This window comes from Elaeis guineensis, chromosome 11 (assembly GCF_000442705.2).
Source record: "Elaeis guineensis isolate ETL-2024a chromosome 11, EG11, whole genome shotgun sequence".
NCBI lineage: Eukaryota > Viridiplantae > Streptophyta > Magnoliopsida > Arecales > Arecaceae > Elaeis > Elaeis guineensis.
The window spans coordinates 104,440,615-104,512,703 of NC_026003.2; the positions used below are offsets into that span (position 1 = coordinate 104,440,615).

The 72,089-nt window shown below is 37.1% G+C and overlaps 3 protein-coding genes across 5 annotated transcripts; 2 read left to right on the forward strand and 1 right to left on the reverse strand.

Moving 5' to 3' along the window:
- Positions 1-12,531: 12,531 nt before the first annotated feature.
- On the reverse strand, positions 12,532-15,392 carry LOC105053606 (xyloglucan galactosyltransferase MUR3). Its single transcript, XM_010934839.3, is given in 3 exon segments — positions 12,532-13,067; positions 13,070-14,717; positions 15,241-15,392. Coding segments are annotated over 2 exon segments (1,773 nt in total). The 5' UTR covers positions 14,712-14,717; positions 15,241-15,392; the 3' UTR covers positions 12,532-12,936.
- Positions 15,393-27,541: 12,149 nt separating this feature from the next.
- Positions 27,542-35,056, forward strand: LOC105053605 (uncharacterized). 2 transcript variants are annotated; one of them, XM_010934837.4, is made up of 7 exons: positions 27,542-27,691; positions 28,619-28,711; positions 29,379-29,513; positions 29,632-29,721; positions 30,757-30,906; positions 32,250-33,871; positions 33,974-35,056. In XM_010934837.4, exons 1-7 carry the CDS (start codon positions 27,581-27,583, stop codon positions 34,866-34,868), a joined length of 3,096 nt encoding a protein of 1,031 aa, XP_010933139.2. In that variant the 5' UTR covers positions 27,542-27,580; the 3' UTR covers positions 34,869-35,056. The 2 variants fall into 2 exon arrangements, with proteins under 2 accessions (XP_010933139.2, XP_010933140.1); XM_010934838.4 differs by lacking the exons at positions 27,542-27,691; positions 28,619-28,711 and having other exon boundaries at positions 28,741-29,513; positions 29,619-29,721.
- Positions 35,057-42,243: 7,187 nt separating this feature from the next.
- LOC105053603 (uncharacterized) lies at positions 42,244-52,640 on the forward strand. 2 transcript variants are annotated; one of them, XM_010934836.4, is made up of 2 exons: positions 42,244-44,418; positions 51,955-52,241. In XM_010934836.4, exons 1-2 carry the CDS (start codon positions 42,808-42,810, stop codon positions 52,024-52,026), a joined length of 1,683 nt encoding a protein of 560 aa, XP_010933138.1. In that variant the 5' UTR covers positions 42,244-42,807; the 3' UTR covers positions 52,027-52,241. The 2 variants fall into 2 exon arrangements, with proteins under 2 accessions (XP_010933138.1, XP_010933137.1); XM_010934835.4 differs by having other exon boundaries at positions 42,248-44,418; positions 51,971-52,640.
- The last annotated feature ends 19,449 nt before the right edge of the window (positions 52,641-72,089 follow it).

Consider the following 72,089-nt stretch of genomic DNA (forward strand, 5'->3'; position numbering starts at 1 on the left):
AAATAGATCGACTTATTTATGATCCAAATTTATTTAGTCTAAACTCAAATTTATTTATGACGGATCGAATATGGATCGGATTAACGAGTCGGATCATATTTTGTCAGTCCTATTTAAAATCAAAAGTTCGCTTGGAAGGTTTCAAGAGAATCCCCAACTTTCGCTTTGGCTCCCCATTCATCTCCCCAAACTTTTTGACCAAGTAGGTGATGTATCCTCTACAAAGAAAGATGTAAGCGCCTCTTACAGCTTAGGTACATGGTGAATTTTCATAGATTGGTGAAAAATCTAAGTAAGATTCTCTTTCCATCCCAAAATTATCAACTATATGGAAAAAATAATTTTCATATCAACAGAAAAGACATAAGCGGCGCAAGCCTACAGACTTCACATGATAAAAAAATCCACATAGTTGTACCTACAACTTCCTCGAAACCATTAAACAAACCATTGCTCTATCTAAATGCAATAAAGGAAAGTTCATTTCCCCCTTTTTAAGTTTCAATTTTTATGTTAGATCATATTGGTCATGATGAACATCAAATTGCATTTTAGCTATCTAGATTGCTCGTGATGGTAACCCCCAATTAAGACCTGTCACTTTTAGGTTCTTGAACATCATCCGTGCTTTTGATCCGACCATTCTCCCTCTTAAGGGTAGGAGTTTTACTTGAAGCAATAGAAGACAAAGACCTATTTTCACAAAAATTGATCACTTTCTCCTAATTGCAGAATTGCTTAACCTCTTCTCTAATGTTAATCAGCTTACTTTAGCCCATACCTTTTCTGATCATGTTCCTATTCAGCTGTCTTATGCTCTACATTCATACAAAAGGGGTTTCTTTAAGTTTGATCATAGCTAGTTGTGCCATGATTCCTTATCTGAGGTGGTCTCTACTATTTGGAGGGCCCCCCTCTCTTTTCATGATGCTGTAGCTAATTTTGTACTAAAGTTGAGAGTGACCAGGTGGCCCTTAGAACTTGGAACTGTCCATTGATGGTTTCTAAAAGAGAAAGAAAATCTGATCTACTCAAAAAAAAAAATTTCATTGATCAAAAAGAAGAGAATGGTCCCTTATCATATACAGATTTTGAGGATAAACTGGCCTTCAAAAGATAGCTCTATAAAATTTACCATCGAGAAAATATCTATTGGAAGCAAAGATCCAAAGTCTGTTGGCTCAAGGAGAGAGACAACAATACTTTATTTTTTCATAAACTAGCTTTTATAAGCAAGAGATACAATCTTATTACCAATATCTCCTACAATGATCAGAACTTTTCAGACCAAGAGAGCATTACCAAGGCTTTTACTTCTTATTTTAGAGAACTTTTCTCTAATAAGAATAGGAGACTCCTTGATCTAAACTGATTTTAGATCTATCCTTCTTCTCATTCTAACATAGAATCTCTTGTTATTCCTTTCACTGTTGATGAAATCAAGGCTTCTATTTTCAGTTTTAAGCTGGATAAAAGCCTCGATCCTAATGGTTTTATCATGTGCTTCTTTCAAACTTTTTGGGATCTTATCTCATTTGATCTTTTTGCTCTCTTCTAGCAGCTATTTGAAAGCAATATAAATTTTTCTAGACTTAACTATGCACTGCTGTCACTTATTCCTAAAAAGAAAGCTGCAACTCTTCTATCTGATTTTAGGCCGATTAGTCTTATTCATAGCTATATAAAAATCATATCCAGGGTGATAGCTAATCGGCTTCCAGCTCTTATGGACTCATTGATAGATCTGGCTCAGTCAGCTTATATCAAAGGTAGGTCTATCTTCGATAATATTTTTTGTGCTTATGAGATTCTTTATCGTACTAGACATTCTCCTCTCGAAGGTATTCTATATAAGCTTGATTTCAATAAAGCATTCGACAAGCTTGATCTTAACTATTTGATTAGGCTTCTTAAGCATCGTGGCTTCCCAACCAAGTGGCTTTTGTGGATGGAAAATATTTTCTTATCTTCGAAGGCAGTAGTGTGTATTAATGGTGAAGTAGGATCTTAAATCAAGTGTAAGTATGGTATTCATCAAGATGACCCTTTGTCTCCTTTTATCTTCATCTTGGTAGTTGATTCTCTTGCTAAGATTATTAATTTTGCTGCTTCCTCTAATCTTTTTCATGGCTTGGGTGCACCATGGATTCCTGAAGGATTAAACATGCTGTAATTTGTTGATGATACTTTAATATTCTCTACTACTGATAAAACTTCTATCCTCGTCCTTAAGCTCATTCTCTACTATTATGAACTTATCTCTGGGCTCTCTATCAATTTTCTTGAGAGTACTATTTCATTAGTTGGAAGAGATGTTGCTCATATTGCACATTGTGCATCTTGGCTGAATTACAACTTTTCTTGCTGCCTATCTCATATCTTGGTCTCCTCTTGAAAGATACAAAGCTTGACAAATCTGATTGGATGCCATTACTTCTCAAAATGGAAAAGAGGCTTGCTTCTTGGAAGGGCAAGCTCTTCTCTTTTGGTGACCGGCTTGTTCTTGTCAATTCGGTTCTTTCTTCCACTCCTCTCTACTATATGTCTCTCTTTAAGCTTCCTTCAGGGCTTAAAAGAAGATCGACTGCATCCGTCGATCAATCCTCTGGCATGGTTCTGATAAGGCAGGTGGCCTCTCATGTAAGGTGGGCTGGGCCAAAGTTTGTCTTAGCAAACAAGAGGGAGGATTGGGTGTTAAAGACTTGTCCAACCTCAATCAAGCCCTCTTAGCTAAATAGAATTGGAGACTTCTCAATTCTGGTTGTAGCCCTTGAAAGCATATCATTAGATGCTTCTATTTTAAAAAAGTAAAGATCTCTATCTTTTGGAAGCCCAAACGAATCTATTCTAGCATTTGGAAGGATGTCTTTGAAAGTTTTCCTTCATTTTGAAATCGACTTGAGTTTGTGGTTGGGAATGGACTAAATGTGTTATTCTGAAATGATGCTTGGACCCTTGAGGCACCTCTCTGTGATATCTTTCCCAATATTTATCAGGCCTCAAGGCTAAAATCTGGTGTAATTGCAAAATTCTTTTCCAACAGATCTAATATTTGGAATCTAAGAGTCCCGACCAATCTTTCTCAAGCTATTCTTGCTGAAAAGAATAGTCTTCTACAATTGCTTTTCAGATTTCAACTCAATGGGGGTGGTGATGGCATCCGATGAAAATTCTTGCTATCTAGTAATTTCTCTACAGGCTCCCTACATCACTTCTTAAACTCTAGAGGGGTCAAATGGGAGCTTGCCAAGGCCTTGTGGAACATGAGTGCTCCTCTAAGGTGAAATACTGTATTTGGTTGTGCGTTCTTAACAAGCTTAATATTAGAGAAATCTTGATAAAAAAAAAGGGTGTTGACCTTGGCAATTGTCCTTTGTGTGATCATTCAGTGAAAAATGATCATCTATTTGTCCATTGCTTTTTTGTGGCCTCAACATAGAGGGCTCTTTGTCACTGCCTCCAGGAACCTTTATCTGATTCTAGTCTTTGAAAGTTTCGTACCCAGTGGAGATGTAGCTAATTCCTGAAAGAACTTCAGCACCCTATATTCATGCTTATTGCACTAGTTATCTAGTGCTGCTGGCGAGAAAGAAATCATTGAGTCTTTTTTCATAAATCTTTTGACCCCTGATCTATTCTCTTCAAGATCACACACTTGCTCAATGACTAATCCTTACTATGTAAGCATAAATATTTGTAAACTTTGGAATTTGCTCGATTCTCTCACAACACCACTTGAGTCATCTTCCACTGCGGTTGCTTCGAACTATGCCTGTTATTGCTTCTTATGGCTTCTTGAGGCTTATGCCTTTTTTAGGCTGGCTGATAGTTTTTCTTCAATGCAAGTGCTAACGAGTCATTTTCTCACTCAGTCCTCTTAGGCTCTGTTCTCTCGTTCGAATTCCTTGAGGTGATGATGATGACTAAAGAAATTTGGTAATCACTAACAAGATCTTGCCATTTGCATTCCATTGATGGAACAGATACTTTCTCTAAGCCCCCCTCTCCTCTTCTTTGCTATCTGTTCTTTTGACTCTCCTTTTTCTCCTTCTGTTGTATATCTTGTCTGACTAGGATTAGCTTTGAATCCCTTTATTTTGGTATGTTTTTGTATAGTTTATTTTCTTTTAATAAAATTTGGTAAGTAATGTGGAGAACTCCCATTACTTTCTTTTAACTCAAAAAAAAATCTATAATTGATGCATTGATAATTGATGCATGCAGCTTGGAGCCATGTCAGTTGGCCCACACCAAGATGAAAGGGAGGGTAGATGGACTTCATCTGATATGTTTTGCATAATTAGTCCGCATCTCATATATTAATTGTGAGTTCTTAGACTCATTGGCATATGCCCCAACAATGTTGTTTGAAATGACTTAGATGAGTCATCCTAGAAGGAACCATTACCTCTTTTTCATATGGTGACCATCAACATTGCATTAGTAGGGGCGCTTTTGATTAGTGATTGAAATCGAAATAGATTGAATAGGAATCGTAATGATTATATCTTCTAACGTGTTTGGTTTATGATGGGAATCAAAATCAAAATGAAAATGAAAACTAAAGACTAAGAGATAATATGGATTAGATTTTGAGAGATGAGAGTCTTTCCTCCTCTCCCCCCCCCCCCACTCGAAATTGGAATGGGAATAGACCTCTTCCCGACCAAACTGTGGGAATGAGAGTCACTCATTTCTATTTTCATTTGGAAGTCCAACTCCTCCCAACCATAGATGCCATAGATATCGTACATAGATAAAGGCATTGCAATTCACAAGGGTCATAGGATCTCCTCAAACAAGAACCTGCATGTCAAAGTACTTCCTTAATATCAACTCCACAAACACCATGAGACATGAATATGAAACTCTAAAAATCTCCAAACAAATATTAAATAGAGTGATAAAGTTATTAAAACTAATAACTAATTAAAAATAGAATCTTAATTGTATTAGAACTTGCCAATGAATCTCAATACTTCCTCTGCTACAAAGTTCAGGTCGATAATGCTGAATTTATTAATATCATGAATCACCATAGTCGCAATTGCAATCATTGCCACAATAATAGCAATATGTAACAACTTATTAAATCAATAATTCAATAGTGAAATCTTTTATTGGTTCAAATAATAATTCTTCGATGACTCATCCTCTTTGATGTATATATCAAAATCGATGATGTCTATTGATATTTTTTCTCAGTATTTACTTCATGTTTACCATGCTGAGATTCCATCCAACCTATCTTAATGAAAATCAGATTGCCAGCTGTAATAACAATGAGTATTGGCTATTATGTACATACAAGTAAAATCCATCACAAAACTTTGTCATATTTATATATCTCTATTGAGTTGCTCCATGTATCTGTATATAATTATCTTTTTCTGAAAATAAATCAAATCCTCATGCATTGAGTCTTTAATAGCTCAAACTTTGGAGTAACTTCAAAATTAACTAATATACTAAAAATCTTATCAAACACCAATGTACAACAACAGTCATCTCCACCAAGCATATTTCATATTGCTTAATTTCCAAAGCTACTTCAAAATTGGTCCAGTCTTTTCTTTATATTGGCTAAATCTCCATAAAAACATCCATATATTGGATAGCTTTAAATTGATTTTTCTATATGATTGGATTTTTTAATATGGATCTTCATAATTGAATCAATTATAGCATCCTTTAAATCTTCTTAAGAATTCAAATCAACTGATCCTTCAAATATATCTTTTGTGAACTTGATACAGTATCTATATGATCAAGCTTTTTTTCCTCCAAATTTTCTACTTAACCAATTATTCCCCAAGCTGATCAGCCTTGTCACATTTTGGGTCTTTGAAAGTTGATTCAGTCTCTAACTAATTAAGCTTCTTTATTTTAAATCTTATTTTTAAACTAATATTATTCATTTTCTAGATCTTTGGAGAAGCATGGAACCAAAATCTATTCTTTAGATAATTTTTATTTGTGATGTCTCACCTTGTGAATAGCCATAATAATATTCCATATTTTCTTTATTTTTATATATCTTGGATATAGAAATAATTTTCTCTATCAACTGAAATTTGAAAACCCATATCACTTTCTATATTTCAAATTTCACTTTCCTCTCACAACTTCATCATTGAAAGTAGGCATCATCGCTAGCTTATCCATGATACTCCATAAAACCTATCTTTTAAATAAGATCTGACAAGATCCTTCCAATATGGATAATAAGTGTTGTTCAACTTATAGAGAGAAATATAGTAGTAAAAGCAACTTATTGATATTGATAAGGTCAAGCATCTCAAACCTATTAAGATAGAAGATAATAACATCAACCATAATAATTCACATCTTAAATCATCAAAAAAGAGTCTACATACTTGCATCACTGCATTGCAAATTATTGAAGCTTTTAACCACACCAAGCTACAAATACAAAATTACCAACAGTTAAGTTGTTGTTCTAAAAACTATACTCTAAATAAATATAATCGAAGTTGCAAATCACTCAACCATTCTCAAGTCTATAGCTCTAATACTATATAGAGCCATAAATATATGGACCACTAATCTCAACCCTTATCACTTAATACCATGTAGAATGGCATGCTACCAAGTAGGTCGATCATATCGACCCAAGATCTAAAATAAACACTAAATAAAAAATATTTATAGAGAATTGTGAGAAGAAAAAAATTATGAAAAAATTTGAGAGAAAAAAATAAATTTATTCAAAAAAAAGATCAAAATAATAAGTTTGGCTCTTCTTACAAAGAAACCTCACGAAAAAGGCTTCATGCACAAAAATAATCATTCTCTCTTTTTCTTCGTACACACTTTTCCACATACGAAGGAGATACCAAAGATTCCTTTAAATAGAGTATTACATAGGAGAATGTTTGACTCCTATTTGAACTCTAAAACCAAAAATCCACTAAAATGTAAACTCTAAAAATCTATAAAAGAAATAATTATTAGAGTCCTAAAGTCATTAAAACTAATGATCAACTATTGAATCTTAATTGAATTAGGATTTGATAATGAATCTTAATAGACACCAAAATTTAGGTAAATAGGGATGTTAGCTTGAGCTGGCAATGGACATGGTCCTGGTCTAGCTAGCTTCAGTAATCGCTTTAGTATCAATAGCCTTAAGTTTGGATTGGATCAAGCCGCTTTTTTAATTAACATACGCTTACGTCTTTCCCTGCATGTCAATTGCCTTTTCCCATGAAGCCATCTTCCTTTTTTGTTCAAGCATGGCAGCATGGACAAGAAAAAGTGATAAATGCAGTGAAAAGAAATATTTTTTTCTCTTGATTAAGAGTGATAGTATGTGATGTTTGATAAGATCATGAGATATTGGCAGAAATGACTTGGCCTGAATGCCTTAAAAAAGAACAGATAAGGATGAGTTTAGATCACCCCTACGAAGGCGCTGCATGACAGCTCTTCTCACAATTCTCCACCATTAGCATTTCCTTTTCAACCTCCAGCCCACCCATGTCCCCTTTGTCAGTCGATGCTAGTCTGAGATGGTGAATGTGGAAGATATATTTAGAAAGGAAGAAATCAAATTCCATGGCATGTTTAGTTGATTTGATCAAGAATCTTATGGGATTCATGAGTTGAAGCAGTACAACCAACAAAATTCTAGAATTATAGGCTGGATTTGACCCATATAACCATTCAGAAACAACTTTGGACCAAGTGCTTTATGCTGTTCTTCAATTATCTTATGCTTCCAACTTGGAGACGTTGCAGATGAGTGAAGAATATTTAGACCTAAAACTTTGAGAAAAAAAATTCATTTATTCGAAAATATGCTCATAATAATTAATACCTAAATAATATAAATGCTGGTCACATCGTCAATCATAGAATTACCTACATTTTGTCTTGCAGAGGAGTCCTGCTAGTTGGAAGTGGAGACAAATAACAGACCGAATGTAAAGAATCCATATGTTGAATTTTGGAGCGACGTTTGATACGGAGCTGGTTATTTAAAGAATTACATAACTTTGCATTAAGGATTTGATAAGAGAATATATGTTATATAAGTCCATAGAAGTTTATTACATATCCTGCATATATATTTAATCCTTTGCAAAGTGGAATTTGACGGCTAACAAAAACCATCATCGGCATACTCGCTGTCCACCCGCCCTTCATGGTGTTATACTATCTTATCCCAGCATAAAGTTTTTAGGATTCGTTTGGTAGGCTGAGTTCAGCTTAAAATGAAAATAAGAATGAACAGTGCTCATTCCAACTGTTTGGTAGGAAGGGATCTCATTCTGTTCTAATTGCGGAAGAGAATGTGAATGTTTTAATCTTTCAAATCTAATCGCTATCTTTTCTTGTATTCATAACTGACTCTGATTCCAATTCTGATTCTTATGGTGAATATGGCCATTCCGATTGTGATTCCAGTTCTAATTGTAGACGTAAACGAAAGCACATACGGTGTTTTCTTTCTTTTCTTTTTTATAACGGCGGATGTAATTTAATATTTTTATCCTCCTATTATTGTTGCAGGTCCCACCAAGCCAGCTGATAGAATGATGCTGCTTGTCTCCAGGGTCCAAACACAGTCAATAGGCCATTAAAGTGCCGAACCCATGGGAACCGTGGCGTCGGCCATCCGAAACGTGTAAAGATTTAGCTTGCATCCAGGTCGGCGCTTTGTTACTGTTCCATCCAGAACCTTTTTACAGTTTCAAATGCAACCATCGGCTTAGAAACATGAGTTACAGACCTATAACCTGTTCATAATAAGCGCATCAACTAAGAAGGCTACTGAACTGACGTGATATTTTTAGCACAATCTCGCTTTTAACAGTTTTGCAAAGGTTATTTAACAGTTTTGCCAACATTTCATTTCATGTACCCCGAATGCATAATTAAATCGGAACAGCATGGCAAACAATGGACATGTCAACCAAAGCTAATACTTAAAACCAGATTCCACTTCAACCAAGTAGTGCAATCAAGAGAGGACAACAGTACCAAATGATCAATAGATATAAACAATGTTGCTTAAAGAGTGGACAAAGACAAATTATTCACAAGGTCTGCATATTCTGTTGTCCTTAATTCTTAAGAGAGTAAAATATGTCTGCAACCAAAGCATATTAGTACTGATTCCATTCTACCATGGGCAAGAGACAGCTGTATGAATGATTAAAGAAGAATCTTCATGAAATCAAGCCGAGGGATCGAAAGTTTGAGACTTGGTTGTCCCTTGTGCAGTGTTGTTCAAACAAAACCCTGATAACTTGGTTCCTACTGACATCAGAACACTGGTCGGAAAGTACTTCTATCCCTTTCTATGTTCAGAATTTTTCACTCTCCATAGAGGATGTTTAATTAGTGCATCACCTGTTACGGATTTCAAATCTAGTAACTACAACCCAAATGCTTCCCACTTCTTTAAATGAATAAGGATATTTTATTTCTGCCATATTAAAATAACACCAATCAGTAAATATGGTCTTAGCATTTCCTGAATTTAAGCACATTAATACAAACAATCAATCAACAATCCATGCTCACTGTTTTTACGTGTCAGTACCAAATTCCCAATTCAAGAATACATTCACAAAACTTGATTTTTCATTGATGATGTCTTTGTATAAAGCCATACATAAAGTTCTGGAAGGCTCTGACATACCAAAATTTCTGAAATCATTAAAAGCTCACCATCCAAGCCATCAACAACTACAAATAAAATCAAACATGAGCACTCTTTTTACCTGCAATGCTGCACGAATATAAGATTTTCCAATAAATTCCTATCATATTCCTGATGTAATCTCAAAGAGATTGATGATGGATCCGATACCTCAATGTGATCAGGTCATTCCATGAGGACTTTAATATCACCTGGCATGCGGTTCCTTGTTGCAAGTTTATGACAAGCTTTCACTTCAAAGTAAACATAATAACTGTTCATATAGAAAGGAAACAAGCATTCAAATCAAAGAAAACATAATAACTAATCATATAGAAAGGAAACAGGCACTCAAACCAAAAGCAGTTATTATTCTACGTGATAGTCAAAATATCCCATTTTGAAACTTTAATTATCTCATTATATATTATTCTTCCAAGAGAGAATTTCATCCACCAGTCATTTTCAATTATTTGCTTCAAAATTGAAAATCTTCAAATAGCAATGAAGATCATCCTCATTATGGTATGGATCTGTCTGACTTGCAAGTACTTCCTGCTTCATAATAGTATGCGGCAGTGGTGTTTATTCCCCCAGTTAAAATCACAGACCAAGATTCTTGGAGATTCATGGATTGTTGATATCTTCTTTCCTTGTTCTTTAATTTTTGAAGAGCTAATCTTATTTAAATAGGGCTACAGTTACAAAGAACATTCATTTTTAGACTATAAGACCCTACTTAGCAACAATACCGACGCCCACTGCTCTTAAAAAATATGCCAAACAGCTTTGCATCCTCTCTCCTGGTTCTTAGAGGAAGTTTCCATAAAGCATCTGCAAAGCAAAGTGAAATACAAATGCAAGCACTTGCCTGGCTATCATATGAATGGACACGCCACAAGTATGTTTAACAACAGTTTTCCATCCAAAATAATGATCATGTTTGAGATTCCATACCAGTCATCATGCACGATAATGATCAGTGAAGAGCTGCGCTTACCCAAAACATAAAAGGAAGATGATAGATATGAAAAGAATAAATCAGCATCATTTAGAAGATGATGATCACGCAAAAGAAACTGAGGCAAGGAATAACACAGAGGGAAAATAGAAGCAGCTCAACTCTTTTCGACTACTATCAGGATGCAAAGATTGTTATCAATCAGAAAGTTGGTTTTTGCAATCATTGAACTGTTTCATGGTTTGGGCTAGACAAAATCAGGCAGGTTTGAAAAATATAAGCAAAAGCTGTAAACAATATCCGCAGAAGAACAGCTAAACCATGTAACTTCCACAGTAGGAGCAGGCTGAACAAGCTGTTCGTCAGATAGGTGAATGGGCTTCTTACATGACAAGTGTTTTCCCTCTATTTTAATTCACACCATCCAGAAAAGAGGAAAAATGGTGTACCAGACTTTTCCTTCTAGATGCAAGAGCCAGTTTCTTTGTTTGTTTCCAAATACCTTCTGGTCACCTACAAGGCAGCCTTATCTACATATATTTCACACAAATTAGTACTTCATTCTCATCAAAAGAACCAAAGTAATATGTCCACCAGCATGAATTCAGAACTCTCAGACAAGCCTAAGTCATCTGTGTTACCTTTGATACAAATGGCGAATGATGTAACACAAGGTACCAAAGCAGATGGAGGCGACTAGATGAAGGGCGAAAAGAATCAAATAATTCACATACAAAACAAAGACAATGCAATATCTCCTGTGTCTCCCATTGTCTCCTGTTAGAAGGAAAAAAGGTCCCGTCTCAAAGAGTGAAGGCACACTTACAGAAAATTATAAATTATGCTATTATATACCCATGGTATTAGTACTGGTACCTAAAGCAAGCAATGAAATAATTGCAACCAAAGCCCCAGAAAAAAGAATATCTCAAAGCTTAAAAAATAGACAGAAATAATTGACTCCCTCCTTAGCCATTTTCATGTTTACTGAATGAAAGAGCTAGAACAAGAATCAACTGCTCTCTCCAGTTACAAGGAATGGAACTAAAAATTGACAAATGCAAAGGTGCAAACTTAGTCTTCATAAAAAATTCTAGCACATATTGCAGTTTCCTGCTGTCAGATTGTGAAATCAAGAACCAAAACCAGTTTCTAAGTAGAAAACCCTTTGGGGCCAAAGAAGGACAAGGACTGATAATGTTATGCAATTAGATATTTTTTTTTATTGTGCTCAGTCAACTTCATGTCTACTTAAGCAACACTTGGTTACACTCGTGCAATTCTACATGCAGGAAACATTTACAAAAATAATATTTGAGCTGATATGAAAAAGCATATGAGCTTCTCTGTTAATGTTGTTTGTGTGAATAAAATTCTTGTCCATCTCCAAGATTGAAACTGAGATCACTCTATAACAAGAAAATTCCAATTTGCATATTGAAATGCTTGGCTATGCTAGAAACATCCTTGAGGTATAGAGTAGATTAAACCAACACTTCATTGTCACTAACTCTAATAAAACCTGGTGAAGTCTCTTTAGGTTTTTCATAAAAGTGAAAACTCATGTTTAGATATTGAAGTCAAGTTCCGGCAATTGCCTTGATATTAAGGTCACATTAACCTTTTGGCAACAGCAACAAGTATAGATTGCAAGTAATTGCAATTATTGGATTAGAATCATGCTTTTATCCCTTTTTTTCTTATAAAATAAGACAATCATGTTTCTGCCTCAACAACACAATAACCGTATAAAGTATCAAAATTCTGAAACTCACTACATTTTGCATTTAATTTCTATATTCAGTATTATTTAAATAAAAAGTCTGCAATGTAGAGAAGCAGCTTGGAAAGGAACTTTATTAACTCACTATAATTCTCATCTGATCTGACAGGATTAAAATGGAGAAGAAAAGATACAATAACAGTATCTCTATCTTTGTAAAACATGCGATATAAGAGTTACACAGAACTAGTGAGCGAACGTCATTGTGGATAGAACTCCTAAACTATAAAAAAATGATATATATATATATATATATATATATATATATATATATATATATATATAAAAGAATATTGATTGCCTACGACTAAATTCCAAATATTGTTGTAGGCATGGTTTCTTTCAAAATTTAGAAAAATTCATCAAATATGCTCAACATGGTCATGATCAGAATTTGTAGTTTATGAACTTCAGCTTTGATCTCAATGGTGCGCCAGTGCTGAAGTAGCTTCAAAACAATGATGATCTGATGATGGATCGAAATGATCTCTTAGCCCTTTTGCCAAGTAAACCTAATATAGGTCAAGACTGACTCCTTTGCTCATTCTTCCATGAATTTTTAGCAGCTTCAGCTGATGAACCACCAGAATCTCCATCACCATCCTTAGGTTTAGAAAAGAATGGATCCCATTCATGTGCACCAACTGTCTGACCTTCTCTAACAAAGCATACTTCCAACTATTCTCCTCAATGAAATCCTTATCTTCACGATCCTCAATTATGTCTGTCCTCAATTTTGTAACTTTGTCGATAATTGCCTGTACAGCCACATCAAAGGCATCCTCAAGAGTCTCCAATTTTGACCTAGGATCTGCATATATCAGCCTTGGTATGAGATTTATGACCTCCTCTCTCATATCCTTCACAACATCTGAAGGAATTTGCTTCAATGTTTCTTCGATGCTAACGTTCCTCTTACGAATATCATCTTCTGGGATAAAGACTGAATACTTCGAATAATTTCTTGGAAGATGCCAAGTGTATTGGGTATAAGCTGACCCCGGATGGAAGAAAACAGGGATACAACCAGCCAGCATTGAGTCAAAAGCTGATCTCCTTGTGTATGAATCCCCTTGAGGCTGCAAGCAGAACAAAGAGCTCTGGAACATCTGCATTATGCTGCTAGGAGAGTGACACTTGCTCTCGCCAAAATCGCATTCCAACAATTTACAAGCCTTAGACTTCTTGCACTGGTTGATAATCTGTCCTCTGATAGATTTTGGGTTATCAGGGCGTGGTGCCCCTGCAAAGGAGAAAAGAAACTTTCGCTCCAACTTTCTCATTCGATCCTGCCAAACAAAAACATCAGCATCCTTTGCCGGGTGGAAATAAGTAGGATATGGTATCCCAAAATCATTTGCATTCCATGGGCTTGACTCCACGACCAGCATAGACATGTTCTTGGCAGCCGGTAAGAAGAGAAGCTTGTTCCCCCAATCTGATTCAGAATCTGTCAGTCTCCTAAAATCCCATGTAATCCTCCCCGCCACCAAGAAGTGGTCCCTCCCACCCATCACGCTCCACTCTGGCCTCTTCATGAGCCAATCCACCAGATCAAGAGAGGCAGCATCCCTGACCGAGATGTTATATCCCCAAAGATACCGTGCTATGTCAAAACCAGCATAGAAAGGCACAAAGATGGCAGCTGCAATGGACGAGTCCTTGGTTAAGCATTCATACTGCTTCATTCGGTTGCTGAAGATCACATCCACTGCAAATTGGTTGGTGGCATACCAACCAGTATTTGAGAAGACCCCATTGATGTTCTCGAGGGGCGGACCCATGCCGGCATTGGTCATGAACTTGCACATGTTGGTCCAAAGACTCAGCTTTCTGCAATCTTTAAGCATGTCATCATTGAACCGGGAAGGGAGGTCATGGACATAGATGTACCTTCCACCACAAGGGTCGCTCTTGTTGTCAAGAGTCCTGAGAGCCCGACTGAAGGGGTAATTCTTGGGTGCTGGATGGGTATCAGGCAGCTTGGGATGTGGCATGACAAGTGGTTCAGATGGATGGTTGTCCTTGGACAAATGCTGGCCACTGGATGAAGTGAATTCAGATGGATTCTGGTCCTTGGACAAATGTGGGGTATTGGATGAAATATGGTGGAAGCGGGCAGGTCGTTCCGGCAGATTGATGGGGTTATCACTGAGCATGGCGAAATGGAAGTAGAAGATCAAGACCCAGAACATGGCAGCTAATGTAGCTAAGAAGCAGAGACGGGATGGCGGGTGCTTGTCGTTGGTCTTTTCCATCTCCTCGTGATAACTGGATGCAGGCGGACGCCGTCTCATGGGATTCTAACGTTCAGGCAAAAGAAAAAAAATGGGTCAGCCTCCTTCAATGACTACCCAATTCTCATCGATTTGAGCATCAAATTCCTATTGGTTAACGATCCAATTGAATCTCCACTGAAACCCTCACCATAAATCTCATGTAAAATAAAGACATGATGAATCACTCCAAAAATAGCATCGACCAAATCCCTAAATCATCATTCAGAATCCGAAAACTGGGCAAGGTAACAACAGAGCCCAGACCCGATTTCGCTACCCTAAATGAGTAAACAACTATATAAAATCATGAGATACAAGTCCTCAAATCACAGACACCATAAATAAATAAACAAATAAATAAAAACTCCTAACTGCAACGGCGGAAGCCTAGAGACATCAAAAACAGCAGAATTCGAAGGAAGAAATCGACCAGAAAACAACAAAAAAACCTACTTCTTGGATCTAATCAAGCCGATAAATGAACTAAAAACCAGATCTTGGAAACGAAAAGAAGGGGAAGCGAGAGAGTGGGAGAGCGTATACTTACAGAGCGCGAGCGAGGAATCGACACCGGAGCTCTCCGTCTCGAAGGCGAAAGCTCGGAGGGAAAATAAAAGGGCGGGTGGCGTGCCGGCCTGCCGTTTCTGAAACGCTGCGCCAGTCTCTTCCCGTCGGTAGCCGGTCGCCTTCTGTGCCACGTCAGATTATTTAGCGACGTGTCGGTTTCCGCTCTGCTGACGTCATCTGCATTTTATAAAAAAGCCCCTAGCTGCTGAAGTAATGAGTCCCTCATGTTATTATTCATGTCGTAACGGCCGTGCGGGAACCCGAGACGGGGCGGTGCTGCCGCGTATGGGTGCGTCCGCACGTGCTGATGCTCGACTTAACGGAGCGGCCCCGGTGCGAGCACGCGCCACGTATCAATCTGATTCGTCGTTTACGAATTAAAAAAATTTGAGAGGCGAACAGCACACGTTATACGTTTGATTCAGGCGCCGTCCGCCCCGGCACCCACGTCGGTGAATTTTTTTAATTAATAAGAAATGTCTTTAGGCAAAGTCAAGGTCAAAGTTGGGTGCCAGGAAGGCAGCTTGAACGCTACACTTCGGGTACGAGTGTAATTATAAGTTCATAAGATGGCAATATAAAAAAGAAAATTCGTAAATGATGATTGGGTTGCTGAGTAGCTTCGTTTAATGCTTGGAGTGGACTTTGTGCCATCGGGCAGCTGATTGCGGCATGATGAGCGGTGCATGGTCTCCACGACTGGGAGCACATGGCAAATTTAGGGAAGGGTAAAGTAGAAATTATATCCCACGCCACCCCTCGTGCACGGCCATGCATCAATCCAATCGGCCGTTCGTTCTTGTGAACGATTCTTTTTTTTTTTTTTTTTTGGTACAGACATCGAGATAAATACTTGATGAATAAAGCCTACGGGTACAAACATTTTGCGATCGATGTGGTGCACTGGTACGAGATGTACGTGGGATATAATTTCTCACGAATGAGAGACAATTGGGAAGAACAAAGGTTATGTCTTTGAGTTCGGATGCTCTGCAGTGTAATTTTTGCACATTAAAATGCTACATATTAGGAATGACCACCATATTACCCATCTCAGAGATAAAAAGCTCTTATTCATTCTTAAAATAGGGCAAGGCACTGTTAGTAAGAAACAGTGCATCTTTTATCACAAAAAAAATAAAACACAAGCATTGTAGTGATGAAATAGAATTATTCATCTCTAAAAAAGATAATATGGTAGCTATCCACCATGGTATTATACTATGTCATGTAAAAATTGCACTGTAGAGGATCTCACTTCTATACCTTACCAAAAGATAGATTCTCCTTTGTTTGAGTGAATCCACTAAATTGCAAAACTATCACCTTAAGATCTATGCAAACAAATAATTAGAGTTAAGAGTGCTTTAAGATATGTGTGGCATGCGATCCAATGGTTGATATTACAAAAGAAAATCGATTATTCTTTTGCATCAAAGATAATGTCCGAACCCAAGCGGAAAAGGACATGAACAACTTTTTTTTTTTTTTTTTTGTTCAATAATACAGCTTTTGAAAATAATGATTTTCTGGTTTGAATAGAATCTTGGAACTAATAGTAAATACAACACACCCTAAATCTAAAGGTAACATATTTTGATCCAAAGCCCCACTTAGTTGAGGGGCTATTTTTAAACAAATTGTTTTTTTTTAAGTAATTTGAACTCGCGGCCTCATTCAAGGGGAAGTGGAACTCCTGGCCTCATTTAAGGAGAAGTGTCATATCTTGGCCCAAAGAAAAGGGCTCAGTCCCAATTTAGGCCCAAACACCGAAAACATCACACAAATCTTAAATCATCAAAAAAAATGAAAAAATGAAAAAAAGACTCCCATCCATCGATCGTGGTCGTTGACCACCTACTGCTAAACCTCTAGTTGTGCTGCTACCGTGCCTTTCTATTGCCAGCCTTCCGAAATTGACCACCAATGCCAACAGCCTTCCGAAATTGACCACCAAAACAGGGGAAACCTGTTTTGTCGAGAGAAATCAAAGAGGAAGGAAAAAAAAAAAAAAGAGTTTCTCTCCTTCCTCTCTTCTCTTTCTCTTTTTCTCTCTCTAATTTCTATCTCCATTTTCTCTTTCTACTTTCTCTCTCTATGCATGATTTCTCAGTCTAAATTATTTTCTCTCTACTAAGATTTTCTAAATCTTTGAGAAGATCGTCTTAATGAGTTTGGATAACTCCAGTGAAAAGGTCCTGATCCGTGGTTATATAGCAACATGCTGGCACCAATCTTGATCCAAATTGGATTTACTAGATTTTATCATCCATATTTATTAAACCATCTGTACACTAATTCAATCATGATCTGATTAAAGCATCTTAATTAGACTGTTCAAGATGTCGGATAGTATTATCTAATCTGTCCTGTTCCATCTTATTAATTTCTTTCTTTGCTGATATCTCTCTTTACTTTATTTATGAACCTAATGAAGGGTCCCCAACTCTGTTTGTTTGAATCTAAGTGGACCTAACAGAAACTTCGAATCACCATACTGATAGGACAGCATGTTTGCACCATCTAAGCTTTTGTTATATATTATAAGATTTAGTTTTTATTGATCTTTATTGAATTTTTGCATCTTAAATGATCTTGATTAAATGAAGTTATTTGATTGGACTGATCTCTAATCATCAAATAGTGTATCAGTCTCTATTTTGACTTTTATCGAATACTATTAGTTTGATCATGCTCGATCTCTGTTTAACCATCTGTATCTTAGTTTGATCTTAACCGAATAAAATTATAATGATTGAACCGACTTGGATCATTAAATGTGACTACCATCAATCTTATCTTGATTGAGATGAACATAATATTTTAAAAGTCATTATCTTATCTTATGTTGGATCATTAAATGTGACTGTTGAGATGAACATAATATTTTAAATGTGACTGTTGAGATGAACATAATCTTATCTTGATTGGATCATTAAATGTGACTTGGATCAATCTTATCTTATGTAGTAGCATATTGATTTGGTTCATGACTGTTGAGATGAACATAATATTTTAAAAGAAATTAATTTATGAATGAAATTTGAATTGTGAAAGGATTATATCCGTATGCTTATTACTTAGAAAGTATTGTATATGTGACTTCAATTCTAAATTAATATACTTTATATGTTTATTTTCAGTATATTATTATTATCAGATTTATCTAATTAAGGTGTTCATTGCTTACTAGACTGTTAAGCTTATTATCCTCTTTTTTTTTTTTTTCAGATTCAGATATCTAGTTTCAGACATAGGGATTGGATTTATCAAACTAAAATATTCATTGCTTGCTGGGCTATCAAGCTTATTATCCTCCCTTTCTTTTTTCATATTCAATTTAGATTTAGTTAGATTTATTAACTAAATATTAACTTTTAGTTATTTAAATTATTTCTATTATGTTGTATTTGATATCATAATGAGACGTCTTATATGCTTGTGGGAAATGTGCTTTATGAGTATATGGTGTTTGCCACAATCTCTAGCTTACGATCTTAAATCGAGGGCATGATAGGAAGTCCTAAAGAGAGATATGTCAAATATAACTTTAGTCGTTCTTAATACCTTTTGCTTTTGTTAGAAAAAGAGAAGGAGTATTTCCTATCTAGCCACCCAAATATGGATGAGAGATGTGAAGCGAAATTTGAGTACAGGGGTAAAATGATAATTTTAAAATTTTTTTCAAAATCACTATTTTACAGCAAAAATAATTAATTAATCTAATTAATTAACATATGTTTATCCTACACTAGGATCTAAATATGATATATGGCATGCATGCATTTAAATTTGAAATTCAAATTTGAACAGTAAACAATTTACTGTTCTGTGTTCAGAACACAATACCTTTGTGCGGATAGTCGATCACTGCAATCTGATCACCGTCGGGAGGCTCTGATCGCTGCAACACAACCACACAGATGTCTGGCCTCTGGAGATCATCCACACGAGGCTCCCGATCTAATCGGCTCCTCACGAGTGCTAGCTCGTTGTAGAGTCTTTCGACGGTCGATGTGATCGAACTCCTTCGATCGATGTCTGTCGATTCTTCGGATGCTCTGGATCATCAGCAAACGTGCTTGAGAGGATGTTGAAGATCTTTCAAAAATTTGGTGGGCTCACGACACTCGTAGCTCACCTTCTCACTTTCGAACCCCAGACTGAAACCCTAGGGTACACTAAGAAAAACTCTGCACCCTTTTTCTTTCTTTTTCTCTCGGAAGGTTTTGGACCTTCACCTCATGCAGAAAGGTTCCTCACACCCCACTTTTTTTCTCAGAATTTTTCTTTTATGCACGCCCCATCCTTCTCCTCTTTTTAAAACAACGTCGAACGTGTCTTATCCGTGTGAGAGGATAAAGACAAGTGGTTACACATTTGAATTCAAATCAAATTTGAATTCAAACTAAAACCAACTCATCCCTATCCACTTATGGCGTGAGAAGAGAAGGGCGTGGAGTCTTTGTGTGTGGAAAGGTTTCACGAGAAACTCTTTCTCGTGTGAAATGTGGGGCGCTAAAGTGGATAATGTCATGTAAGCGCAAGAGATAAGTTATCCATTCAAATTCAAACACGCTTTGAATTTGAATGGCTAACTAATCATCTTTATCCAAATATTGGCGCACAAGAGTGGGCGTGAGAAGGGCTTTGCGTGAGAGAAAATTCATGAGAAGTTTCTTCTTGTGAATTCAAATGGGCGTGGAGATTGTGAGGTGGTGCAGGAGTTTGGGTCAAGGTGGTTTCATTATTTAAACCAACCTAATTGAACCAAATAAGTTAGGCCCAATTAGACTAATTTAAACCCAACTTAATTAGGCTTAATTAGGCTCAATAAAATCCTAATCAAATCAGAAATTGACTAAGCCCAACTCCTGATCAAATCAGGGATCAAACCATCTCGACGATTAGGTCAACTCTTAACCTAATCAGGTCAAACCCAACTGAATCCAATTCAATTAGACTTGATCCAAAAATAATTACTCAATTAAATTGAGTTAATTAGCAATCAAATCATAATAAAATCTCTCATAAATATTGAGTCCAAATCCGATGGACAATCGGATATCAAAGTCCATCAACGTGAAACCTTGATCGAAGAGTCCTAAACTAGTGGACTCTTGACCCGGTACCCAAAATGTGTGGGACTTGTGATCAGAGAATCCTGATTCTCGATCACAGAGTCTCAGACATGTAGGACTCATAGTCCATGAATATTAGGACTCTTCATCAGCCATCAGATCAGATAGGAACCTCTAATATGTGTGACCTCGCAGGTTCGAACCTAAGCCGGTAGATAGGAACCAATTCCTGTACTAATCGAAGTGACCATCTAGCAATGGTATCCGACGTCCGGATAGGTCGAATAGTCGCAATCGCAACACTCAGAACCTACGTGAATATGGTTACTGTATAATTCATCCCTTTTGACCCCTGTGTTTAGAATGACTCAGGGTTAAACTGTCAACCCTGATTAGATCATCCGAGTCGTGTTCAACTCAATCAATCCTGTGACTCCTCACTAGGACTACCCTGATCAAGGTTTTGCTAAATTGAAACACGACTGTACACAGCTCCTGAACTAGAGTGGTCAATCCCATCTTGACACACGCACCGACAAGTCAAGTACTTGACTACACCCAGCAGCCTTCCGTCACTGAATTAGAAATTCAGGTAGTCCAGTGCCTAAGTGCAGTGAGTTGCTTGCAAGTCACCGTGGCGGTCTCAGGTCGGAGAGACATTTATACCCATATCCCATCGGAGCAAATCTTGACAGCAGAGATAGCTCCAGAGTCGGTCACGTTCAGTGCAGATGTACCCTTACATCTCACCTGTATGCCATATCAGTATCTCCATACTCTTGGTTGAGAAGACAACCAACTTATATGGCACACAACGACCTATGCTCGATAAACATTGTTGTCCTTGGTAACAACGTATCATTTGGTCGCGAACAGGTTTAAGGACTAAATGACAAATCCTCCTTTGTCGAGTCTAAATAGTCCTAAGGACTTCACCACAACACAGGAGTTCATTAGAAGATGATAATTTGTGATGAAAAATATCAAAATAATTTTTATTTATTTATGATTTATGTACTAATACAATAAAGAGCACAACCGTCAACAGGTTGACGATTGGCTTTGGGACACTATTCCCAACAAGATGAGCCCAAGTTGTTGGTATCATAAACGAATGATTTTACCAAATGTAGTATTTGTAGGGTTGTTAATAATTTGATTTCAGATCAAAAATTGGATCGAACTGAACCAAAAAATCAAATCAAAATCAAACTAAATATAGTTCAGTTTGGTTTTTAATTTTTATTTTCAAAAATTTTGATTTTCAGTTCGATTCAGTTAAAAAATCAAAAATCTAAAAATTGAAGTTATAATTTAAATTTATGTTGTTTATTATTTTAAGAACTTGTTGGTTACATGGATGGATGATTGGATATTTGATTTGGTCTATTGTTATAATTTACTGTGGTGTTTGATTGCTTGTTTGTATTGTACATAATATGATTTTTGATATGTTATATTTTATTTATTATCGATTTATCATTTATCAATTATCAATATATCATTATTTATTAATTATTAATTTTTAATGTAAGAAATTAAATAACAATAAATTCAACAGATTCTAAATTTAATTAAATGTAATATAACAAACTAACAATGAATCGATAATAATTATTTGAATATATTATGTCAAAAATAGATAATTAAAAATAAAAAAATTATAAAAAATCAAATAATCGAATCAAATTGAATCAAAATTTTCGGTTCGGTTCCTCTCTTATTCGGATCGATTTTTGATTTTTATTTTTTTGTTATTTGATTTTTAGGTCGGATTGATTTGGGTCGGTTAAAACCGAATGAATAGCCCTATTATTTGGCACCCACACAATTAAGCTGTAAGAAAAAGACCTAGCATGACTTCAAATAAAGTAAGGTGGATCCTTCAATTTGATGATAGTTCAAATTTTAGAGCACGTTCTACTTGGTGTAACCCTTAGCATACCAAGAACAAATTTTAAATGGAATTTTTGTATGTTGTGTATTAAGGGTGAAAGTAGTATGAAAAATATCCGTTCAGATCTATTTTCGTATCTAAATTAATTCGAATATGAATAGAAATTTATAAATATGACTAATATTCATATATGTAATTATATCCATTAAAAAAAAATAGATATAGATATGGATAGACAACTATCCAATCCGTATCCGAATATCCGATTCTATCTATAACTCTATATAATTTTATATAATACTTATTAATTTTTTAAAAAAATATACAATCATATAAATATACTTTTACTTGATTTATCATCTATTTAGTAATATCTTCTATTATATAGTCATAAAATTTAATTATTCAATTTATATCTATAATTGTATTCATACTTTTAGTATTCGATTTGTATCCGTATCCGTTTAAAAAAATATAAATATAAATTTTTATATCTGAATAATATTTATATCTATATTTATATTTGTTAGATAAAATAAATAAGAATATGAATATATTGGTATCCGATCAATATCCATGGGATAGTTTGCTTATAAAAGGTTTATTATCTATTTTACCCCCCATGTTCACAAAAAACCAGATAGGCACACGCTAAGGGTATGCTAAGTTTACACAAAGCATTTATTTTCTGTTGGATTTGTCTGGAGCAATTGACCAAAGATGCACGCAACCTCAACATTTTATTGCTTTGAGAGTGTAGATCCAAGGCTGGTGACAGTTTGGTGCCACAGGAGCTTGGTTTCCCTTTATTCATATCATCCAAACAAATCAGCATAGGAGCCAATTGTCTAGATATCATTCAAGATCGAGCAGACTTCTTAGAAAGTCAGTGGGATGAACCAAGTCATGTACCTATATAAACCAATTATTGGAGTCTTTTTCTTAGTATCACACCCCAAATCTAGGATATAACATGATCATACTATTGAGAAAATACTGATGAAGTTGACAATCATAATCTTAAACAGAACAAAAGATCCACCACAAATAAAACTTAATAAATGAAGAGGCATGAGTTACATATCTTAATAAGTAAAATTTGTATATTCTTATCAGATTAAATATAAATTTTTCATATAAATAATCAATTAATTAGAAAAAATGATAAGTATTATAAAAATAGAGCATTTCATAGTATTGTATGAATAAAATAAGGTTTATAGGATACCATGTATGCTCCGATCAATAATAATTCATAAACATAATTCATTGTGTAAAAAAAATCACAAATCATTCTTTGCCATAATTATATAAAAGCAGTGCTCTCAGATATTTATGCTACAATTATATCTGTAATAGAGCCCATACTCTTAATAGACAAAGTTTTTGTTTTATATGCCTATTTTATATCCTCTAGCAAGTTCTGTGTTTGTATGGATGTTAGCTGTGGATATTGATTTTCTCCAATTCTAATGATTCATTTGTAACTATTTGGGAGCTTTTAAAAATTTTAATATCTTTTTTTTAAAATAAATATATACATAGGTAGAAAAGCTACTAAATGGTATGATCAGATTCATATTTTATGAACATACTATTTTTATTAAAAATAGTTATGAAACTACTTTACATAGCAAAGTACGAATTTTTATATCACATATGCTAATCCTTATTTTAAAAATAATATGATTTTATCAATAATAGTACATATGTATAGAAAATATGATAATTTAAAAATTAATAAGGAGTGTAAGATCTACTCACATTGTCCTCCTTAGGTTGCAGGCTTCAGTAGATAAATCTGCTCCTATTCAAAATATTAAATATACAATTAATTTCTATCCGATGAATTCAATGGAATTAAATAATAAGAAGAGGAGATTATTGATTGGGTGATCGATCTGATAGGTTGCTTGCATGGTAGTCCTAGGCTTCTTTAGGTCAACTTGGGTCCATAGCTAAGGGAACATGATTTTGAATTGGTCTGAGAGAGAAAATGGAGAAAAGAGAGAAACACTAGACAGAGGAAAAATATGAGAGAGCTGTCTCTCTCTCTCTTTTTTTCTTTCTTCTTTTTCTTCTTCTTTCTTGGCAAAATGGGGGTGATGGTTCGTGGTCCTTGGTCGACCAGGTCAATAGGCTCAATTGGAGGTTTGGCAGTAGGCTGTGATGTATGGCTGATAGTGGGTAGTGGTGGACGCTTGATCATTGATCACAACAAATCAAATAAAAAGCACCCAAAAATAGGGGAACTAAGTGGCCTTTTCATTGTTTTGGCTATTGGCCACTTACCGGCCTCTATGGCCTCATCGTGGAAGGTTATAGAGAGGTCTTGTTACTAACCACGAGTTTAGCTTCAAGAGGAGGCAATGCTAATGATCCGAACAAGAGAAAGAAGTGCTGTAAAAATAGAGAAAATTTTTCTCATGATTTTCAGGCAAAACCTATGGTGGGTGATGGTGCCAAAAAGGTCACTAGATGAGAAGAGAGAGAGAGAGAGGAAGATCAAGGCTTACCTCTGCAGCATTCTCCAATCTTAATTTGCGACAGCCATAATAATAGGGAATGATGGATTCGAAGAGAGAAAGTGATGTGATGCTCGACAATGGACAATCACATCAAGGAGATGTTCCAATTTATAGAGAGCCCAGGGCTCTTTTCCTTTGGATGGTCATTATTTTTCTCTCTCTTAAATCTTTGGGGAAGAGACTCTTATTAGGAGTCCCCTTCAAAGTTTCCTCTCTTTTTTTTTGTGTGTGTGGGCTTGGGGCTGTTTCAAAGATGGCTCGGTCCAGTGGACCGGACCATCACACTTGGTATTTGACATAGAGAGATGCTCATGTCTACAATAAACTAATCTTTCATTTTTTTTAACAATTCATAATAAACCTATGTTTCTGCCTGGACCGGCCCATCACACCTAGTATCTGACATAGAGAGATGCTCATGTCTACAATAAACTATTCTTTCATCTTTTTTAATACTTCATAAAAATCTATGTTTCTGCAGCAAATGATAAGCTCATTTAACAAGTATTGTTTCGGATTTCTAATTGCCCCAGTGCAACTGAAACTCCCTCATTGATATTTGGCATATCCCTTCAAGTAAGAGTTTTAAGACTAAACATATCTACAAAATAAAACTATACTTTCCCTTATCTTACTCTAATGAAGTTTAGATTTCTATAACTCCTGACTCCCCTCTTTTCTTTGCATTGCTACTATCCCTCCTCCCTCTTCTTTCTTTAACACTCAAAACAAAAAACAAAAAGAAAAAAGAAAGGAGTGATATACTACTAAACTAAACATGACTTCCAGATAGTTTCAAAGTCAAAATATCTACAAAATAAACTGTAGTCTCCCTACAGATCATTCTTGTGAAATTTAGATTCCCCTTCCCAAACCTCTGCATCTTTCTCTCTTTTTCCTCTACATCCAAGTCTCCTCCTTGCCATGCCTTCCTCTAGCCCCATCACAACAAATTCCCAAAGATATTAGATCAAAATTTCCTTTTTTGGGTGTTCTAGATGAATTTACAACTCAATTATATCGGGTGTAAATACGTTGGGTAGAATCCGAGTATAACTTATCCTTAAGGCTGCAAATGGGTCGGGTTGGCCCATGACCCAACACAACCCGCCCCCCTTAGATATGATCTGGTCCATTTTTCAAGAGGCCGAGTCGAGTTTTAAAATTGAATTTATTCTATTTTCTGGATCGGATTTAGATTTACTAAGTTCGAATATGATCCGATCCAAACTCGGTATACCGCTGGGATTTGAATTTATTTGAGCTTCTAAGTTGTAATTTAAGGCTTGTATCATCAATATTTTCAATATAAAGGTAGATTTAAAATTATTTTTATTTTTAAATTATTTTGAAATAATATTATTTATTAAGCATTATGTGTAGTAAATAGTAATTGATCATGTGGTTATTAAAAATGTAGTTATGTTTGACCCAGCTTCGATCCAGATCCAAAATTTTTGGGTTGGATCTAGATTATATATAGAACTGATTCAACCCGATGATCCTTTGGATCGAAAATTATGGTTCTAAACTCGGTCTAATCCGACCATTTCTTCTATTAGATTGAATTTGGATCGAACATGAGGATCCATTATAGGAACCAGATCAGATGAAATCACTCAAAACTTGGTCTGACCTGACCCATTTGCACCTCTACTTATCCTTTAGCTCTATAGGACAGTCATCCAAATAGAGCTGTCCAGACGGACCGATCCGTCTCGATCCATCCCGACCCACCTCTAAATGAGACTAGGTGGGCTGATCCGTTTAATTGGTGGGTTGGAAAAACTCCAACCCGATCCGATCCATCATGGGCTACGGGTTAAATGGGCCAACCCGCCAAAATCTCTCCCTAAAAAAAAAAAACTGTTAACCTTTCTCTCTACTCTCTGCATCCTCTTCATGATCTTTGGAGGGTTGATAATTTTTTTTACTAAACAAAATAGGCGGATAATTGAACAAGAGTCAAGATCTCAAGGGAATTTGATAATATTTTTTTTTACGAAACAAAATAGACAGACCAACCCGCCTCAACCCATCCCGATCTGCCAATCCAAACGGGGTGGGTCATTTGATCCGCTCTTAAATGGGTTGCTAAAATATGAATCCAATCTGCTCCATTTATATGGCGGGACGGGCCAATCCGATGAGCCCAATCTAAATTGGACATCTATAAATAATTAGTCACCAATGTGGCCAACTTTGCAAAGCGACGCCATTAACTGGCCTATTGCCCTCCCTAGGTATGTAAGTAGTCTTAAAACGGGGCAAGCACCGAATCGAATACCAAATATTAAGTAGTAACGAATGAACATCTAAACAAAATTGAAACATTTTACCAATTCAACGAACCGCTACCATGGAGTCCCCCTCCATCCAAATTCTACTGGCCTAAAGGATTATATAAAACAATCCATCCCACGCCCTGATATGCTCTGCCAAAGGAATATTGGTGTAGAAAAGCTTCCTCCTCCTGACTCCTCCCCTCCTGCCAAGATCCTCCCGTCGTGGCTTCTCATGACAAAAGCCATGCCACCACAAGTCCCATCTTCTAAAACACTTCACAAGAAGTTTAGCTTGAGGGTACCCTCCCCACCGCAAGTCACAATTCCTTCTACAGCGCAACTAAGCCGCCGGCCCTTCCCCTTTCTCCTTTTTCCCACTTTATTATTATTAAAAAAAAAAAAAAAAAAACCCAGCAAGTAGAGCTTTGGTGATACAGAATGCTAAGGGGACACAAATGGGCCGGCCCGGAACTACATTTCCGGGTCCCGACTATCAAAAATTTGGGCCTAAGCACCATAGCGCTAAATCATGGCGTTAGGGCGGGAAACCAAACCAAGCTTCAGAGAGAGCGAGATGGACGGCGAAGCGAAGAGGAACAATGAGTTGCAGAGCCTACTGGAAGCCATCAACTCAACAGAGGTGAGCGATCTCTCTCTCTCTCTCTCTCTCTCGCTCTTCCTCCAAAAGCTTGAAAGATTTTCTAATTTATGCATCTCATTTGCTCCATTTCCTCCTTTCTTCCGGTCCCTTTTGTTCTTCCCAAGATTTTGATATCCATACGTTTTGCAGCTCTAGATCCCTATTAATGCGCTGAAATCTTGTTTGTATGGGGATTTAAGTACGGTTTGAGTTTCTTTTTGATGTGATTGAAGTATTCCGATTCCCTGAAAAATTTAGGGTTTCATTTTGTCAAGGTTTAAGTATGATTAGGAACCTCTGAACTAGAGTACATCGTTTGTGAATGAATTTTGATATGTATCAAAAGTTCTGTTTGCACAATTGGTGTCGGTGGTAATGAGTCAGAATGGTATTATATCTCGACCAAAGTTTTATTAAGGAGTAATAATCAGTTTTGGTTGGTCCTTCGATGGGAGAATCTGGGTTAGCAACTTGGCTAGATGAAGAAGCAATCTCTATAAGCAGGTTTTGATACACTTCATTTGTAAATTGAGGCAAATGCATCTCAAGATTTCGTACGCTGTAACAGCAGGGGAAAGTCTGGGGGGATAAATAAGAGTTCGACTTGGCTAGGTTGAACAAATGGGAAAATTTCAAAGTTGTTTTCTTTACTGCAATAACGCTTTCTATTGTCATGCGATTTTGATTGAATGTATGCTGCCTGAATGGTACTTCGGATCTTGATGATCCACCATCTTGCTGGGCCAAGCGTTAGTGCGTGACACTATACTTCATATCTTCATAATGATGTTAGAAATATTATTTCCTCAGTCTTTCTGTTAATTGTATTATTTTCATATTTGGATTTATCTTCCTTATTTTGAGTACATAATTCATGGATCCTACGTTATTTTGATGGTCATCAACCTGGTTATTTCCTTATTACAGATTTTAGAGAGCCGAACAGCACTTATCAGCCAACTTGGAGATTCATGCCCGTCTGAGACATCTGATCAGACCCTTTTGTTTGAATACCTTGTCGTATCTTATGCATTTTTCTAATTTCATGGGTTGTCCTATGCAGTGAATCTAACGGATTTATGGACATGTTCACACTTCTCATCACCAGATTTTGAAAATGAAACTGGTGGCTAATTGCTATATTAATTTCTTTTGTTCTCTAATCAAATATAGAAAGTACAGCAAAGTGTGCTGGTGGTTCCATGTTAGGAATAAGGATTTGTAGGGAATGGTGTGGTGCTTTTCTTAAAAAGGAATATTTTATGCTTCGTGCCTTTTATGCTCTAAGAATGGTGCCTCTGCATCCTATGTCATATACTTATTTTAGTTTGAATATTCCTCTGAAAACTAGTATTATGTGGTGTTTTAAATGTGAAAAAGCTGTTTTCTACTGTCATACTTTCCTTTATCATAAATTTCTTTGAACTATATATTTTTAGCTACTTCTACTAGCTTCTTTTAAGATGTTACACAAGGAACCATACAAGTTAGATCCAATATTCTGCAATGTGGAACATATATAATTTTTTAAGCATCATATCTTACAAAATTACTACCAAATGAAATTCCTGTCCTTGTACTTTCTGGTTTCTGAAACATCTTGACTGATGTAAGTATCAGAATGATCTTGCACGCAATTTGAGAATAATCGTGCTTCATAGTTTTGATCACCTTAACAAAAGTTTGGACATTTTGGAATGACTCCCCATGCTTGGATGCATCACAATGCATGCTAAACAAAGTAATTTTGCATGTAGCTTCGAAATACTTGGAATCAGATATGTCTGACTGCCCATGCCAGTTTCTTATCCTTGGAATGAAGGTAATTTTTGTATATATCTCAAAGCATTTTCCTACATACAAGGTCTCTCGAATTAAATTATGACATTATGCAAACTTGATTGCTGAAATGATGGAACATGCCTAGAATCATGTGTCAGGCAAGTGTATGGTGTCAAAAACATCTTCCAGCCACAGTTGGGTCATCTGATGAGCTTCAAGATGAAAACCATTCCGGCCTATTTTTTCAGGTATGCAAATCATTTCTTCCCAAATTTATGTGCAAAGACCAAATTGTTTCAATGGATGAAAACAAGGAGCACTCATATTTTCTTTTTATCATAAAATTTAGTGTGCATAACCTACAAAAAATCAGAAACAACTTGAGTGTTGATGCAAACAAGGGGCCTTATCTCATTGATTTAGAGCAAGCGTATGTGTTGTGTCTACTGTTGGTTTTTCTCCAATGCTGAGTCTGTAAAACAAAAAAAAATCTCTTGTATTCATTTCTGACCATGTCCGTTGAGGTCTTTTCAGGTCTTCTCTTTTTGTAAATCTCTGGCTTAACACAAATTGTAGATAAGGTATGCAATTCAGGTGGATGCTTGAATCTTTTAATGTCTTAATTATCTTCCTGGCACCATCAGGCTTTTTTGGCATATTTCAGTGTTCGGACTGGGATGTGATGGAGTCATAGAATCTAGATCATTAATCCATCTAACTATCCTCTGCTCTTAGAAGACTGTTAAACTATTATATCATTCCTAGAGAAATATCTTGCTTCTCAATTGGACCAACATTTTGTGTAGAGAAACATTTCTGTCTGCACTTGTGGCTATCATCTGCTTCACTGGCTTATGCCATGACTTGTGCGCTTAAGTCTAATTAAGTACTAGGACAAGACTTTATTGGTTCTGGTTGAAGCTTAAGTCATCATAATTCATAAGACATGAACCCATGTACTTTATAAACGAAAGATAAGAATTACAAAAACTTCACAGTTTTCCTCACAGCTTTCTTATATCACATAGTTTTATGTCTACATCTCTCTCTTTTCTTCCCCAACCTTTCATGTGGCCTAGTTGTCTTCTTTAACAATGTCACTCTTTCTTAAAACTGTCAATGTTGTTTGTTTTCATGCATGTCCTTTGAAGTATTGTCGTATATGATTGATTCCTTATTCTTGTTAAATATGCTTTATGCTTGCAAATTTATTTCTGCATGGTAAATGCTATGTTGCAGACTTATAATAAATTCTATTACTAATCAATATCCTTCTGTTGCAGCTAATTTTGGATTCTTTAAGTTTCTCCTCGACCAGTATTTCTGCTTTGGCAAGATCTCCTATTAGAAGGGAAAAGGAGGTGATGCTTATCACTGAGAATTTTGTGGTGGAATTATTAAGCTTTACAAAGACTGTAATATTGGAGATTGAGGTAGTATTTGTTATTGAATATTATTTATGTAATTGTGAAGCTTGAATAGAAGCTGGAACTTGAAAGGATGCAAAGAATTTATTATGTTGAGCTGGGTTTGGAATAGTCCAATATAAAGACCACCCTCTAGGTTGTAGTAATTGAATATAATTAATGAGCCATATGGTGCTTTTAGAGATGGTAAGACTATTCCCAATGATTACTTGTATGTTATCTACATGCATTGTGTGTGCGCGTATGCATGAGAGAGAGACTAAAGCTCACTAGGTAAATTCAATACCAAATCCTACAGGTTTATCAAGATGGTGGGCCATTTTAAGTGGAATAGCAACACTATTAATATTTATTGGAACATCTTAAAAAATGTGCATGCTAAAATCCAGTGGAGATTTCTAAGAATGAATTAAATATAATCATGGACTGTGTCAAAACAACCATCCATTTCCTGTTCTTAGTATTTGGATATGAAAGCTTGTGCACATTTTAAGCTTGTAAGTGTTTTTCATAAGTAATGATCAATAATATGGATTGCACAAGTAATATGTAGGCTACAGTAGTTGGCTCAGGTAGGTGGATACACATAGCAAGCATGCACATATGAACACACATATGTACATATATACATATACACACACACACACACATTGTGTATATATTTTACACATTTACATATGTACATGCATATGTGCTTTACACGTTATAATATGTATACATGCAGATATATCCATGCAGTGATGCACTAATGTGCACATGCGTACAAAGTTCAGAATCCACAACATTCAAGATTGCAGAAACCTTAGACCAAATGTCCTGATGGTTTCTTACCATGTATCAAATGGCCATGAAATGGATAACTTTAGAGGGATGAAATAATTGGATGTGGTTGGAAGTGCCCATATTTCCTAAATTTGGTCCAAACTTTTTTTTTTTGAAACTAGCCCGTCCATTTTCATACTAGACAAACATAAACGAGGCACAAAAGAATGTTGATTATGTATTTGAGAACTGTCAAATGGTTTATTTCACATTCTCTACTATGCTCTGTATTCTAATGTTCCCTTTGCTGCCTGCACCCCTGATATTTCTGAACACCCACCTGTTTGACTTGAATTCTAACAGTAAATGATGACAATAAATGTCATTTTTCTTCTAAATTTTTTCTCAGTGTAGTGATCTTTAGTTTACTTCCTATAGTATAGAAATTTTAAAAACTGAAATATTCCTTAGAACATCTTGTAAAACTATCGAGCTATATCTGTCGAGCAGTATCAATGTTGCTCCGTGTCTCTTTTATACGTATAGGGTTTTATATGTATCCTAATTCTTAATATGTTCTTATACAGAAAATTCGTTCAATTGCTTCAGAAGTACTCAAGGTGGCACAAGTGGTTCTGGATGCTGCAATAAAGCTATGCAGAGCATATTCTCAAGCCACTAAATGGGATTCCCATGGGATAAATATTAACAGAAACGAAGGATCAAAGGATGATAAAATGGTGGATTATTGTAATCACGTCATCAGCATAACAGTTTGCACCATAGAGAATTTGTACGAACTGGGAACCTTTGCAGCTTCTGGAGGGAGTCTTGCTAGTGTGCTAAATGTGTCGTGGAAAGGTGTTGTTTCTTTACTGCAACTTGGTAAAGGGGTTTTAGCTGAAAAGATAGTTGTAAGTGATATCATTCTGACCCTGGTTTCACTGGCCATTGAATCTCTGAAATCTGCTTCCCAAGCATTGTCGACAACATTTCAAGAAACCCTGGCCATAAGTGAAGCAAAAAGGACATTTCTACCAATAAAATTTTACTTGATTAATGCTGTACGGATCTCCTCTGAGTTTCCATGTGAAGCCATAAATATACATAAGGAGATCACTAGGTGTGCGCTGTTGATATCATCTTTAGGCATTTATTTTAGCAAAGACACGCATCTCAGAGCTGCAAGTGAGGCACTGGCAGAGTTCCTGGAACCAACATCCTTTCTCCTATTACATACATTACTGAATTCAGCTGAGATAAAACCCGAATCCAAATTCCTTATTATGGATTGGTTATTTGAAGATGAGATTGAGTCTGATTCCATAATGCTGCAGAATAATGTTACTACTGCTGCAAAGTTGACTGCCTTCGAGAGCTTATTCACTGTGGATTCTGATGCTATCCCCAGAACCAAAGCATTATTACTTGGCCGGGTTATTGTATTCTTGTATCTTCTCAAGACTTCTACAGTTCTGAGAGAAGAAATGGTACTTGGAATCTCTAGGAAGTTGGAGTGTCTTCTGAATATTTTGATTCATGAAGATATCTACTCTTCCATTCTTGGTTTGCAGATACCTGTTCTGTGTGGTTTTGGCACAAATCCTGGAGTTGTTTGGCAACCCATGTTATCTTCTGTTTTACATGCTCTAAAGACTTTCATTATTGTTGCATCTTCTTCAGATCCAGCTTGGATGGAGGTGGAAACCTTTTTATATGAGAACCTTTTCCACCCACATTTTCTGTGTGTGGAGATTGTTACAGAACTCTGGGGCTTTATTATTCGCCATGCTGAAACCGATATGGTCAATTGCATTCTTAACATACTGTTTTTATTTCTAAAGACGATAGCATCATCAGAACCAGCTCTTACACCCAATAGTGCTCTAAGAAAGATGTCAAGACCAATATGTGTGCTTCTCACTTATGCACCTCCAGCCATTGTAGATCATGTTTACAATTCTGCACTAAGTGATGATGCATCCTTTTTGTCATATGTCATCTATTTAGCATTACTCATGGAGGGTTTCCCTCTGGATTCATTATCTGATAACATAAAATCACTTGCCACCCAAAAAATTGTCACTGCATTTTATGGTTTTATGGAGACTAACTCCTGTGAACTTGGGTTGAATATTTCTCCAGGATCTTGTAGTTCTAGTTTACCTGGGCTACCTGTGTATGCTTTATCATCTGCCTTACGTTGTAGGTAAGCAACAGCCTGTTGTGAATGAAATTCCAGGTCATGTAGAGTTAACCAGTTTAAACTGCATGGCTAACCCTCTTTTTTTTTTTTTTTTTTTTTTTTCAGCCATATCGAGAATTCTGATTTAATTGATGACAAGAAAACTTTGAAGGTCCTGAAATTTATGCTTTCTGTCATTCATGGGTATACAAGTGCCACTGAAACTGTGAAAGATCATTATGCCAGACTTCTTGGCATGACTTTAGATATCATCTCAAATATGAAGGATCTTTTTGGTTTGGATGAATTTGAAAAAGTAATCTTGGAGCTTCATAACCTTTTTGCGTCAGGTTCTACTGATGCCGATGCATTTTTGTATCAGTGCAAGCCTTCTCTGGCTTCTTTCATGGCTAGTCTTAGTCACATGGAAATAGCAGAAGGGGAAGGTAGTGCACTGTTTTCTGCAGTATGGGAATTGTATCATGTGATACTGAGGGAACGACATTGGGCATTTATTCATTTGGCTATTGCTTCTTTTGGTTATTTTGCTGCCCGTACATCATGCACCCAACTCTGGAGATTTGTTCCCCATGATGCAGCTCTCTCATACAATACGAACACGGGGAAGGAGACAAATGAAGACAGATTCATGTCTGAATTGAAAGGATTTCTTGAAAAAGAGGTGGCTTTGAATGAGTTTACTCTGTCCAAAGAGCAGCTAAGTCTTCTTGATAAGGAAGGGACGGCACTGAAAAAATTAAGCAAGTTATTAAATACCATTCCACAAGTATCTGGCTCTGAAACCATGGAGATCAGTGCTGAAAGTTGTGTCAACAAAAAGAAGAGGAAGCTTCCAGTTGGAATTTGTGAAGGAATGGAATTGCTTCAGAGCGGTCTGAAGGTTATGCGCAATGCTCTTTGTCAAGCTGACTCTGTTGAACTCAGTGATGAAATCTCAACTCAAATATCTTGCCTTGAAGATGTTATTTCTCGTCTAATGGGTCTATCTGATGATGTGTGAAAGATTGTGTATAGAGCCTAAGCTGGAATTTATATCCTCAAGTGAGTATGGTTACCTTGTGTAATGCAATATTATCACAATTCTCAACCAGTCTGAACATCAATTAGCATAGCAGTGGCATGACCTGTATTGATATTTGTACATGGACTAGGCATGATTGAAAAGTAAAATTACCTTTTCCCGTTTCATTAGAGATGAATTAGCTGTGCTATGGTAAAAATTGTTATTCAATGAGCTTTTGGCTGCTATTGATAATTCTTCTACTTCGGGTGAAACTTTAACATGTGCTTGGTACTCTGCAGCAGGCTCCTCCCAAGATTCTCTGTAGATAATGTGCTTTCCTTCAGAAAAGGTAGCCACATTCGGGGCCTGAAAGGTCCTCACTGTACTATTGTTGTGATGAAGTGATATATTAGTTATGTGACTTCTGGATTTTCCGGGTGTTCTCTCTTATGATCAATAATAGTTGGTGGGCTTCAACTTTCCCCTTCAAGAAAAGTAAAAATAAAGGAAAAAAGATTTCTGGATTTTCCTGAGTTGTCCATAGCAGAGGAAGTACAATAACTAGGTGGCTGATCTCTTAGAGTTGTTGATGCAGTAAAGATTGTCATATTATGCAGCGGGCTCTAATTGGTTGATGGTCACATTTAAGAAACTAAATGACCAAGCTTTTTTATTATGGTCAAAGATTAATTCAAAAGAATTTGGTACACTGGATTGTTTTTCAAAATATATTTTAAACTTCCTCCAATGTACTAGACCTTTTCATGGTTCTCCTACAGTAGTCGAAGCTTTCAGAGGAATCTGAAGATCAGATATAGAGTTTTGAAAGCCTCTTAAAAGTTATTGCAATGAAAAAGCAAGCAAATTTCATGCTAAGCACGAGCATCCGTCGCAAGAGTGGGTATCAGGCTGGATTTTTTGAGCCTGAACTAAACTTGTAGAGTTGAATGATATCCAATTCTTTGGTGTTGACACCGAATCCATGTTCCAACTAGTCCATAGTTTATTGCAATTCCTTGGTAGGATCTGTCAATATTTTAGATATCCAAGTAGGAATTCTGATTATTCTATGTAGAATATTAAACTAAATTAAATTTATAAGTTGTTATTTGACTGTATCCAGATTCCAGACTCCAAGGCTCGAGTATCCACGCACATGCACGCACACAAAAGAAAGAAAGAAACCTAGATGTTCCAGGCCTCTCTTTGCTGGTCAGGTCCGTATAATTAGTTCTTATGAAATTGGAAAATATGGTCACATGCCAACTTCACTGCAAAATTATTTTTAATCTAAAAGCTCTAGGGAACCACACCACTCCCACAAATATCAAAAGTATCAAAAGACTTCATGGCCTTATGGAGCTCTTGCACTGTTGGAAACTTCAAGGAAAACTGTGGTTTTGTTTCCTAATGCACCCACAACACTAGGTGAATCTACCTGGTATGGAACATGGTTTCTTAAATGATTTTGGTGAGGGACAATTTTTTGTCATCCTAGGAGCTGGACAGGATTTGCTCACACAATGTGGATTAGATTAATAAAAAACAATTGCTATAATCATATTTTAGCTGCCAACCTGCATGAAGTGGAGATCTCCAGAAGGTTTTATCACGAAGTTTCTCATGGATTAGATGCTAAGTTTCATCTAAGTCTCGATTTCCACTACAAATGTTTGTATTCATCCTTTTGTGCTTTGATCTAAAATGGTTCGAGGAGAACTTTTGACACAGCATTACATTCCTTGCAACAATTCAGGGTGCTTTAGTCAAGTAGCCAACCTCAAGTAAAATATCATAATTTAATGGAAGTCATTCCTTATCAATCTGTAGGCACAAATCAAATTTCTATAAGACATGCATAAATTTTATAAGATAGATCCTGCGTGTGTGATCACAAACAATAAAACACGTACACATGATTGAAAGATGAATAGATAGATAGACAGATAGATAGATACACGTAAACTTGCATGGCATGAATAAATTGAAGCACATGATGTGTCCAGCAAGAGAAACTCATCAAAGCATAAATTGTGCTTAAGCCCTTCTTCAATGGGTTGCCTTCATTGGCCACTCCTATCCAATTCAATTTTCCACCTCCTTCAGAATCCACTGGAGACCCACCATCCAAATCCAAGATCCCACACCTTTTCCTTTAAACTCTCAACACCCACAGCAATATACAACATGTAGTTAAAGAAATGAAGGTGGCTTTGTTAACTTATATATGAATCCATGACCTTTAGATGCCAAGTTCAAAGATGGCGCTTGCATCATAACCTCGGAGAAAGAGGAAGGAACGAAGGCATCTTTGACTCCCCAACAAGGGAGACTCCTTTGCACCTGCTTTCCCCCGGTCTTACCATTCCCAATAACGTTGACAGCTTTTCATCCTTTTCCTTCTCAGGATCGGCATCCGCCCCCACTTGAGGACAAAAATATCCTACAAAAACAATCTACCAACCATTAGATTGAGGCTGGTCCCCGGCCCATCAGTCCTTCAGGCAACTGGCGGTCCCGGGGGCCAGTCCGGGATTTGATGCTCTGAGACATTGAAAGGGATTTTTCTTTTTCCTTTTTGTTTTCTGGATTAGATTTGTGTTACTAAATCCAACGCAAACGGATCCAAATGTACTATATAATTTTAAATCTTTCTTGAATATGAAAATTAGTTTGGTAAAATTCGTGAAAGAAGTTTATCACTAATTTGTTTTGCTAATTATAATTACATCTACTTAGCAATCAAATCTTATGTGATTTGATAATTTTCACATGTGGCTTATTATAATTTATTCTATAATATGCATATGATATAATTAAGAAATCAACTGATATATTTATTATGTTTGTTGTTGGAGTATCTTGACGTAATTTGACTTGAAAAATTCAACGGATTGATAAAATTAATGTTAAATATGATCCAATCTAACTGAAATGGATTGGGGCCGGGTTTAGTTATAATTTTTCATTCCAATTCAAATATTAACTGGATTTGGGTTATGCCCATCCTCATCCAACCCAATCGATTTGTCGCCCTACTCATTATCTCTTTCAAGCATCGTGGCATGTTATGATTAGTCAATCTTGTTCCCCCTTTATGCCCATCACATGTTTAATGGTTCTTTTAAAATAATTTTTTTTTTTTACTTGAACTTCTTTTCTTTTTTTATAAAAAAAAATAAATTATAGAGGTGTTTGGTTGGGATAATTAAGATCTATAATGAAAATCAGAATGGATGATTTTCATTCCAACTATTTGGTTAGGAAAAGTTCAATTCCGATTTTCATTCCAGAGAACAATGGGAATGATCCATCTTCCGAACTCATCCCAATGAAGTCAAAATCTCATTCCAGTAGAATGAGATAAAAAAAAAAAATCGTCGTCAGTGGTATCAAAAGGTCTGCCCTTCTTCAGCTGAAAAGCTTTGTTATCGACCCGCCGGCCTCCTCCACCGGTTTCGCTACCCCAGCCTCCTTCGCCAGTGGTCCACTCCTTTTCGGGGAGCGATGGCAACGGGCTTACCACTTGACGAGCTTGGCCTTAAGAGCCATCCGCTCCTCGTCGGAAATCAGTGGTAGCTCGGACCGCCACTGGTCGAGCTTGGACTGGACTGCGGCTCTATCCGATCGACGGAGGGTCGTGTTTTCTTATTCTTGGGTGTGTTGTTGCAGACGACGGCGGAGGGGGGCCGTCGGAGGCGAGCTCAACGAAGATGGGAAAGAGCGGACGCATGCGTCGAGGAGGGAGATGCTGAGGTTGAGGATGCCCTAGAGGTGGAGGGACTGAGGGTGGCAGATCTGGACAGTGACGAATCGGGTGGTGGTGGAGGGGCAGAGGCCAGAGAGGAGGGCGCGGGCGGTGCTGATGAGGGTGTCGGAGCTCGAGAGGAAGCGGGTCGGGTGGTGAAGATGTTGACAGTGACGGCAGAGTGTCAAGCGAAGGACAGCATCGTCGAGGCAGAAGACGAACTTGTCGTTCTAGGTGGGTTCAGTGTGGCCTACGACGTCGAGGTGGGTGCGGAGCTTATGGGCAGGGTCTATTTAAGCCACCGCATAGGTGGGATTGGGGGTTGATTTGGGTCCATTGAATGCAGACAGAGGGCGCAGCTTGGAGCTAATTTGAGAGGGTGGTCCATCTTTCATAGCTAGAAACCAGCTCAACTGTTTAATTCATCGATTTAATTTTAAAAAATTAAAGATATTATTATTATATTTAATTTTTATTTATTATTATTTTTTAAAATAATTAATTTTTAGATATTTTAGTTAAGAATAAAAATAAAAATTTGAGTTGACTCCGATTCCTATCTTTATATGAACAACCAACATCAATGGGAATTATCCATTCCGATTCCTATTTCGATCACAAACTAAATATTTGGATGATTTGGCCATTCCGATTCCATTCCAATCCATTTTTATTTCGATCTCGATTTCGATTTCAATTACGAACCAAATACCCCGATATTTTTTCTTGATGAGGAATTTTTAGATTCCCACTCTATTCTTGCTTCCAATATGATGGTCAATAAGCATTCACATAGCAGCTTAGGAATGATCCAACGTGCACATGATATTATCCTATCACTTGTGATCCCTAGCTGCCACATATGACAACAGGCTAAACAGGAAATGGAATAATGAGCAGTAACAAAATGATTATTGAATTCCAAATAACTTTTGGTGGGTGTAGGATGCAGTTTTTTTTTTTTTTTTAGCGACATATACACTCAAAAGTAAGAATAAATTGTCACTATTTATGTATTTTTTTGATAGAACGGATCATTCAAATAATTTTTTTTATAAATACATCTAAAAATATTAAAAATAAAATATCTTTGAGAGGTTTAGGAATCTCGTCCATATCAATTCAAAATAATGATTCAAAGTACTTCACAACAAAAGTAACCATCCAATCAACTGTTGACTTTGCTTTCGAAAAATGTGCCTGATGGTGAGATCCGTACAACTGATTAGTGAGATCGCTATATCTCATAAATAGAGATGGACAGTGTTATCCCGCACACATCCTTGGATTCAAGTCATAATCATGATCGAGTCACTCTCAATAATTAGATAGTCGGCATAAAGAATCCGACAAGTATAAGTGATCTCAGCCCACGTAATCCGAAGCTTTGCAATAGGAATTAATGGCTCATAAGGAGATATGCCCTCAACCGCTATAAGTCTAAATGTAGGATTGCAGATCATGAAACTAATGCCTCCACTTCTGCCCCTAACACTGTCGTTAAAGTTGATCTTAAGATGTATCGGAGGAAGAGACTCTCAACTGATGAATACACAATGAGTTGTTGCATGAGTAGGATGGGAGTCCCATATCCTTGTCGATCTCAAAGTCACATCCATCATCTCAGCTGCCAGGGACATAATTCCCTCTAGAATAAATTTTGCCGGACTCATAAACTTATGTTTTACATAACTAATAGTACATGAATTTTTTTATTATTATAATAGTACATGAATTTAACAAAGAAGGATATGCCAAGCCAATGTCATGAATTTCTTTTATGAGCTTGTTTGGACACCAATGCAAGTCATGTGTGCGTAACCCTTTGACCTAGGAAGAAATTAGCAAACAATCAGAGAAAATAAACATGTAGGCTGAAAGTACTTTATCCCAATAAGTCAGGATAACCACTTCGGATGAAAAGGTAATTTACCTTATCCCTAAAAATTAGAGAGTATGGGATCCAAAAATTTTGTTCAAACCATCAATGTTTACCTTTGTCCATCTTTTGCTACTGCCTCTCTCACACGCGTATTCAATAACCACGGAAAAGTGCTCCCTTGCCCAAGATAACCCAATCGATTACAATGGTTAATTACGTTGTCAAGCCTGGGAAATTCCCTTAAGGACTGGAAATTATATATGCCAAATGATGTATATAATAAAGAACGACCTGCCCGCCCCCCTCCCAAAAAAAAAAAAAAAAAAACAGGAAGAACGACCATGCAGGGAGATGTACCTGTAGGTCTAGTGACAGCAACATTTGTTTTGCATTGAAAACATGGCTGATATTTATACATTTAAATTTTGGACGATACCATGTGCATCTAAATCACTCTGCATCAAGATAGCTCATGATGTTCCACTGTCTAGCGGTACATTGTAGCTTGGATGTCACATCTCACACAATAAGCATCCTTTTGTTTTGACGTTCCGAGCATAAGTTGGTGCACAAGCTAATGGATGCTAGTATTCCACACCATAATGTTGTTTCGTACCAAATTTTTGCTTAACAACGGAGTGTAGGGTTGGATCCCTCTTGCCGGAAACTGTAATTACATTCTTGTTTATTGGTATATGTGTGACTGCAGTCAGATAGTTTTTGTTCAGGAGAACGTTAAGAACCCTTGTAGTATTTATACACTGTTGGATCCATCCATCTGAATGCTTGCATATTTAGATAGAACCTTAACATGATATCGGAGTTCTTTTTGATCCTTCTTGCCTACCGAATTCTCCACCCTCTTACTTACTAATCTGCGAATCACCCCTTTTTCCGAGTTTCTCCTTTGGACATGCAGATTTGAGAGGTGTTGAGGAATGATAGTCCTATGTTAAATAGATTAAGAACTTTTATAGAGCTTGTATATTTTTGGATCCATCTATATAAATGCCAAGGTGTTTAGATAGGATCTTAACAACTTTATTTTCTTTTTTAGCAGGAATATTAAGCTTAATTTCATAGCATAGCTAGCATATGATCTTTTAGAGTGGATGATGTATACTTGAAGTTGATATTACCGAGCTCGTTATAAAGTCATAATCAACATTTCATTTCCCTTTTCCTTGCTGATAAAAAAAAAGAAGAAAACTTGGAAATATCAAATAAAAAAGAGTATACACCCTTTAAATACATAGAAAACCAGCTAGATGTTGAGAAACGCTGTGACTAATAGTTAATAGGATAACTGTCATTGGAGTCTTCAGCCAACCAAAATGTATTCCAACCAAGGAATTAATTTTGCACAATATATCACAATCTCAACGGTGTAAACCAATCAAACCAACGAACAACAAAAAGTCTCCCCGGCCGCCGTTATTTTTCCCCACCACCACCAACATTCCCATCAATCAACGCACGTAAAGCCTCCACATGACATTACGAAACAACCAATGAGCCAACGACGGATGAGAAAACCCATCTCCACCGTCCAACCACAACTCCTGCGGACCGATGCCAGCTTCGTTCACCGCCGATTCGGTGTGCCTCAAGGTCACGGACGCTTAATTTGCTGTGGGCCCCGCTGCCCCAACAAAATGGCAGAAATATCTCCGAAAGGTCCCTTCCCTCTAGTCTTCTCTACCAAGGTTATTTTTTTTTAAAATCTATATATATTTGGAATAATTTCATCTCCTCCTCTGTGGAGGAATGTAGAGAGAAAGAGTACCACTTTTCTCTCGTTGGTGAAATTTTTCTTCCTCTTTCCCCTTCTAAAATCCTTTGCTTTCGTGCTGTTCTGTCCTCCATTCCTTTCTTGATTCCTTTTTTTTTTCTCTCTCTCTCTCTATCTCTTTCTCGCTCTTCTTCTCTTTCTCTTTCTCTTTCTATAATATATTGTTTTGTGAGCCACATGCATCACCTGTAGGGCCTGTCGCTTCTGAATCACAGATCAGAGGCTCCCGCTGTTCCATCCCTTCCTCAAGTAGGGAGGTGGGTTTTCTCTGAGAAACTCCCCCTTCGGAGCAAGATTTGCTTGAATTCGGCTGCTGGGTGGGCTCAAAATCGGATCTTTGTTCTTGGATTTTCGCCGGTTTTCCGCCTCTGGGCACCGGCGATTCCAAACCCGGTTCTTGGCGTCGAGTTTGATGTGTCTTTCCGTGGGAAGTTCGGTTCCTGGGGAAATGAGTATTGGGTTCTTGCTGTAATTGTGGTAAAGTTTCGATTTTGATGCTTTTGGTGTTCGTCCGATGGCCGGAATTGATGCTTCGAAGTATACCCACAGCCCCATCCACCAGGCGGTGCTTGCCAGGGACTACGCCGGCCTGAAGAGAATACTTGCTTCGGTGCCACGGCTCGCCGACCCTTCGGAGATTTGGACGGAGGCGTCGTCGCTCGCCGAGGAGGAGAAGGCCGACCAAATCTCGGCGGTGATCGACCGGCGCGACGTCCCAAATCGAGAGACGCCGCTCCACCTGGCCGTCAAGCTTGGGGATGCCACTGCCACCGAGATGCTCATGGTGGCCGGCGCTGATTGGAGCCTCCAGAATGAGCAGGGGTGGAGTGCTCTCCAGGAGGCAATTTGCACCCGGGAGGTGAATCTTGCCAAGATAATAGTCCGGCACTACCAGCCTCTAGCTTGGGCCAAGTGGTGCCGGAGGCTGCCCCGAGTCGTGGCGACGATGAAGAGGATGAGGGACTTCTACATGGAGATCACCTTCCACTTCGAGAGCTCGGTTATCCCTTTTATATCCCGAATTGCGCCCTCTGATACCTACAAGATTTGGAAGAGGGGTTCCAGTCTTCGGGCCGACATGACGCTGGCCGGTTTCGATGGTTTTCGGATTCAGCGGTCTGACCAGAGCGTTCTGTTCCTCGGGGAAGGGTCTGAGGATGGGAAGGTGCCACCAGGATCACTGTGCATGATTTCTCACAAGGATAAGGAGGTGATGAATGCTTTGGATGGCGCTGGGACTCCGGCCAGCGAGTCGGAGATCCAGCAAGAAGTGTCGGCGATGTCCCAAACAAACATTTTTCGGCCAGGAATTGATGTGACTCAGGCTGTGCTGCTCCCACAGTTGACATGGAGGAGGCAGGAGAGGACAGAGATGGTAGGCCCCTGGAAGGCCAAGGTGTATGACATGCATCATGTGGTGGTTAGTGTGAAGTCTCGGCGGGTCCCCGGTGCTATGACGGATGAGGAGTTCTTTTCTTCTTGCAATGAGAATGATGCTGAGAGTGAAGAATTTGAGGACATCCTCACAGAGGAGGAGAGGAAGCAATTGGAAAATGCACTTAAGATGGAATCCCCAGATATGATTGAAGAAAGTCGGTCTGATGGGTTCATTGCGCACCGGCATAGTTGCTATGAGCAAAGGGAGATTCCGATTGAAGACATGAGTAGCTGCAGTAACAGTGAGAGTAAGCAAGAGAAAAAGGGTTGGTTTGGTGGTTGGGGAAAGAGGGGTCAGACTCACAAGCAAGAAGGGCAGAAGTTTGTGCCGCCAAGGAGCTCACTTTGTGTGGATGAGAAGGTAAGTGATCTCCTTGGTGATTCTCCTTCTAGGTGTCAAGGCAGGCCGGGAAGACATTCGGTGGAGGTTGATCTTAGGAGAGGAAGGGATAGAGATTCAAAAAAATATGTTGCTAGTTTAGAAAATGGACATCGGCATAAAGAGATTAGCAAGGAGAGTGAGTATAAGAAGGGTTTAAGGCCTGTTCTCTGGCTTTCTCCTAACTTTCCTCTTCGGACTGAAGAGCTGCTACCATTGCTTGATATTCTTGCAAACAAGGTCAAGGCAATCCGTCGTCTAAGGGACCTACTTACAACCAAGCTTCCTCCTGGAACTTTCCCAGTCAGGGTATGAGACTTCAACTTCATGATTTAGGCTTTGTGTCCCCTAAGTCTTAGTACGATGATTAACTCCAACCAATCACTATGTCCTTTTATTACACCTGTTCTTTACTATGATTTTGACAGCTATCATGGGATATATTTGCATCATTGTGTTGTTTTCATTTTGTACTTGCTTGCTCAATTCTTCTGTAATATTTAATATCACTCAATTATCGTTTGGTTTTGGTTGTATGGCGTTTAGAAGTAGATAGTTGCTATATATCCACTTCAATATCTTAAATCGTTTTAATCATTACCCACAGAAAGTAGTTTATGGAATGCAACACTAAAAGACCATGCTTTGTTGGAACTGAATTTAGTTGTCTTACATGATTAATGTTCTCAACAGAAACTTCATTGCAGAAAATGTTCATTTCTTTGTAACATGCTTCTTCTTTGATGAAACTGATGATTATTATGCCTTGTGGTTTTTGTCTCCTTTATAGTTTTTATTCCAACTTTTCCTTGCAGCAATTGGGATTGCGCTTGTCACAACATCGTCAATGCACCTTTTAGTTTATCTATGACAATAACATCTGTGTTGCTAATAAATGTTGAAAGTTGTTATATAATTTGTTGGCATGTTTGTCAGTGAGTTCTTAATAGTTAATGGCAGAAGAAATCTTGTGTTGTAATGTTTCTGAAATATCTCATATACAATTGAAGATTCTTGAAAAAGAACCCTGATCTATTTGAAAGGGAAACAAATTTATTGTCACAAAATCTTTGTCATCCTTTTGTTGATCATGCAATCAGTTAGAAGTAGAAAAGCTAAATACTTGGGTTGAATATGTAGTTATCAATAAATTACATGTCTTACAGATAGTTCTTATTCTGATGCTGAATTTATGCTTTGAGTCTAATAGTCTTGTCCTTCAAAATTTTTATTTCACTATTATTCTTGTGTAAATGTGGTTGTAGTTCTCAATCTTGTGACTTATTCTATAATTGATGGGACAATGAAGAGAAGTTGGTGAGAGGAAAATCTACATAAGTTTTTTTAGTATTATACTGTAATGTAATGAAAAAGGAAGTTAACCACCTCCTTGGGTGTTTAAGCCCAATTATGCTGCTTTGGGGTTTTAATATCTTTAAATCTATTCCTCATGCTGATTTTTGCTTCAATTTTGCTTTGGGATTTTGCTTCAATTTTTTATCCATGGATGTAGTTGTATTGTTAGTCTTCTAATTGAGATTTCACTTTGACCTTGTAGAAATGCTTCTTCAAAACCTACTTCATGTTTAAATGCAGAGTGTCATAACAATGCTCAGAGCCATTCAACATTGTCTTTAGCTTATGACTCATCACTACCTATTAAGACTCAACAAGATATAACTGCAACATTCTCCAGATCCTTTTTCACAAAGTACGACCTCTATTTTTGCAAAATTTGGTCTTTCTTTCCACTTTTTGGACCCATCAAATGCACATATGAGCAATCCTTTGTATTATATTCTTGTTGATCTCCATGGTACAAGAACATCCCTTCTCATTGATTTTACATCACATTATTCTTGATCATTACAATTCCAATGCTTCCCCTAGTATATATTACAATAAGTTTCCAAGGATTGGTCTCAAACTTCTAGAAAGATCTCTACACTTCATCCATCTAACTTTAATTATCTTAAATATATTTGTTTCTATCTCTCCGTTCTTTCGTAGTGCTTGTTAATATTGCTTACATGAAGTGCTTTGATGCCACAATGACTGAAGATTAATTGATGTGCCCGATGAAAGGACACATTGGATCAAAAATAAAAAAGGAAAATTAACATCATGCGATCATGAAAAAGTCCTCTAAGGTTGAAATATTACAATCATTGGGATATTAGTGCATACTTGATCCATATGCATCCCTTTGGCGCATTCGAGGAGCAATTTGGAGCCTGAAAGTCAGTTAACACTTTGACTGTAATTGATGCCTAGCGTGTAGATAATTGAAGTGCATTTTAGAGAGATATATTTAGAACTAGAAGCTTAATTTTTCAAGGGGCTTACTAGTTCAGATTTCAGAACTCTGCATTCTAGAGTGCTGTCAACAATGACAAGCATCTTGCTGGATTCCCTTTCATTTCCTTTCTAGAGTTTAGTTAGTCTGTAAGTCTTAGTTTGGGTCAATAACTTGGGGTTCAAATTATTGGTTTCAAAGCGATAGATTAAATTTGAATGAGTCCTATGTTATAGTAGTCTAAGGCTAAAACAAGGGTTATTATTTAAGAAGGATTGAGCACGCAAGCGAACTGGCATATCTAATTGATCTCCTATTCTCCTTAATGTTCTCAATTTCTTCTTCCTTTTCTTTTTCCCTCCTTTTTCAACTGTAGTAAATTCTTCACACTATACAATTTTGTTCTGCTCGTGTCTCTTCTATGAGCAAGGAATTTGAGATTAGTTTTTTTCTTTTTGTGCTGTTGTTATTGATTCATTATGTAATTTTCTACTGTTTATGCATCATGATTTTTCAATAAACTTTGAATTCTTACACTTTTTTTCTCTTATTTTCTGCACTAGAACAATTTTTGCAATCCAAAATTTTTTACTAATCTTCCATAGACTATCTTTGACTCCAATAGAACTCTGAATCCCTTTTTCATGAAAAGCACCATCTTTCTATTAATGTTAGAACAGAAATCTTTTGGGCATTGTTGTTTAATTAACTGACAAGTTTCTCTTGTTCTGTCTTGTTTCCTGTAACATGACAATAAAGTAAGTTATCCAACTAGTCTTGTACTACCTGAGCCCTTTAGATCCAGCAACGCTTTGCAGACCATGCCTAAGTTTCCTGCATCAAACAAATGAAAGAGACCAGAATTTAAGTGGAAGAACTGTGATGTAAAAACAACAGAAATTTTCACAGTCAATTAATAAGTAAAAATGAAGAGCCATTTTCTCTTTTGAATACTAGGAGCAGAATTAAACTATAAGAATTTACTGCAGTTTACTGGAGAAAAAGGAATAAGGGGAGAAATGTAAAGAGATTTGGAGAGGAAGAGGTTATTGGGGAGATGTAAGAGAAAAAGAAAGGGGAATAAACTGTAGCTGAACCTAGCCCATGTGAAGTCTTTTCCATTCAATCAGATAATTTCTGCTTGCTACTTCTTATATGCTATCTGTCCTCTACAAATAATAACTCAAATCACCACTAATATTCACTAGTTTGATTGTTAAGCTTCTGCAATTTGGAACACAATCTAGTCTAATCTATCTCTATCATTTGAAACCAAGTAATTTACCCTGAATTATTCACCCAAGCTGGAACAGTAAGAAACCAAGTAAGAAAAACCCAAAAGGAAAAAAGGGACTTCAACCAGCCATCCATCACACTTCAGTTAATGTAGCATGAACAGTGTAGTGAGCAATAAATCCTTTAAAAAATCATGGTTTTAAACCAAAATAAAAGCATAAAACCAATGTTTGCCATACCAAGTGGTTCCATACCATACCAAATCGGTACACAGTCTTATACCATGCTGACATTCGATATGCCTCACCATCTCATACCATACGGTGTACTAACACTATAATAGGATGGTGCTGGTATGTGGTCTGGTTCTGAGATGGCAAATTTTATATAAAACAGTCTAAAATGCTCATATACTGTGTAGACAGAAAAAAGGACTCATGATCTGCACCATTTAAGTGAATTAGGAGCTTTAATTTGCTTTTTATATGCCTGTTTGGATGGATGTGGACCGAGTATGCCTTTCTATCTTAATGATTGTGGAATTGTTGATTGAATTAATGATCAGGGCCCAGGGGGCCTTTTGAACTGATTCTTTTGCCTGTGGTGCCCTCCCTTGGTGCACATCAGTTGATCCTTGGTCAATATGGCATGGCATTGTACATGCATGTTGTTTGCATTGGGGATTTGATATAAGATGAATGTTATCATCAAATTGTTGAATATGTAAACAAAGATCCAGCCCCAAAGTATCTAGCTTTTAAGTGTGAAGCACTGATGATAATAAACTGGAGGAAATGTTGGGAGTAGTTCTTCAGTTCTCCCTGTTTTTGTCTTTCATCTTTCTTGACTTGTGTATCATATCCTATGTATGTTCTAGACCATTGCCCTAATTACAGGGGCCACCTTGGTAGTTGGGCCCGAGTATGACAAATTAAGTTTTAAAGTTGTTCCAGTTTTTTGTTCTTTGTTATTTTTTCTAATAAGTTGCCTTTTACAATTTTTGTTTGACTGGTTGACCTTATCCAAGAAAACTTTTCAAGTGGAACATGTTTCCTTGTGCATACGAGATCATGGTGACTGTTTGGTAACGATTGAGTATGTTGAGGTTGGTGGCATTGATTATGGGGACAAACTCAGTTTCTTTTGTTTTCTTTTTTCTTTAACAGCCTGGTACATGTAGATTGAACCACACATCTTTCCTGTTCCATCATACAGAAACTCTTCTTCTGAGATCTCTTGTTAAATGTCCCCAACTTTCTTTCTTTCTTTCTTTTCTGTCCATCTTCCGTCTTCTACTATGGAGTAAACTGAGGAATAACTTAACTATTTTCTTTTCAAGTTGAAGATTAGGGTTTTTAATTGCTTGTGATCTTGTATTTTTACACAACCTAACCAAGCAGGCAACCAAGAAGGTCTCATCTAGAATGGTAACGATAAGCCTTTGCACAGATAAGGGATATTCAAATTAACACATTTCTCCATTTATATTTTTATTGTTTTCCATTTTGAGAAAAATTAAAAACTGGAGGTAAACCTGTCTATCTAGCATCATCTAATCCATATTCTTTTTGAAGTGTCTCCATGTTGCTTAGTATTTTTGAGGGGGTAATAAATATTACGCAACTTATTAGATGAAAACACAAAATTTTGAAGAAATGATGACTGATATTTTGTTGTGTTTGTTTATGTGCTAGTGGAAATTGGGGTGCTCATCTGGTAACTTTGTTTGCTTTCGGGTGCTCTCGAGAGACTTCATTTGATAGGTTCCTCAAGTCACAACTAGTGCTGTTGTCCTTTCAAGGAGAGGTCTTGTGACAACACAGCAAGGACAGTGGCAGTCAACCAATGATGCATCTAATTTAACCAATGCTTAAAACAAGAACCTAAAAACTTTCTGGCCTTAGCACCATTTTGGTTACCATACATTTTTTCCGTAGATTTTCCTTGGGTGTGTGGGGATAACAAGATTTAAGCAATGAAAAGACATGGAGGTGATAGATGATAACACAGACTTGGGCATAAAAGTGCTATTCTGTGTGCAAGATTAGAAAGATATACGTCTCTAAGAATGCTAGTTGCTTCAGCAAATCTTAATCTACTTGAGCAAGGATGTTGAAAACACTAAATATAAATTTCATTTAAGATGATAAAAAGATTCAAAAGTTAATGATGGATCAGAGCATGCAGTTGATATTGTAAGGATTCACCCGATGATGCACAGGGTTTTGCTAATCCTCTTTGGAAAAACAAGGACCCTATCCTTTCTTATGCTCTTCTGCCTGGAAGAAGAAAAGAAAACAGAAAGGTTTGATATAATTCTTTAAGCAACATGAGTGGAAAACATAAGGAAAGAATTGTTGGAATCAAGTTTTTTGAAGAAGATTTCCTGGGATGAGGTGTTCTTTGGAATAGGAGAGACCTTTGGCATAGGAGAGACTGCAATTTTCAATCAGAGTATACTCAAGCTTTAGATGAAGAGATAAGATAAATGTGGTTTTTCATGTGCTGAAACGCATAAGCCTCAACAAACTTGACGGTTCCCTGACATACTCCCAACATGGTCTTCCACATAAAAGCACACGAGCCACTCGAGGAAACTTCTTGGACTAGGTCAACCAGTCAAACCAAAGATCCTCCAAAAAAAAATGAAAATAAAAAAAAGGAACAAAATAAATATTGGTATGCATTGATCTAAGGTAGGACCTATAACTCCAATATGCACGGGCTAGTAGATAGGTAGATCAGTTGACATGGATGATACAAAGGTGGCCCTGTCATTCTAAGATTTTAAAGCAAATAAGATTTTGCACTTAGTTGGTATACAATTTTTGTTTTCTTGCTTAATTAATCAGATATCCAAATATGATCCTGTGTCACTTAAATCCACTTTCTGGTCTTTTTAGTCATGGTGATAATTTCAAAGATGTGAAATCTAGATAGCCTCTCATCCAGTATTGCTTTCTCTGACCAGTAACTAAATGATAAATTTTAGTTGTGTAGCTGGTAGTTTTTTCTATATTTACTATCATCAAAGGATCTCGTACACTTGTGCATCTTTTTTCTTTGTTATTTAGTATAGAGTTGGATGTGCAAACATGGTTTTGGGGTAGTGGTTCTATACACATGCAGGGATATTTGATCTTTCACAGCAGCATTAAAGGTGAAGAATGTGAGTATGAATTGATTGTTTGCACACAGTTTTGATGGGGGGAGTCTGTTGAAGATGCCATTACTGGAATGGGGGTTAGGTACTATTAGAATTAACCCTGCCTTGGAAGAGTTGTATTTGGACTATGGATCAGTGGGGCCATCATGGACTGTCAAACTCTGTACTGGCGTTCTGAGAGTAGTAATAAAGTTGGCATAATGGAGGGATCAACAAGAACTTGTGGATATGGGAAATGATGTAGGAGTGATTACCCAAAAATAGGCACACTGAAGAGCTTAATCAATGCGTACCTGCTGTGGTATCATAAAGCAAGCATTTTGATTGAATTTAACTTCAACCTCCCCATGGTAAAAAGAATGTAGGCTGGTTGCTAGACCACTAGATTATTGATTCCTGTGGCTCTCACCCTCATTCATTTTGAGGATATGCTGACTGGTTTCTGCAGTTGTAGTTTTCAGATGCAAGCAAGACAAAAAGACACTTGCAAATACAAATGTAAGCATTTGCAGGCATCTAGAAATGCAAGCAACCAAGCAGCCCCTTGGACACAATATGACCCAGTTCCAAAATTTTTGAACTGTTTCTAATGTACAATTAGGGAGATTTGAACTTTCAAAAATTTCTGGTGCCAAATAATATTAATTTATAATGACCGAACACTTATGGTCAAGAATCAGACTTTTTCATTCATTTTCTTCAATATTGGAACAATGCAACTTAATATTTTAATGTATCATTAACAGACTTACTTTGTATTTGGGCTGCCAAATTGCATCCTTTGATATTGTCATGCAATTATTTTTGTGTACCGTACAGGAGTGTCCTTGTATCATATTTTTCAGAGGTGGAGGTTATGGAACTTGGGACATCTGGAGATAACATTGAAATGATTAATGAAAGAAATGACATGAAATTAACAGAAATATGGTTTTATAATATTCTGATTCTACATATATCACATTCATCTTGCAATCCTTCGAGAACATCTAATGAGGACAGAATACAATCAGTAGGCTGAAACTTCTTGAGGGTCAACTTAGCTTCTTTGAACTCTCTTAATCAACTGCCAACTACATTTTTTTCTTATGAATATGCATATGGTACAGTAGGTTGCATCTTCATTTTGTATCATTTGTGTGTGAAGTTGGAGACATTTGCAGGTGGCAATTCCAGTCATACCTACCATCCGGGTGCTGGTTACATTCACAAAGTTTGAAGAGTTACAACCCTTGGAAGAGTTTGAAACCCCTCCTTCAAGCCCTGAAAGCAAGATCCCTGCAGCACCATCATCAAGCTCCTGGATTCAGTGGATAAAGGCACCTTACCGTCAGTCCTACTCCACAACATCAGGACCAAGCAGCCGTGTGGAAGATATCCAGGATCCTTTTGTGATACCACCTGATTACACTTGGACGACTCCAGAGGCGAAGAAAAAGAAGATGCAGGAAAGCAAGAGCAAGTCCAAGAAAGTAAAAGGTCACAACCAATGAAACCTTAGGGAGGAGAAGATGTACATTGAGAAACATGTGCAGTGATGGATGCTACTACCCATGACCGGTTGCCGGAGCTTCACAAGGCTATTTCGGTAAAAGATGACTTATTATGCCCAACTGGGATTGCAAGCTTGGGCTGAACTTAATGGGAAGTAAATTTAAGAAACCTTCAGGAATGGTGATCCAAAACCTCAGGAACCACTTGTAACCAAATTCAATGTGTTTAAAATTTGTTGGAACATTCTTTCTTGTGCCAAGTATTGGTACACATGCATGCTGCTATTTTCAAGGACTAAAAAGCCTAAATTAACAGGTGTAATTATGTCTTTCTTTTTCCCTTTTCTGGTACCATATTCTCTCTCTCTCTCTCTCTCTCTCTCTCTCTCTCTCTCTCTCTCTCTCTTATGAGGCCTGCTTTTCATTTGTGGAACCTTTTGATGTTCACCATCTGTCTTGAACTTGTTGGAATCCTTTGGTTATCTGGTGCATGATCAAGATAAATTTCATGCTTGTGTGATGAGAATTCGAATATTTGGCCACTCATATAACTGTTGTTTGATTAGGTTAGTCATGGACATGTGCATAGTCTTGTGGATCTTTAGGCTTATGGTAGTGTCCCGATGTTGACGCTTGATCTTAGCTTTAACATTTATTTTTGTTTCTGTCAGACTTCTAGTTTCCAAAAGTCTCTTAAATGACTGCTTTCCAATTACACGAATTTAAGCTGCAAATTTATATGCAATTCCAGCAACCCGTAACTTGAAGCCCATGAAAAATTTTGGGACAATTTGGCTGGAACATGATTGTAAGTGGATTTTCTTAGAAAGGGCTGTAGCAGCACAAAGTTCTAGTTGGTAGCTCTACTTTTAACAAAGGAACAGGAACAAAACTGTTCTGGCTGATCTCCCAACCAGCATTCTCTTGTAAACTTGTCCCCTCTCATCTCCTGTTTCCTTGTCCTACCCACCCTCCCCGTCCTGGAATGCTCTTCCCTCCTTGTCCCATGTTACTCCTCTTTGTCCTTTATAATGTTAATTAAGCAGGTGTCCTTTCATATCCTCCTTTTTCTTAAAAAAAAAAACAAAATGCCGGGAGGGTTGTGACGGGTGTCACCCTTGTTGAATACTTACCTACCTACCTTTCAATTGTTAAGTTGTTCCAAAAATATTGTCCATTGTTGAGGTGCCTCCTTCAAGCTTGAGCTTGTTTGGGTAATCCAGCAGAATTTAGAGTGAATTTCTTGTTAGAGATTTCTGGACCGGGAAATCCATTTGAACATGGCGCATATCAATCCAACACCCTATCAGCCTGAATCCTGCGGAAAGACAAAAGATCTCTATGAATCTTTATTAGACCAATAAGCCCACAGGCTGAGATTTAGATAAGAACCTCCGTAACCCTTATAAGATACAAGAGAATACTTTGTGTGCCGCAGATGGTGCAGCTCGTTTGCACCACCCGCGGTGATTGGCTCACACACAGGATTACGCACAGTATAAGAAAAAAAAATTTTTTTTTTTTTGCTGGCCTGCATGGAGGCCAATCACCGTCGGTGTGCTCACCACCCACGGTGCACAAAATATTTCTCTAAGATACAAACTAGGTGGCCAATAGGTCCAATTCCTATAGGATATTTCTGCAGAAATATCTAAACAGATCCTAAAATATCTCGGCTTTCCCAAAGCCTTAGCAAGCTGCCATGACCTTCATAGTAAAGCAAGGTATCGAGACTGAAATACATGTGATCAAATACATAATATCTATTGCCTGTGGTCACTTTTTTTCACCTTCTCTAATAGTTTTTTTTTTTGGATAATATATGGAATGAAATAGAAATAAATAATACAATCTGCAGAGATTTTTTGTTTTCCGGTATTGATTTTGTTATAAGATCTCAGATCACCTGACTCAAAGAGGGATAAAAACACATTGTACTTCATAAAGTTGCTTTGGGATGCAAGTAGGGGAATGACATTGTAACTCTAAGGGACAGGGGTGTTGAGTTCAGTCAAAGGGACATTTTGTGTTGAGTTCGGTCAAAAGGACATTGCTTCGAATCTTTACACCTTTAGAAACTTACTTGGCAATGGCTCTGTACTAAAGACTATAGTGAACTAGAATCTTCTTTATGGGGAGCCTGTAGTGAATATCCAAGAACTAGTGCTACACTTTTCTAGAGACGAGATTAGACAGGTGATGTTTTCCAACAATGGTCGCAGAGCATCCGATCCCAATGGGTTCAACTTCTCCCTCTTCCAAAAGTTTTGGAACTTGATTGAAGATGATCTTGTGATTTTGTTGGACGGCCTTCACAAAGGGAACTTGGATTTATCACAACCGAACTTTGCTTACATTGTCCTCTCCCAAAAAAAGAAGGCACTCTCTCTCCAAAGGAACTGTGGCCAATTAGTCTTTGTAATAGTCTTTACAAAAATATAATGAAGATCTTGGCTATGAGGCTCTCCAAATTTCTCCCAATGCTTATTGAAGACTCATAGTTAGCTTTTATTAAGGGACGAAATATCATTCTCCCTATAAGAGGACAAAAGACAGAAGCATATTTTGCAAGCTAGATCTTGAAAAAGTATTTGACATCTTAAATTGGAATTTTTGTAGGAATTTGGTGTTGGGGCATCCATATATGTTTCAAAAAAATTTTTCTAAACAATGTAGCAGAATAGAAGATTAAAACATCTTTTTAATCTATATCATTTATGTATAAAATATAGAACACTAGAATCTATTTCATATGCCGAAATTGATTACATACTGAATTTTATGCTAAAATTGAATATGTAATCGGATCACATATTTGTTTTATAATTTTTTTGTTCAAATTTGGATCTAGAAGAAAGTAAATTCTCTCTTAGCTGCACAAGTGTCCGACCTCTATGAGTATCCACTCAGGATCAGTCTGGAACGGCCCTCTTTGGTATTGATTTTCTTCTTCAAGAAAATCGAATCTGAATGAAGTCTGGATCGCGATCAACTCTTTGATTTTTTTTTTGATCTTGTTCTTCTCTTCTTCTTTTGCTTTTCTTTCCTGGATTATGAAGCAATTAAAATTTGAAAACTAGCAAACAAAGGGGTGCCCAAACACCTTTTGGGCATGGAAAAGTGAGACGCCTAAACTCCTTGGGTGTTGGATTTTCAAGGGAGAAGAGAGGGAGAAGAAAGAGGGGGCATGGTGACCTTCTAAGGGAGGCATGAGATGCTAAAATTTAGTACTAAAGAGCCTTAGGGAAGGCTCCTTTAAATAGGCATAAGGTTTGAATTCTAATTAAAATCAAACAATCACTTAAAACAAATCCTACTTGCATTAGGAATCTTTATTCCTTTAGTTATTTGATCCCCTTTAGGAGATCCTTTTAGTGCCAACTATTGAAGCCCTTGTACCCACAAATACACATGCCATATGGAGCCTAGGGATGCTCCATATTGGTCTAACATGCCCTCTAATGGGTGGGCATGCCCAACTTGATCAAATTAAGTGGCGCCCAATCAAAACTATCAAAGAAATTGATTAAGGGTTTGAACCTTTAATTCATTTGATCCAAAACCCTAGGCACCCAATAATTGAAGCTCAATGAATCTAATTCATTTAGGTTATTAGCAGGTAATTAAACTTGAATTAATCTTATCAAATAAAAAATTCAAATACAAAGAGAAAATTGGGTTCAACCATGTGCTAGCAAGGTTATCCTAAACCCAATAGGATTTCTCTAAACTCAATTGAGACTTCATAAGCCTAATTGCTTATTTTAGACCTAATTCCTTTGTTGTGTGACCCATAGATTTAATTCTATCTAGTAGTGAGATATATAATGATCTTTATCATAGTATCACTGAAATTTCTTTCAATGGGTCAAAACAGTTTTACTCTAACTCATCAAGGATTATCGATCTTGAGCAACCTTAATGAGCTCTCATCATTCACCAGTGACATCTAGCAGTATGTAGTGGTAACTTAATAGAATCGAAAAAGAACCTCAAGATATAGTTCACATGTGATTCAGTCCCTCTATCGTGAGTCTCGACTAGATGACAGTCATGAATAAATCATCAAATCTCATCATCAGTCATATGATAGATTCGATCAGCTCAAATCCAATTACGATCCTCATGAAAACTCTTTTTCATCAATCACACTACTGTAGTTACAGACTCTCGGACTTAGCCTCTCAAATCTCATAGGACTACTCCTTTCTATCAAGATCGATAGATTCCATCTAGATGCGTATCTTACTCCTATAGTGGATCAACTGTCATCAACATCCACTACAAGGACTCATTGAGATCATGTTTATGTGTCAGTCAAACTCCAGCAGTCTCACTGCGAGCAGTCATACTATCGCAGATCACAAGATCATTCACACAACTACAGCATCGAGACAATCACTGATGATCGATTAAAAATCCAAGTGATCTCTCATATGTCACGTTCAGTACTAGTTGTTCTCTAACAACTATCCATACTCATCGCTCAGTGTCTCTACACTGTAGACAAGAGACTCATCCATCTCGAAAGAAGCGATCTGTGCGTTGGTCTATCCGAATTGATCACCGTCCTCATGATGATACTATGATCGAAAGTATTTAGAAATTATATACATATCTCTAATTCTCAACACCTTGAGAATATGATCGAAATGTTAATTCTATTGATGATTCAAGGATACATCACACTTGAATGAAAAAAATATGTATTTTATTGATCAAATCAATGAATTAAGTACAAAATTATGTCCTAGATTTATTAAATATGTCAGTCATATTAGTTTCTAAGACATACACCTAACAATCTTCCACTTGGACTAAAGTCAATTGGCCACTAATCTAATCCCATCTTCTCAAGGTGGACTTCCATCTTTGGCTGGCTCAATTGCTTTATCAGCAGATCTGTCACGTTATCCACGGAGTGTACTTTCGCACCTTGATATATTTTTTTTTCGAGGTAGTCGCATATGATATGGTGTCGTTGCTCGATGTGCTTTGATTTCTGATGAGACGTCGGCTCTTTAGCAAGTGCTATGATTCTATTGTTGTCGCAATAAAGTAGTATGGCATTTGATATTATTACCCCAAACTCCGTGATGAACTTGTTGAACCAGAAGCCTTCCTTTACAGCATTTGAAGCAGTGACATATTCAACCTCTGTAGTCGAATCAGCTATGATGGGTTGCTTGAAACTCTTCTACCTGACTGCGTCATCATTGCAAGTGAACATATATTCTGATGTAGACTTTCTATCATCAGGATCAGATATGAAGTCTGAATCAGTATACCCCTCGACTCGTAACTCAGAACCTCCTTCAAAGATCAAAAACAAATTCTTAGTTCTTTTCAAGTACTTAAGGATGTTCTTCACAGCTACCAGTGCTCCTCATCTGGATTCGACTGATACTTGCTCATGACACTCACAGTAAGAGTAATATCAAATTGAGTACACAGTATGATATACATGAGGCTCTCTATGGTTAAAGTATAAGAAATCCTACTCACACGCTGAGCTTTCTCAGATGTGGTCAGACACATCATCTTGAAAAGATGAATACCATGCTAAGAGGTAAAAATTCTCTTTTAAATTTTTCATACTGAACCTCTTCAGTACTTTCTCTATGTACAATTTTTATGACAAGCCTAGCATCCTTTTAGATTTATCCCTATAGACCTTTATTTTAAGAATATAGGATGCTTCTTCTAGATCTTTCGTAGAGAATTTCTTGGACAACCATCTTTTGACCTGATCAGCATGGAACATTATTTTCAATGAGGAGAATATCATCCACGTACAATACAAAAAATATTATTGCACTCTCACTGACCCTTTTGTATATGCAAGATTCCTCTTTATTCTTGATGAAACCAAATGATTTGATCGCATCATCAAAATGAAGATTTCAACTTCGAGATGTTTGCTTGAATCCGTATATGGATCTTTGTAGCTTGCAGACTCTGTGATCACTATCACTAGATGTGAAATCCAAAGGCTGCTCCATATAAATATCTTCCTCAAGATATTCACTCAGAAAAATAGTTTTCACATCCATCTGCCAGATTTCATAATCATAATAAGTTGCAACAGCAAGCAGAGTGTGGATAGATTTCAGCATGACGACAGACGAGAAATTTTTTAATAGTCAATATCCTCGTACTGACTATAACTTTTTGCCATGAGCCTAACTTTATAGGTCTCTACATTACCATCGGTACCTATTTTTCTTTTGTAGATCCATTTACACCCAATGGGTACTATATCCTCAGATGGATCCACTAAAGTTTATACTTAGTTCAGTGTATCGAGTCAATCTCTGATTTCATTGCATCTAACCATTTCTCAAAATCGATGTCAAACATCACCTTGTTAAAGGTATTATGATCATCACCATGATCTTTATTTCCATAAAGAATATTTTCTTAACTTTCTTCGTAAGCATACCCATGTACCTTTCAGGAGATCGAAAGATCCTGCTAGATCTACAAAGTGGTAGAGGAACATCAATTACTGACTCATAATAATGGGTTCCTAAGGATCTATAGCTCATTGCTCTTCAGAGACCTTCTCTTCGAGCTCAACAACCTCCCATTGCCATCATTTTGGATAAATTATTTTTCTAAGAATATGACATTCCGACTCACAATCACATGGTGATCTTATGAAAAGTAGAAGTATCCCATTGATTCTTTTGGATATCCTATAAAATGAGCTAATACAGATTTATCTTCTAATTTATCAGCCATCTGTCTCTTGACATAGGTCGGACATTTCTAAATTTTTAGATAACCTAAACTCGACTTCTTATCGTGCCATATCTCATATGGCGTGGTAGGAATGAATTTTAATGAAACTATATTCAATAGGTGAATTGCAGTTATTAAGACATGTCTCCAAAGATATAAGGATAAATCAGTGAAGCTCATTATGGACCTGACCATATCTAATAAGATCCTATTCCTCCTTTCAGATACCCTATTGAGCTAAAGTATTCTGGAAGGAGTCCATTGAGAGACTATACTGTTGTCCTTAAGATATTCAAAAATTCTCGACTAAGGTATTCACCTCCTCGATTAGATCGAAGAATCTTAATGGGTTGGCCTGTTTATTTTTTTACTTCATTTCTGAATTTTTTGAATCTTTCAAAGGCAAATCTTTCAAAGGCTTCAGACTTGTGTTTCATCAGATACACATATCCGTACCGTAATAGATCATCGATAAAGATGCTAAAATAGCTATAACCATCCCTGATCTGCACAACAAATGGTCTACACACATCGGTGTGTACCAAGATAAGCAACTCGGTGGCCCTTTCCCCATTTCTACAAAGGATGACTTGGCCATTTTTTTTCGAAGGTAAGATTCATAAGCTGGGTACAACTCTGGATCAAGAGAGCCAAGGATCTCATCCTTTTTCAGTTTGTTTATCCTATCCTCTCTAATATGACCTAGTCTGTGATACCACAAGTACTTCTAGTTAATTTTATCTCTGAATTTTTTTTGACCTACGACACTCACTATTTGCTCGTTCAAATTAACATTCGCATCAATATGCAAGTGATATAGACTGTCAAGTAAAAGATCGTGTGCAATCAATTTATTTCATAAATAAATAAAATAAAAAATTTATTGAAATTAAATTCAAAATCATCTTGTGCTAGCATAGACACGAAAATTAAATTCCGACTAGCTACAGAATAAAATAATAATTTTTTAAATCTAATCTAAATCCTGATGGTAATCGAAGAAGATAAGTGTCTACGACTTCTGCAGCAATTTTGCTCCATTGTCGATCCGAAGGATCATGTCATCTTTCTTAACCTTCTACTTTCTATTAGACCCTGCATTGAGGTATATATATGAGCACTCAAACTAGAGTCCAATATCAATTAGAAGTAGAAAAAATCATAAGATTAGATTCGATTATGAGCATATCTTCTGGAGGTTTATCACCTTTCTTGATCTTTAGGCTCTCCAGATAGAGTTGACAATTCCTCCTCCGATGGCCATCAACATCACAGTGAAAATATTTTTTTTTGCTTTAGCCTTCTTTGGAACGTCCTTCTTTGGCTTGCTCTCTTTCTTCTGCTTCTTAGCAGATTTGTTCTTCTTCTTTCAACCAGACTTTCTCTTGATCGAAGAAGTCTACTCCACAACGAAAATAGTGCCCTTTGAACTCTTCAAGGTTCCTTCCATAGTGACCACATGTTGACCAGTTCGGATATAGTGCAATCAAATTTGTTCATATAAAAATTTATAATAAATTAATTATATGAACTTGTAGGAGATTAAAAATCAAATCCATCTGTAATTCCTTGTGTATATCAAGCCCGAGCTTTCCAAGCTCCTCAATGTCCTTCATTACTATCATACAGTGCTCATGGATTGACTGCTCTTCGCACATCTTCAAATTGAAGAGTCTCTTGGACACTTCGAAGCATACTGTATGGCTCTGCTCACCATACAACTCTTGTAAGTAAGTGATCATAGCTCTGACAGTGGGCATATGCTCATGTTGGCTCTGCAACTCATTTGTTATGGATGCCAGCACATAGCACTTAACTCAACTGTCTTCATCCGTCATTTTTCATATACAATTTTTTGCTTTGCAGTAGAATGGTTTGGTAATATAGGAGTTTCTGGTCGAGTACATGACCTAGTTTTTAAAAAGTCAGGATAATCCTAAGGTTTTTAGCCAGTCTTTATAGTTTGTTTAGATCAAATGATGGGATTCAAAGATGCGGGCTAGAAGATTTGAGGCTGATATTGTTTAACTGCGAGAGTAAAATTTAAGTTAGATTTTATACTTCAAATTTATATTTGCTCTAGAGAGACTTTAAGATACAAACAATGACTCCCATTAATTTTTTGGATCCTTCCACTCCTCGAATGGAAAATGAAAATCCTAATGCGATAATTGGATTCTTAGTGATGCTGCAGTCCTACCGATGCCATGTACCTCACCTAATAGTTATTGATAACATGCACACTGACGTGTGGATAACTCTTTGCCCCGATACTTCTCTAAGTATGTTGCAGTGACTTGATCTCTAAGTCATGTGAGCTCACCTAATAGTTATTGACCACACTTCTTAGTTAAGCCCGACCCACCATTCACAAGCAGGTGCAAGCCCATCATTGGGTCCCTCACCTAACAGTTATTGGTCCAATCCCATCCTTATCTTGGAGAACTCTTTGCTAATAGAGTAGTTGTATATTCGTGATGCAACTGAACTACTGTGACCAGTCGAGAACAATCAACACCAGTAGCACACCCGCACATCTACAACGGTGGAAGACCTATGGACTTAATATTTATGAAGAGATTTAGATTTAGGTCTCATCTAATTAGTCATTATATGATCAATCTAATTGGCATGGGTTAAACCAAACTGCCAAGCAACCTTATTCAAGACTCAATCTTCTAAATTGGTTAGGTAAGTAAAGATCGATGGGGATCCCTCCATTGCTTTTCTTAGATACTAATAAATTAATTAGATCAGCGAATAAAATTAATTAAATAATCATCTTTCAATTACTTATTTTAGACACCAATAGGTCAATTGATCCAAATAGATGACCTTAGGTGAATCAAGCTCAAGCCATCGAACCGAATTAGGTCTTTACATTAATCATTCTAATTATAAGATTTAATTGATTCGATCAATAATAATTATATGATCTTATAACTTAATTGACCTAATCCTAATCAATATTTGACTCGATTTGATCAATTACTTAATCGAATTAGACCCATTGTGTTCAAATCAAAAATTTTAGATGCAATCTAATTATATGACCTAATGTTTGATTTTTTCATAACCAAAATCCTCATGCACAAATATAAATTTTAGATTTGAAAATTAAATTTTAGATCTAAATTCTTTGCATGAAAGGTAAGTTTTAAATTATGAAACCAATTTTAGATTTAATATACAAGCATATATCTCATATATGTATGTAAAATTCTGATCTAAATAAAAATTTAGATCATAAATGATATCATATATCTCATATACAAATCATGAATCATATTAAAAATAATTTTTAAACTTAGATATGCAATCACATATCTCATATATGAATCATAAATCAGATTAAATTAATTTTTAAATTTTATGTATGCATCTACATATCGTATAAACATGAACTAGAAATCGTTATAGAACAAAATTCGGATTTATGCATGCTAACACATATCGACTATATGATCTGAAAATTGAATCTAAAATAAATTTTAGATTTAAAGCAATCATCTATACATCTCATGTATCAAAAAAATCAGATTTTGAATTTTTTTTCAAAATATGTATGTCAATTTTATGCATATGAAATCTGTGGCTCTGATACCACTATTGAAATTTGATGTCGGAGCATGCACGTATATTTTAAATTTTTTTTTTAAAAATATAGTAGAATAGAAGATTAAAATATATTTTTAATCTATATATATATGTATAAAATGTAAAACACTAGGATCTACTTCATATGCTGAAATTGAATACATACTGAATTTTATACTGAAATTGAATATGTGATCAGATCCCATACCTATTTCACAAATTCTTTCTTCAAATCTGGATCTAGAAGAGAGTATGTTCTTTCTTAACCGTGCAAGTGCCCGACCTCTATGGGTATCCACTCAGAATCAACTTAGAATAGCCCTTTTGTTATTGATTTTCTTCTTTAAGAAAAATCACTTCGAATCTGAACGAAGTCTGGATCGCGACCAACTTTTTGATTCTTTTGTTGATCTTCTTCTTCTCTTGCTTTTCTTTCTTTGATTATGAAGCAATCAAGGTCTAAAAATTAGCAAGCAAAGGGGGCCCAAACACCTTTTGGGCATGGAGAAGTGGGACGCCCAAACTCTTTGAGCGTTGGATCTTCAAGGGAGAAGAGAGAAAAGAGAGAGGGGGCATGGGGACCTTCTAAGGGAGGCATGGGGTATTGAAATTCAATGCTAAGGAGCCTTAGGGAAGTCTCTTTTAATAGACATAAGGTTTGAATCCTATTCAAAATCAAACAATCACTTAATATAAGTCTTACTTGCATTAGAATCTTATTTCTTTAGTTATTTGACCCCTTTTAGGAGATCCTTTTGGTGCAACTATTGGAGCTCTTGCACCCATAAATATACATGCCATATGGGGCCTAGGGGATGCCCCATGCCGGTCTAACATGCCCTCTAATGGGTGGACATGCCCAACTTGATCAAATCAAATGATGCCTAATCAAAATTATCAAGAAAATTGATTAAAAGTTTGAACCCTTAATTCATTTGATCTAAAGCCTTAGGCATCCAACAATTGGAGTCTAATAAATCTAATTTATTTAGGTTATTATTAGATAATTAAACTTAAACTAATCTTATCAAATAAGAAATTCAAATGTAAAAAGAAAATCGGGTTCAATCATATGCTAGCAAGATTATCCTAAATCCAATAGGATTTTTCTAAATCTAATTGAGACTTCATAAGTCCAATTACTTATTTCAGATCTAATCTCTTTGTTGTGTGATCTCATAGATTCAATTCTATCTGATAGTGAGATATATAATGATCTTTATTATAGTATCATTAAAATCTTTTCAATAGATCAGAATAGTTTTACTCTAACTCATCAAGGATTATCAATCCGAGCAAGCCTAATGAGCTCTCACCATCTACCAGTGATACCTAGCAGTATGTAGTGATAATTTAGTAGAACCAAAAAAGAATCTCAAGATGTAGTTCACATGTGATTCAGTCCCTATATCGTGAGTCACAACTAGATGGCAGGTCATGGATAAATCGTCAAACCTCATCATTAGTCATATGATAGATTCGATCAGCTCAAGTCCAATTGCGATCTTCATGAAAATTTTTTTCATCAATCACACTACTGTGGCTACAGACTCTCAGACTTAGCCTCTCAAATTTATAGGACTACTCTTCTCTATCAAAATTGGTATATTCCATTTAGATGCATATCCTACTCTTATAGTGGATCAACTGTCGCCAACATCCACTACAAGAATTCATTGAGATCATGTTTATGTGTAGTCAACTCTAACAGTCTCACTGTGAGTAGTCATACCATCACAGATTAAAAGATATTCACACAACTATAGTGTCGAGATAATCACTGACAATCAATTAGAAATTCAAGTGATCTCTCGTATGGACATGCTCAGTATTAGTTATTTTCTAACAACTACTCGCACTCATCGCTCCATGTCTCTATACTATAGATCAGAAACTCATCCACCTCGAAAGAAGTGATCTATGTGCTGGTTTATCTGGATCGATCACTGTCCTCATGATGATACTATGATTGAGAGCATTTAGGAATTATGTATATATCTCTAATTCTCAATATCTTGAAAATATGCATCGAAATGTTAATTTTATGGATGATTCAAAGATACATCACACTTGAATGAAAATAAACTTGCTCTTTTATTGATCAAATAAATGAATTAAGTATAAAATTATGCCTTAGATTTATTACAATATGTCAACCATATTGGCTTCTAGAACATACATCTAATAATTTTTTACTATTTTTTTAACTAATTAATTTTTTACTCAATGTACTAAAGGCTAGAGGCTTCTTGGATTTATGGTTTTATTTGATTCACTGCTTGCTCTCATTGGCATTGACAACACTTCTTGTCAATGGGCAAGCTAGTAGATGGATAATTTGTAAGCAAGGATTGAGGCAGAAGGACCCTTTGTCATTAGCACTTTTTATGCTGGCTAGGGATGTATTGGTGAGACTTCTTAAACAAGCAGGTTTGTATGGATTGATTGAGGTTATTGGGTGTTATGTTAAATTTAGGAGTATTAGATGTTTACAATTTACAGGTGATATCTTACTATTCTGTGTATTTAAGGAGGAGAGGAGTCTTATGGCGGCCAAAGCATTCTTCCTTGCTTTTGGAGAGGTATCAGGTTTGAAAGTTAATTGTCATAAAAGCTCTATATTGTGTATGAATATGGATAATGATGAAGCCTTGACATTTGTATGTATGATGAATTGCAAAAGAGGGGAATTAGCATTTATGTATTTGGGACTTCTTCTTCACTACAAGAAATTTCTAAAGCAATGTTGGCTGCCACAGATGCGGAGGTGAATGCTTGAGGAGGGGGGGGGGGCAGAGAGGTTAATCCTTATTAATGCAGTTTTGACTGCGTTGCCCACTTATTTCATGTCTTGTGTTCAGGCTACCATGATGGGTGATCAAGAGGATAACAGATTTTGAAGAGCATCTATATGGAAAGAAAAGGATTCTGAAGTGCTTTAACTGTCTTGTGAGTTGAGACTCTGTTTGAGAACCAAAAAATAGGGAAGCTTAGGAATAAAAAACATTGACATATGAATCAAGCTTTGTTGGCTAAGTGGGCATAAAAGTACTTGTGTGGCTCTAACAACTCATGGTGGAAGCAAGTTCAATGTGTGCATTTCTCAAGAAGGAAAATGGAAACGAGAGCTAGGAAATGTTTGAAAGGCTTATCCTCAGCTTGAAAGAATTTAAGTTCAAAGAGGGCTATGTTAAAAAATATGCCTCAAAATTCAATCTACACTGAGCCCACAGCAAGGTTTAGGATGATGAAAGGAGTCCAACGAGCCTAAGAACAGTCCAAATAGAGTCCAGACGGTGAAGATACGTGCGAAAAAAATTTGAAACAGATGGCATGATGCACAAGGTGGTGGAGGTCGGTGGCAGCACAGCCGGACCTGGCAGAGCACGCGCGGCCAGCACACAGGAGGGCCGAGCACGGGTGTGAGCGCCCAGGCCTAGTGCTTGCACGGTCCATCATGGACCACAGGGTGCTGGGCAGTCCATGGAGGCCACATGGATCGATCAGGCGGCTTTGGTGCAAGCGATCATGATCGGACGCCACGGATGATTTTAGGGTTGATTGGGATTCAGTATTCTAGAATAATAGTATTTTTGAGATTCTGGAGCCTATATAGCTTCAATTGACGAGCCGTTTATTGCGTTGGATAGCTGGTAACATTCTAGAGGTGCAAAAAGGGCTTCAAGAAATGTTTTAAAGAGTTTTTGTGAGGATTTTGAGATTTTTTGTTGAGAGACTCTTATACAAGGGTTGAGTGGTGAGTTTCTCTTATATTGGTTGTATTTTATTCTCTCATAGTGAAACTTGCACATCCCGTGGAGGTAGACTTGAGACCGATCCATATATTTGTATTGTGTTTCTAGTTTTATTTCTTTTTTCTTTCTGCTGCACTGTGTGTACTAGATCCTGCACAATAATTGGTATTAGAATAAAGTGGTACCAGAGCATAGGTTACGCGGTGGTAATCGAGATAGAAGATGGAGAAGACAAACATAATCAAGATGAAGATCAACAAGTTTGATGGAAAGAGCAAGTTCTCCTTGTGGCAGGTTGAGCTGTCAAGACGGACCGGCCTACTTCGACTCGCCCCGATCCACCCCGACCCATCTCTAAACGAGTCGAGGCAGACTGGCCTGTTTAACAGACGGGTTGGAAAAATTCCAACCCGACCCGATCCACCATGACCAGGGGTTAAACGGGCCAACCCATCAAAATTTAAAAAAAAAATCTATAAAGAGTAATATAAACTAAATTTCATATTCAATTTGAGCTCAAATCAACCTATCAAAGTCTCATATCTCAATTCTTAGAGTCATAAAATAAAATTGTCAAACTTAAACTAAATACTTAATACAACTCAAACTTAAATGACTTTAAATTTTAAATTTCAAACTAATTTAGAGGCAAATCAAAGTTTCAAAAAATTATCCTTCATATCATTATTGTGGTCCTCATCATTCAATTCTTTATCTTCTTCCTCTTCTTCATCAATTATCTCTTCAATAACATTAGAACCATCTTTTGAAATATATATATATGTATGTATAAATAAAAAAAAATGGTCAGCTCGCCTGACCCGCCCCGATCTACCGATCCAAATGGGGCGGATTATTTGATCCACTTTTAAACGGGTTGCTAAAATATAAACCCAACCCGCCCTATTTACATGGAAGGTGGGCCAACCCGACGGGCCCAACCCAAATTGACAGCTCTAGTGGCAGACAAGGGTGAAGGACGTGCTCATCCAGCAAGAGTTGATCAATGCTCTCTTGTGCGAGGAGAAGCCGACTACCATGGAGGTACAGGATCGAAAGCGGCTCCAGATGCAGGCGGTGAGTATGATCGCTTGTACCTAGCAGATGAGGTGGTGATCCATGCTGTGGTCGAAGCTCGAAGAGTTGTACATGATGAAGTCTCTACCAACACCCTCTTCTTTTACAGGTGTTCTACCAGCTGTGGATGACTGAAGGATAGAGCATGCAGAAGCATCTCAATCACTTTCAGAAGATCCTCACCGATCTCCTCAGTATTGGCGAGAAAGTTGAGGAGAAGATCAGGATGTTGGTCTTGCTAGCGTCACTTTCTCCTTCGTATGAGTTCTTGGTGACTGCTTTTCTAGTGGAGAAGAGCACCATCAAGATGGACGAGGTCACCGCGGTGATTCTCCAGAACAAGATTCTTAGGAGGGAGAACCCAGCTTCAAGCTCAAGCGGCAGCTTAGCTTTGGTGGTTTCTGGAGGAGCAAGAGACGGTAGACGGAGCATCAGAAGATCGTGATGAGGGCGGTCCAAGTCCAGGATGAGAGACTTGAGCAAGACCAGATGTTATCGACGTGATGAGTTTGGACATCTAGCCAGAGATTGCCCTCAACTCAGAGATCGGATGAGGACTACTGCAGTGACAGTCAGTAGCGAGTCAGAGGATGATGTTTTGGAGATATCTGATGAGGTATCTATTTTTTTTCAGCAGTAGATTTTAGATTCTGCATACACCTATCATGTATATTACAGAGAGGAGCAGTTTGACTCTCTAGAGAGCAGTGAGGGCATTATTTATCTTTTGGATGGATTGAGCTGTGCGATCAGAGGCATCGAGATGGTCAGCTGGAGGATACATGATGGTATAGTGAGGAGATTGGAGGAGGTCTGATACATATCTGATTTTAGATGAAATCTTATCTTACTAAGTAGACTGAATTCGAGAGGCTACAAGACAGTAGCTGGTAGAGGAATCCTGAAGGTGTTGCATGGCGATAGAATTATTTTGGAGGAAAAGAAGAGAACATAATAACATTACTACCTAGAGGAGAGCCCAGTGTGAAGTGGAGCTTTAGAAGCCAGGAAGAGCCAGAGGATATGGAGCTCCAGATGGAGGTGGATCGGGCACTAGATGGAGACTGGAGAGGATGAGAGGCGACATCACAGAGTAAAGTTCCTATTGCCGTAGGAGACTTCTCTGAGTAAGTTTTTGGTCAAAGTGGACATAGCCCATGACAGAGATGAGATCGAGCAGTCTGGCTGACTCCCACGTTTGTCCATCCATGAAATAATAGACATGCCTCAGGGCATAAGGGTGAAATAGATCACTAGCTCTCAGAGATAGATAGAGGCTGAATATCGAGTCGAGATGGAGATTGTTAGAAAATATATCTTAAGATTCAATCCACACTGAGCCCACAACGAGGTCTAGGATGATGAATGGAGTCCAACGAGCCCAAAAATAGCCCAAACAGAGTCCAGACGGTGAAGATACATACGAAAGAAGTTGGGAGCAGGTGGCACGACGCACGAGGTGGTGAGGCCGATGGCGGTGCAGTCGGGCCGACGGATGCGCACGCATAGGCATGCGGCCCAGCGTGCGGTGGGCCTAGCGCGAGTGGTGCACAGGCTAGCCCAGCATGCATGCGAGCGCCCAATCCCAGTGCCCTATGCAGTTCACCATAGATCGCAGGGTGCTGGGCGGTCCATGGAGGCCGCATGGACCGATCATGCGGTGCACGCATGGTCCATGAGAGATTTTATGCGATCCGACGATTTTGGAGTGAGCCGTTTACGATCAGACGGCTGAAGATGACTCCAGACATAATCAGGTTTGAATGAGGTGATAGTGCGCAATCGGACGGCTCTGGTGCGAGTCAGTCACGACCGGACGGTCACGGATGGTTCTAAGATTGATTGAGACTCAGTATTCCTAGTATAATAGTATTTTTGAGATTCTAGAGCCTATATAGCTTCGATTGATGAGCCGTTTGTTGCGTTGGATAGCTGGTAACGTCCTGGAGGTGTAGAAAGGGTTCAAGAGAGGTTTCAAAGAGTTTTTATGAGATTTTGGGACTTCTTGTTGAGAGACTCTTGTACAAGGTTGAGTGGTGAGTTCCTCTTGTATTGGTTATGTTTTATTCTCTCTTAGTAAAGTTGCACGTCCCGTGAAAGTAGGCTTGAGGTCGATCCACATATTTGTATTAATTTTATTTCTTTTTTTTCCTACTGTACCGTATGGTACCAGATCCTGCACAACAGGCTATGCTTTGGAATTGATAAAATCTGGTTTTGGGATCCCTATGTAAAAGCTCGACAGGCTAATGTCTAGGTTGCCTTACAATGGTGTTCTTGTCACCTTAGAATATTGCAGCACAAGGCCTCTTAAATATGCAAGAAATGAATCATTGGAGATGCTCAATGCCTCCCTTGCCAATGTAAGATCTTTGAGGATTTCAGATGTTTCCATTTGAAAGCTCGGCATAACGGAAACTTTAGTATGGATTCATTTCATAAATTCATTAATTTTTGTGGCCTCTGATGTCCTTAATACAAAATTATTTGGGAATTAGCAATTTGCGAGGGTGGGTATTCCTATGACTGGCTTTGAGGAACAAACTTCATACGGATGATTTGATTACAAAAAAAAGATAGGTCCGTGAGTTTAGGTTATTCTCTTTATTGTGCTGATAACAAAACTATGAATCACTTATTTTTAAGATGCCCTTTTGCTAGGAGTATTTAGCTTACATTAAAAACTCAATTGGGACTCAGAGGGAGCCTTATACCATGGATGGCACTTGGACTGTTTGGAGGAAACATAATCTGCAAAAATTATCTGAGTGGGCAGATGACCAATTGTTGGCGGCTATATACCGGAAGATTTAGTGTGAATGCATTGCAAGAGTTTTTGTCAAAAGGAATGGGTCCATTTTTGTCGCGATTCAAAAGATCCTCTACTTCTTTTGAAGCAGGGAACGCTTGTGCAGTGGCAATACTGAAAATCTTCACAGACGCGCACTAAAGAAGTTAAAAACTTTGGTACAGATAACAAGCTGACCAAACATGCAATGGAACGACGGTCTTTGTTCAAAATTTGCTGTAGTGTCAATTTCCCATAAGTTTTCTGAACTTTGTAACCTCTGTGAACTACTGTAAACCGCTGAACAACTGGTCTCTATAAACTGCTGTCCCTATGATGACTCACAGAATTTCTATGTAAACCTCTGTTTCTATATAAATATTGACATTAATAAAGCAAGGGCAGCTCCGGCTACCTCCAACTTCAATAAAGAAAGGTATTGATTTTGCTGCAAGATCTTGATTATGATAGGGTACGTCTCCATATATAGGATATCAAGAATAAGTTAAAATAAGTGTTCTGATCTAGAGTCCCGGTCCAGCCATAGGTTCATCCTCCTTCATGGGAATAGTAGCAAGAGAAGTTCTTGGTGAGGAGTGGAAATCATGGAACATATAATTTCTTTCTAGCTAATATCACAGTGATAAAAAAAAAGGGATTACACTACACCAACTGTCCCACAGATATGTGGGATTTATGTCTCATTATGCACCCCATTTTGGGCTTATAAGTGGATTGGGCTTGATCCACTTAACTAACCCAACCACCAGGAAAAGGAGGCCAAAGGATGATGTATGAGTTTTAAAGTACCCCAAAAAAAAAGAAAAAAAATCGAGAGAAAACTCCGAGAGTCTTGTTCCTTGATAGACTCCTAATCGGAGTCAAAGATTGACATCAGGAGAGAGTCTAACTCCTCTCTCTTGGTTCTATTTAAAGGAAAGAGATCTTTCCATCCTTCCCACCAGAGATCAAAGCCCCAAATGGAAGAAAAATTATCAGAATTCGTTGAGTCTTTATTGAGGTTTCCACTGCCAATTGTGGCTAGAGCACCACCACAAAAGAGGTAGGATCATCTAATCTTTAAGTTAATGTAGTTTGTTATCCTTCTTAGTCCGGCGATCACAAGATTTTTCATCAAAAAAGTTGAGCCTCCGATTTTTTCTATTTTTTCATGAATTATTATAGATTTTACTAGCACTGCTGAATGTTGTCGACCACCGAATTGGAACCCTGGGTTGCGCCATGTGGTCCTAGCCACCACCGGCCATGGCCACTATCAGTGGGCACTCTCCTCTATTCCGAGAATGGAAGGGGAGGAAATCCCTGTTCACCAAAAAGCCAAAGGAAAAGAGAAGAATTAAAGAAGCAAAAAAAAAAAAAGAAAAAAAAAGAAAAGAAAAAAAAAGAGAGAGAGTTTCGCTCTCTTCCTTCTCTCTTCACTTGCCTCCACTACTTTCTCTCTAGAAAATTCTATTTTCTTTCTTAAAGAAAAATTTCTCACTCTATTTTCTCTCTCCATGAAGTTTCTTTTTTTAGATTATTTTTTTTTCTATATGAATTTTCTTCCTTGAAGATTAATCCAATAAATGACTTTTTTTTTAATGATTTTGATTTGATCCTAATAACCAAAGCTCTAATTTAGAGTCGCGGATAGTGTGTCGGCATTCACTTTGGTTAGATTGGATACTATAAGATTTAATCATCAATAATTTTTATTAAAAAATCTATACATTAGTTCAATTATGATTTGATGAAATTATCTTAATCAGATTGACCGAAACTATGAGGATCCATGCAAGTGTATATTTAATCCCACATCAAATATTCA

Bases quoted from the DNA above. Each gene is read 5' to 3' on its own strand.
- LOC105053603 (XM_010934835.4), top strand. From the start codon at position 42,808: ATGGCCGGAATTGATGCTTCGAAGTATACCCACAGCCCCATCCACCAG. The intron at 44,419-51,970 runs GTATGAGACTTC...AGACATTTGCAG, and splicing joins CTGGAACTTTCCCAGTCAGG to GTGGCAATTCCAGTCATACC.
- LOC105053605 (XM_010934837.4), top strand. From the start codon at position 27,581: ATGGCGTTAGGGCGGGAAACCAAACCAAGCTTCAGAGAGAGCGAGATG. The intron at 28,712-29,378 runs GTATCTTATGCA...ACAAAAGTTTGG, and splicing joins TTTTGTTTGAATACCTTGTC to ACATTTTGGAATGACTCCCC. The intron at 29,514-29,631 runs GTAATTTTTGTA...ATCATGTGTCAG, and splicing joins TTCTTATCCTTGGAATGAAG to GCAAGTGTATGGTGTCAAAA.